The following is a 72089-nucleotide window of genomic DNA, read 5'->3' as shown; positions in this document are numbered from 1 at the left end:
AGCGTCGCAGACAGTGTCTGCGTAGCCCCCCACCTTCGCAGACGCTCTGCGCGCACCTCCCAAAAATTGTGACCACCGCAGAAGCCTCGCAGACAGCGTCGCAGACAAGAGGGCTCTGATTGGTCCACTCTACATCCGCTGTACACGCACTTCCACTTCCCTACTTTCCCGGTTTGTTTTGTTTTCACGACCGCCATTTTTAAAAACACGAGCGAAGATGGAGCAGCATGAAGAGCGGTTGATTGAGGAAGTACGTACATCTATACAACTCCAGTTCTAGTCATTATAAAAAAAAAGTTCTAGTCATTATAAGTAACCGGAGGATAAACACTCCACTAACCACACCCACCAACTACTCCTAGCAACTTCGCGCCCCCTTGCGTTGTGCCGGTGAATAACATCGCTCACGCCTATTACTCCCCGCTCAACGATAAATTACAACTGTCTGCGAAAAGCTATCTGCGAAAGCCTTGTCGCAAGAGCATGCAGAGGCCTTTAGGGGTGAGAAACAGAGAAAGGTGATCTGACTGCCCTATATGGGGGAGGGGTGTAACTTTGTAAGCTCCAGCTATGTTGGAGTAAACATGATCCAGTGTCTTATTTCCTCTTGTGTGGCAGGTAACATGTTGATGCAGTCTGGGAAGTACTGTCTTCAAGTTGGAGTGATTAAAGTCACCCACAAAAATAAAGGCAGCCTCTGGGTGCATTTCCTGCTGTTTGCTAGTGGCTGCATGCAATTCTCCCATTGCAAGCTTAGCATTAGCGTCTGGTGGTGTATATACAGCAGTAACAAAAACTGATGTGAGCTCTCTTGGGAGATAAAAAGGTTTAAATTTAACCATGAGAAACTCCACATTAGGTGAGCAGTGTCTCTCAGCAATAACAGAGTTTGTACACCAAGCTCTATTTATATAAATGCACAAACCTCCGCTTCTGGTTTTGCTGGAGCCATCTACAGTCCTATCTGCATGGAGAGTGTGGTGTCTTGCTAACTCAATAGCACTGTCTGGAATACTACTGTTTAGCCATGTCTCTGTAAAGATCATGACGTTGGAGTCCATAATCCGTTTACTGTTGGTGATGCAGAGTCGTAGTTCATCCATTTTGTTTACCAGAGACCGGACATTAGCAAGGAAAATGCTAGGTAAAGGGAGCTAATGCGGTGTTAGCCTTAGCTTAGCTCGTAGCCCCCCTCGCTTACCTCACCTTTGTTTACAGTCCTGACGCCATCTGTGAGCATGTCCGCCCGGCTGGAAGGAGTGAGCAGCATCTGGTGTTCTGGAGATCTCAGGGATGAGTTGAAGATTGACGATAAAACTGTCGGAATTTCATGATCCAATGTCCAAGAGCTCCTGTCTGCTGTAAGATGTTAAAGCAGTGCCGTACTGAATGAACAGTTCAGTAAGGAGCAGATAAAACACTGCTAATTTGCAAAATCTGGAGAGACGCTGAGCCTCGCTTTGTTCACATGCCGCCATCTTGGGGTTTAGTCCTATCAGAAGCACCGTCCTATCAGTTTTGCATCATTTGACTGAATCTGAGCAGAAAGTATATCTTGATACACTTCAGAATTCATTCTGCTACTTCTATCAGCAGTTACATCTCCAGTAAACACCAGTGACCCAGTTCCTTTGGTAGCCATACATGCCCATGTCCACCATGCTTGACAGATTATGGGTATGCTTTGGATCATGAGCCCTTCCTTTACTTCTCCAGACTCTATTTTACTCTTCTCTTCCCATCATTCTCATACAAGTTAAGCTTGGTTTTATCTGTCCAAAGAATCTTGTTCCAGAACTGGACAGGCTTTCTAGCAAAGTCTAATCTGGCCTTTCTGTTCTTGAGTGTTAGCAGTCGTTTGCATCTTGAGGTAATTTCTCTGTATTTGCATTCAAGAATGCATGTCTTGTTTGGGGCAGCATGGTGGTGTAGTGGTTAGCACTGTTGCCTCATAGCAAGAAGGTTCAGGATTCAAGCCCAGTAGCCAACAGGGGCCTTTCTGTGTGGAGTTTGCATGTTGTCTGTGTGGGTTTCCTCTGGGTGCTCCAGTTTCCCCCCGAGGTCCAAAGACATACAGGTTAGGCTGAGTGGTGGATCTGAATTGACTGTGAATGTGAGTGGTTGTTTGTCTCTATGTGTCAGCCCTGCGATAACCTGGCGACTTGTCCAGGGTGTACCCTGCCTTTCGCCCATAGTCAGCTGGGATAGGCTCCAGCTTGCCCGTGACCCTGCACAGGATAAGTGGTTACAGATAATGAATGGATAGATCTCTTGTTTGTCGACTTGATAGACCTACTGTACCCTCAAGAGTGTTCTTGGTTTGGCTAGATGTCCTGAAATGGTGTTTGTTCACCATAGAAAGAATTCTACAATCATCCACTTTAGTTGTTTTCTATGGTCTTCCAGGCCATTTGATACTGAGATTGCCTGTGCATTCCTTCTTTTGAAGAACGTTCCAGATTGTTGTTTTGGCCATTCCTGAAGTTTCTGCGATCTCTCTGATGGGTCTGTGTGTGAAAACTGCCACTGTCCGAATACTTATGGACCTGGCTGTAGCTTGACTTTGTAATCAAATTGTGAAATCATTTAGTAAAATGGCAGGAGGAGATTCGATTTACAAGTGGACTTGTATTATTAGCTTCATTTAACTTCCAAAATTCCAGTACAATTCTCCCTTGAAACTTGACCCTTTTGGAAAACAATTTTTAGAGGCATGTTTTGAACATGACATTACAGGCATTTAGCAGACACTTATCCAGCGTGATGTACAACATACCCAGAACAACCTAGGGAGCAGTCTGAGGTTAGGCACCTTGCTCAAGGGCACTTTAGCCATTCCTTCTGGTCCAGGGACTCAAACTGATGACCTTTTGGGCCCAAAGCTCCATCTCTAGCCATTAGGCCATGGCTTCTCCCATGAAAAATGGGTGGGTTCAACAAAATGGTGCCACCTATGTATGTTCAAAGTTGTTTAAGACGCTGTTTAGCACTGTCGCCTCACAGCAAGAAGGTCCTGGTTCGAGCCCCGTGGCCGGCGAGGACCGTTCTGTGTGGAGTTTGCATGTTCTCCCCATGTCCGCGTGGGTTTCCTCCGGGTGCTCCGGTTTCCCCCACAGTCCAAAGACATGCAGGTTAGGTTAACTGGTGACTCTAAATTGACTGTAGGTGTGAATGGTTGTCTGTGTCTATGTGTCAGCCCTGTGATGACCTGGCGACTTGTCCACGGTGTACCCTGCCTTTCTCCCGTAGTCAGCTGGGATAGGCTCCGGCTTGCCTGCGACCCTGTAGAAGGATAAAGCGGCTAGAGATAATGAGATGAGAACAATTTATGAATTTAGGGCCATGTGGCCCTAAATTCTCTGCCACTTTTGCCTGCTTCACCATGACCCAATTCAAGATACTATGTCATGCATCACATGGTGGGCTTTCCCCATTCACACAAGGCATTATGGGATACAAATCTGAAACATTACATTAATGACATTTAGCAGACACTCTTATCCAGAGCAACATACAATATACCCAGAGGATGTACCTGGGGGACTAGGTGACTTGCTCAAGGGCATGTTAGCCATTCTTGCTGACCCAGGGAATCAAACCAGTGACCTTCTGGTCCCAAAGCAGCTTCTCTAACCATTAGGCCATGGATTCCCCTGAAGAAAAAAGGAAACAGGAAAGAAAAAAATGGAGGACATGAGTGTGCGAATGAAATGTGGAAGAGCAACTACAGTAACGGAAAGTGAAAAGAAAAGACGCTGTATTGTGAAAGAAAGGAAACGCAGGACCAAACTTATAGATATTAAAGGAAAAAATCAACGGAGACTGTGGGATGATCAAAGGTAAACTTACGCATGCACACATGCGCTTCCTCTGTTTGCTTGACTGCATGAACTGGGTGATCTCATGCACATTATTTGCGATGGAATCCCCTCAAATTAGATATGTTCCCAGTCAAAAAAGTGCCTGATATTTTGTGAGATATTAGAGAAATAAACATAAATCGGGGTGGCACGGTGGTATAGTGGTTAGCACTGTTGCCGAAGCGCACATACTATGGCACTCATTTGCTTTACAAAATTGCGTTTTGCTTTGGTTAAATTCCATTGAGACTTCCTCTTTTTTTCGAACAAACAAATACCTGAAATATAAAATAATTGATAGCGCATATGAAAAAGGCTTTGGGCAAAATGTCTTCACTATTGGAAAAAAAGGCATTGGATGAAATGACCTGTATTCATACTCGATAGTAGTGTCTTATCTTCAGAAAAGTCCATCCATCCATTATCTGTAGCCGCTTACCTTGTTCTACAGGGCAAGCTGGAGCCTATCCCAGCTGACTCTGGGCAAGAGGCAGGGTACACCCTGGACAAGTCACCAGGTCACCGCAGGGCTGACACGTAGACAACTATTCACACTCATGGTTAATTTAGATCCACCAATTAGCCTAACCTGCATGCCTTTGGGGGAAACCGGAGCACCTGGAGGAAACCCACAGGGACAGCATGCAAACTCCACACAGAAAGGCCCTCGTAGGCCGCTGGGCTCAAACCCAGGACCTTCTTGCTGTGAGGTGACAGTGCTAACCACTACACCACCCCTTCAGAAAAGTCAGACTTTTTTAAATAATATGGGTCAAAACCACACATATCTATCTTCTCTTTGTATCGAATCTTTGCTTGACCGTTCAAATCGTGGTAATACTGAGAAAATTCAGCATCGTTTACAGACATGCTTTCAGCGGCTGTTATCCTAGTTGCTTTGTATATCCACCATCATGGCGGACGCTCATGACATAGCACATTTTGATCATGTGCTTACAAGTCATCTGTAGTCAGCTGGGATAGGCTCCAGCTTACCCGCAACCCTGCACAGGATAAGCGGTTACGGATAATGGATGGATGGATGGATGGACATACTACCTGTCATTATGACCAAGTTTCAGAGAGAACTAAATTTTATTAAATTGAAAGGCAGTCTTCCTTTAACTAGACTTGGGCTAAGGGTGATCAAGTACACACTTTGATATTTTTTAACCCCAAACCATTCTTTCTGATTCATATTTATCCCATTTTACACATTCCACTGCCACTTCCAAATAAATCTTAATTTTTGGACACTTTATTTTTTACTTAATCTTAGAATCTCCAAAAGTAATTTAACTTGGACGTCTCCACATTGCGCTTTTTGCGAAATCTTCTATTAATTTTGAAAGTGCAGCATTTCTCCCTTTATCTGAGGTACGTCTGCCATTTTGTTTGCTGCAATTCTGTCTCGTGTAGCGTGACTGAGATGTGCTAACTTTTTACTGAAATAGTTTTAATGAATTGGACTGTATTCCTGGATTCATTTTGCAGGCTGTAAACTCGATTCTCTTAAAAATGATTGCCTAGATACAAAAATTGCATCATGCTATTTAAAGAGCAATGTTAATTTTAATAGCAACGATTGTTATGTGGCTGACCAGCCAAGTTGCTTGCTGTAACAACCATAAAATGGCATGAAGGAGGGTTATATAATAGTAAATCGGGATCAAAATGGCCATCTGGTTCGTCATCATGGGCGGCGTATATAAGAGATTTCAACATGTTATTTGCTAGCATCAGCTAGCTGTTAGCTTTCCTGGAAAGGCTGGTGATTGAACTAGAAGCCCATTATACGGTGTTTCATTTTGCTTTGCTTTTCTCTCCACACTCGTGTGTATTTGTTTTTTGTGCATATGATGAAACTGTGTGTGTGTGTGAAGTTCAGAGGGTTTCCTTTTCCTTGTGTAGTTCGTTGGCGGTTGCACAGACTGCCTGATGCGTTCTGACAGCTGGCAGTGTATTGAGCTGTGTGTGTGTGTAGGTGTTGGTGAGAGAGCCAGCCCCTTGTTCTGATTGGCTGAGTGAGATTTTATAAAGAGTTGGAGCTCTTAGAGTTTCCACAGTTCCTTGTGCTGTAGTTTCGAGTCAGTATATTACTTGTATTTTTAAACCACAAAGGTTTTTGGTGGTCTTCAGTTGCGCCTTTTAGTGTTTTTTGGATAGTTTTTTTTTCTAACCCTGGAGGAACTTTTCTAACCACATAGTCTTTCATTGGATCATTTTACCTCTTTGCAAGAGTGGAGGTTGCAATCAGGTTGGTCAGGTCCTGGATATGTAGATGTGTACCTTTTCCACGCACCTCCTGCCCACCTTTCCTATATCCAAGGCTAGATCTGAGATTCAACAAAACCTAAACAGCTTTGCCCGATTGAAGCAGAACTTATTCTGTTTTTTTTTCTTTCCCTATTGTCCACCAACTCCCCAAAACCTCTAAACCTGCAGACTTCCTTGGATTCTTGAACGTTTGTCTCAGTTTCCTGTTAAATCCGTGGAATGTTGTAAAATGGTGCATGTAGTTAAGATGACGTAGCCATGCCTCGTTATGCATTTTGCTCCACAGTGCTTCCATCACTGCTCAGATTCCATGTAAATGGTCTTATGTAATAAGACTTCCACCCTTTAGTGCTGTAGGCAGTAGTTAGTTAGGTCGAGCCCAAACCAAGACCACATGGAAGTCAGAAGCATGCACCACGTGGATCTGCCTCTCTGCAGGACTCCGTGTTCAGGATCAGCTTGATTTAATCTGGTTTGACACTTTCACCAAAGGCTAGAGACGTCCGTTTTCTTAATCTAACTTGTGTAAAACATTCAGAGCCAAGATTTTAAGAGCTCAGACCTTTAGAGAGAGACTCACTGGTTGGTACAACATTGTTCTTGTTTATTTGTTCATGTTCATTATCTGACTCTTTTAAATGCACCAATTGTTTGGTGGTTGGAATCATCAAAGCTTTATGGACATCTTGTATTATTATTTTTTTGTCTGCAGGTTCTGCCCAGCTCCGTTCTCTCTGAGACCAACAGACATGATTATCAGACTGGGACGCCTGACTCCTGGATATTTCCGTCTCCTGCAGGTGTGCTTTTTGAAAATTTTGACTTCAAATTGTCATTAATATTTCCTTTCTATGGCAGTTGAATGGTTTTATTTTTATTTTTTTAAAATGACCAGTATTGAACGACTTGCAACCCGCGGGCTTCAGCGATTTGATTCTTTCAAATCGATCAAATTGTACAACGTGTTGACCGAGGAAGCCTCCTGACAAAAGGTTACATATTTCAAAGTGAACATATTAACAACACATGAGCATGTAGAATATCCCTGTATATTGTATAACTGATTTCCAATACATGCCTACGTGTGGCATTTTTGACCCAAGAATTGCTCCAAGTCTTGCATAGTGGTGGTGTTTTCGTCCTAATGGATGACGTGTTCTGTAACATGTATTGAGATTTGTGTGTGAATACATGTTTGGTTCCAGTTGGCTTGGAAATGTGAAAGGTTAATCCTACACTGGCTTACTTGCGGGTTCAGGACAATGGGGCTGGTATGTGAAACTAGGGCTGTGTTAACTTTGGAAATGCCAGCTAGAGTGCTCGAGTGCATCTGCCCTGAATAGTTTGGTATTCTCCTGGTTTGGAGTGTCCAACAGTGTGAAAACCACACAGCTTTATGTGAACCATCTTATTATTATTAGCTGACCGGCTGTAGCCGATGCACTGTTGCCATCATGCAGCGTCCATCGTCCGTCCACAATTCACAAAAATCGCTACTCCTCCCTGAGTTGTCAATGGATTTTGATTCTGATTGTTTTGTTTGGAAGATCTAATCAGTCTGCACAAAAATTACTCCCTAGTTTTGTGATTTCTCATTAACGAGTGCGATAACCTGGCGGCTTGTCCAGGGCGTACCCCGCCTTTCGCCCATAGTCAGCTGGGATAGGTTCCAGCTTGCCTGCGACCCTGTAGAATAAGATAAGTGGCTACAGATAATGGATGGATGGAGTTGCTCATTATGCCGGTTAACAAACTTTCAGGAAAATCGCTACCCCTGCCTGAGTTTTCAATGGTTTTTGATTCTGATTGTTTTGAAGATCAAATTGTTCTCATGAAGAACAACTTGGCTCATTATAAACGAGTCTGGTTTCTCATGGTACGGCCGTGTGAGCTACTGCGTCGCTGACGCTCTGATAATTTTATTTTACTCTTAAGATTTATGCTCATGTTATAGAATATCATGCTCAAATTGGCGAATGTTTTACAATGAAATTTCTTCTCCATACAGTGCAGTAGGATGTCTTGGGCAAAGAAAATTGCTGAGTTAATTATAATCGGCTTAGCAGCCTTCCTTATTTTGGTCCTGTTTTAATCTGTCTGATTTAATGTCCATGCTAAGAGTCGCATTATTACAGTCACCTTGTTGTAAAGTATTAAGTTGAGTTTTCTGCTTAATTTGATGCTATTTTATCTTTTGTGAAGTGCATTTTGAATGACACACTCTGGACCTGTGTGATTCGAAAAGGTTCAAGGAGTTATATGTTGCATATATGTATGACAAAATGCTGGATAAACAGTTTGTAGCATTTTTCTCATTTATACTAATAATGCCCTTCCATGGCAGTAGATGCTTTTTATTTCTAAAATATTTCATTGAATTACTCACCTGATTCAGTGATTTTGTATGAATAAAAAAAAAATCAAGTTGATTTTAAGTTTGAATCAATCATGGTGGCACTCAGAAATCATTTACAAGCTAATAATGGTCAGTTGTATAGTTTGTCAAGATTGTTCGGGTTTTACTGAATTGCTATAAAATGGACAATTGGAGTTGTTCCAAAGTAAGATGATTCAACTTAAATGAATGACTTGTGACTGGTGGTGTGTGTGTGTGTGTGTGGTTTTTATTAAATGTGCATAAAACCCCTTCCTGTCTTCTTCAGGGCAGTCATTATCACTATTTTAGCTCTGAAACATCTGTAAAACTGCTTTATAAAATGTTCTAAAGCCAATAATCAGGCTTGTAGTACTCGAGTCCGACTTGTGCCCTAATTTTAAGGACTCGTGACTTGACTTGGACTTGAGCACTGACGACTCGGACTCGTGCATTAACTACATTCGGACTCAAACTGGAGATGAGGACTCTGATTTTTTCTTTAATTTTTTGTAACGTGCCATAATAATTTGCCATAAGATATTTATATCTACATTAACTTGTATCCTAATTTTGTGCAAGAGAATGCACATTCACCTGTTCATACATCATGTTCAGGAACAAACTAACATTAATGGCGCTAAAATGCCTGGAGAGACGCCCCTAGGATGTCCATTTTGCTTATACAGACTTCTTGTGCAGTGGGAAAAAATGCACTGCTGTGTGTTCCATATGTAGAAGAACTATCGAGGAGACGACGGGGACGACCTCGAACTTCAATCGTCATTTGGTAAGACTCCACCCAGAGAAGGAAGTGACATGCTATGTTCATTGCTCTGTTGATAGTGGGCGGGGCTTGCTGAGCGATGAACTAGCTAGTGTTAACCCTCTCTCATGTTATTTGCCCTATTGATAGTGGGCGGGGCTTGCTGAGCGATGAACAAGCTTTTTATCTGTAGCCTGTTAACTAAAATGGGGCAGTCGAGCAGGAACGTTAGTCCAACACAGTAGCAGAGACGGTTTCACATAAAGGCAGCAACAGCCACCATCAAATGGTGCCGTTGGAGTCTTGCTCTCGGACTCAACTCGGATCAATAGTGGACTCGACTCGGACTTGAATCGAAATTTTCTTTAATGACTTGAACACTGGGGACTCAAGACTGGACTTGGACTTGAGGTTTAGTGACTTGACTACAACACTGCCAATAATTCTCAAGACTAAATGCCCTTTTTGAACTTGAACAGTGAAACCCATCGGTTCTGCTAACTCAATTCTTTCTTCACATGTGTTTTTGCAGAGGCAGGTAGCCGGTGAGGTTCAGACCCAGCCTCAGGACCGCTCCCTTAACCAGATCGCCATGATGCTGGCCATTATGGGTCTTAGCCTGTCCTACTACAGTGCCAAACAGATGACCGAGAAGGTGCGGCGTGACCCGGTGCCCTGAACACAACCATGACCTCCTGATCCATTTCAATCCTGGAGGTAGAATAGAAACTAAATCAGAGATGGAGACTTGAAGACTTTATCCAGCACTTTTTATACACTAACATTATAAGCCTGGATATTCTGAGGTCAGCCAGCATGAGATGAGATGAGTTCAGGGTTTTTATCAAGCGATGTCAACAAAAATAGTGTTCAGATGCGGCCTACGTCTTTACAGTTGCGTTGGTACATTCATCAGGGTTCCTTAGTGCCTCGAAGGCCAGAGCTTTGGTTTAGAAACTTCTCAATAATTCATATTTAAAGGGAAGGAGACAGTCACTAATGCTTTGACAGAGAATAAATGCCTTTTAAAGGGAAACCCTCTGCTTTTATGTATCAAACAGCTGTAGAAAGCAGGTTGCTTTGAACACTTGGGATATTTTTAAGGCTGCTTAAATGGACACAAAGCGCACAGGAATCCTGCAAGCTTGTACTGGAAGGGCAGTACTGAACTACACTATGAGATTAAATAAAAGGTCTGTTTTGGTTTTAAATATAGATTTATTTTGCTGTACTGTTATAAGTAGCCATGTTTGTCAAGTTTTATGAGAACGAATTAAAATGTTAACGTGCATGTGTGAGTATTTTAAAGAATCCAGTATGTGATATTGTCATGAATGTATGTTGATATTTAAAACTTGATGAAATAAAGCTGTGAGCATTTTGGACAAGTCAGTGATATACTGGCTGAAAAACGTGCAACGAATGTGAAGCGGGATGAAATATTACATTAATGGCATTTAGCGGACGCTCTTATCCAGAGCAACGTACAACATACCCAGAGCAGCCTGGGGGTTAGATGCCTTGCTCAAGGGCACTTCAGCCATTCCTGCTAATCCAGGAAATCAAACCAGTGACCTTTTGGTCTCAAAACCACTTCTCTAACCATTAGGCCATGACTTTCCTATATTGCTCAACAAAGTCAGTCTTTCCCCAGGCAGGAGCTTTACTGTATATTTACTAAGCACATGATGGGAAATTTGTGGGATATTAAGTATCCTCGGATGTTAAATTTATTATATTAAAACTGTAGATCTGTTGCTTCACTTGAAAATCCCCATATTAGCCAGTTTGAGAGGAAGTAGCTTAAAGGCTTTGTGCATAAACATTTTTTTGCTGCTGGTCAGATGCTCGTTGATAAAATTTGCACAGTTTCTGTGCTCAAATGCCAGGTGAAAGAATTCTTATTCTTATAAGATCTGGCTCAGCAAAATCATTTCCTGTATCTCCACAGAAGCATGCAATCTGCTAAACAGGAAGTGGTCATGCACGCAGATAGGAACTTCCTCCATGCGTTGGCCGAGTAATAATGTAGCACCTCAATGGTGTGCAGGAATAGTGCTAGCTTTAAGTATGTGTGGGGAAACTGTAGTCTAAGTTGATGGATTAAATTTAGGATGCTAGCACAGGCTCGATGTATTTGTGCCTTCGGTGCAAGTTCTCACCTACCTTGATTTCACACTAGAAAGTGCCGTGGTGCTGAAGGTGCTCCAGGCTGAGCTTGAGCAAGCTTTGTCTTTTGCTTATTATCGTCTAATGATATCCTACAAAGGCCAATGTTCCTGCAGGGTTTCATTCTCACCAGGCACAAGTACTAATTAACAGTTATTCCACGAAATCGAGTCGTACATGAGCTGATAGCGGCTATAAGCCATGTAGGACGAGATTGAGTGGAATAACTATTTTTATTCTATCCACATTCACTGGATTTTAAGAAACAGAGCATTTTTATTTTTTGCAAATTCGATTTAAAAAAAAAACCTTTATACGGAACGTCCGACAAAATCATTTCCACTTAGAATGTAAACAAACCAGCGAAATGACAGTAGCAATTTGTGAAAAATGCGATAATTATTGAAAAAAAAGATACGTTCTTACCATCAAATACTTTTTTGTTGCTTTTTGGGGTTTTGTTTTTGAGTATTTATTTCATCCTTGTGGCGGCACGGTGGTGTAGTGGTTAGCGCTGTCGCCTCACAGCAAGAAGGTCCTGGGTTCGAGCCCTGGGGCTGGCGAGGGCCTTTCTGTGTGGAGTTTGCATGTTCTCTCCGTGTCCGCGTGGGTTTCCTCCGGGTGCTCCGGTTTCCCCCACAGTCCAAAGACATGCAGGTTAGGTTAACTGGTGACTCTAAAATTGACTGTAGGTGTGAATGGTTGTCTATGTGTCAGCCCTGTGATGACCTGGCGACTTGTCCAGGGTGTACCCCGCCTTTTGCCCGTAGTCAGCTGGGATAGGCTCCAGCTTGCCTGCGACCCTGTAGAAGGATAAAGTGGCTAGAGATAATGAGATGAGATGAGATTTCATCCTTGTTTGGTTCAGCAACACGCTTCGCCATTTTTTTTTCTCTCTCCTCATGGTATATGCACTGATAGCCTAGTAGTAGAGTAGCCAGTCAGAATATGTGATTACTCATATCCAGTGAATGTGGATGGAATAACACCTGATATTCAATGGAAATCTACGATCAACTGACTGCACAGATAGAATTAGACGTGGTTTGTCTTGATTGTCTGGAATGAAAACCTGTAGTCACACCAAAGTTTTATGTCAAGCACTTCAATAAGAACCGTGTGGTTCCTTGTTACTTCCTGGTGTAAGCTTGGGGTTACATTTGATCAGTTCTCAGAGACGAACTTGCTGAAAAATATCTGAGCTCCTTTAGCATGAGAGAGGCACAGTTATGCGCATAAGAATCCTTGCAGATCTGTTCGCCTAAAAATATTGAAAGGAAGCAACGTTTGGTTGGAGTTAAAGTGGCATTGTGTACAAAACCGTTCAAGTCTTTTTAATTTCCGCTCGGTTTGTTACACTGGATCATGAAGATATCGTGCATGATGCTCCCTCCACACATGGGAGATGCTGCTGGGTATTTTACCCCTCCCATCCTGTGCTGATTCACTTGGGAGATGTGATGCACTCTGACAGGGCGGAACACTGTCTGGTTAAACGGGAACCTCTCCCACCAGTACGCATCACTGGGCAATTCGACCACAAAAAATTCAACCCGGGAAGGCAAGTTCAGGACATGAGAGCTGTGCTCCCATTGGCTGGTGTGATAATGTATCAGGAAGTCATAACAATTCTGAGCCATAGAGACAAAGCAAAGGGATCACGCCAGAGATACGGAAGAGATACAGACAGAAAATGGATGAAAAGGGATGTAGGCTTAATATGTGCTCAGTCGTTTATCTTCCTTGCTTCGATAACTGGAGCAGGAATGTGTCTGAAGTATCTGTTTAAAAAACTGCACTGTTTCGAGTTAAGGAATTTGCCTTCTTACAGTTTGTGTTTTTGAAGAGGATTTCCTGAAGTTTTACATTCATTTTGTAAAAGACATCACTGCGTGTCCATTTCCTCTTTATTAGCTTGTTGCTATGTTTGTGATGCCTAAATAGAGTGCAATAACAATATTAATGTACCTTGTACGTCTGTCATGTTGCTACTACAACTGTGAAATAAAATGTTAATGAATAGAGATGTGGGTTTTGTTATTTAAAAAAAAAATGCTCAGTCACAGTACATGCATGATGTGTCTGTCTTCATCTTTATGCATCAGCTTACGGTACGGTCACACAAACCTCTAACACCACAACCTACGTTACCGTCTTCACTGAACTCTAAAGTTGTTAAATTCTCACTTCTGATTGATCAAAAGTGTTCTATTTTAACAGCAAATCAAAGTTTTATATGAATGCACTCATTCAAATGTTTTTATTTCTATAGGAACCACTCATTCACGTGGACTTGTACGCCTGACACGCCAGATAATCTAAGCTAGAAAGTCTAATCATAAATAGATTAAAAATTAATTGTTATTAGCTCATCCGGTGGGCGGCACGGTGGTGTAGTGGTTAGCGCTGTCGCCTCACAGCAAGAAGGTCCGGGTTCGAGCCCCGTGGCCGGCGAGGGCCTTTCTGTGCAGAGTTTGCATGTTCTCCCCGTGTCCGCGTGGGTTTCCTCCGGGTGCTCCGGTTTCCCCCACAGTCCAAAGACATGCAGGTTAGGTTAACTGGTGACTCTAAATTGAGCGTAGGTGTGAATGTGAGTGTGAATGGTTGTCTGTGTCTATGTGTCAGCCCTGTGATGACCTGGCGACTTGTCCAGGGTGTACCCCGCCTTTCGCCCGTAGTCAGCTGGGATAGGCTCCAGCTTGCCTGCGACCCTGTAGAACAGGATAAAGCGGCTAGAGATGATGAGATGAGCTCATCCGGCCAACAGGCGATGGGTTTATGCCATCATGTGTTATCTGTTGTCCGTCTGGCATCGTCCACATTTCAGAAAAATCGTTTTCTCACTCTCAATTCTTCACTGATTTTTATTCTTTTTGGCAGGAAGGTAGGTCTGCCTGAGGTGCATGTGGCTTCTACCCAAATTTGCATAATTGCAATTAATAATGAAGATATGGACTAATTAAGCCCTAACGAGCAGTTTCTACACAAATCGCTTCTTCTCCCTCAATTCTTCAATAATTTTGATTCTTTCTGACATGAAGGTAGGGGTACCTAGGGTGCATATAACTTCCGTCCAGATTTGCTTCATTACAATTATTAATGAAGCAACATGGTGGTGTAGTGGTTAGCACTGTCGGTTCACAGCAAGAAGGTTCTGGGTTTGAGCCCAGTGGCCGGCGAGGGCCTTTCTGTGTGGAGTTTGCATGTTCTCCTCATGTCTGTGTGGGTTTCCCCCACAGTCCAAAGACATGCAGGTTAGGTTAACTGGTGACTCTAAATTGACCGTAGGTGTGAATGTGAGTGTGAATGGTTGTGTGTCTCTATGTGTTAGCCCTGCGATGACCTGGTGACTTGTCCAGGGTGTACCCCACCTCTTGCCCATAGTCAGCTGGGATAGGCTCCAACTTGCTTGCGACCGTGCAGGACAGGATAAGCGGCTACAGATAATGGATGGATGGATGGAATTATTAATGAAGTTATGGACTAATTAAGCCATAATGAGCAGTTCAACAAAAATTGATTCTTCTCAGTCAATTCCTCACTGTTTTGGATTCTTTCTGGCAAATAGGTCGGTATTCCTAGGGTGTATATAGCTTCTATATATAGCTTGTATGTAGTGTATATAGCTTGCCACATTTATTGTGCAAGGTGGCCCACTTTAAAGCGTTCCTTCTGGACTAGACGGAGCCGGAGTTAGCTACGCTGTTATTGACAGTCTTGTTTAACAATGTAAACTGTATAATCAGGGACATGGGGAAATTTACTGGAAAGACTTTATTTAACATTTATGGAAGGAGTCTTCAGGGTTAATGTTTTGTATGAATCAGAGGTAAAGTTCTGATTATCATTAACATTCTGCATTTTTCTATCGTATTCACTTCAAGAGAAACTGAGGAAATGAATGTTCCTAATGTTCCACAATATTAAAAGCCCTTTAGGCTCACGATGTCGCTAAAGTGTGCCATCTGTCCCTCTGATTTTTAGTCCATAAAATCTGCTTTTCATATACAGTATCTTCTGAAAGCTGTTTATCACTGGATCCAAAGGTTGCTAACTTCGCTCTTTTGTTTTTGACACTGGCTATGCTTTTTTGTTTGTGTTCGATAAAGTGTTGTTTTGAAGGTATTGAACTTAAAATCGAACAGCTAAAGCTATTCACTCTGTTGTTCATTGTGTGGGAAGTTGTTAATTTGGGAATGATATGCACTAGGAAGTGGTGATAGGACTTTAAACAGATTTCGTATTGTAAATGAATATTTGCACTCAGCAAATAAGACTGTGCATGTTCCCTGCTTGTCTCTTATAGTTTCAACAAATTCTCTGAGAGTGAACCTCATCACACTTCTGCCACTTTTATCCCTTAAAGCCATAGCTAGAAATGTCACTCCTCTGCCACCTCCGCCAGTCCCATATCTGTTTTCTATTGGGTCACATATTTATCCAACACTAATTAAATATTAACTAAAACTTTTTAAAAACTCAGGGGAAGCCATGGCCAAATGGTTAGAGAAACAGCTTTGGGCCCAAAAGGTTACTGGTTTGATTCCCTGAGCCAGCAGGACTGGTTCAAGTGCCCTTCAGCAAGGCATCTAACCCCCAACTGCTCTGGCAAATGTGGTGGTGGACCTTGTGTCTGATTAGCCAAAGAAAAACTGATGATGCAATTATCAGTTTGGGCAAGAACCTGGCCATAAAATAAAAGTTATTTGGTATCCAACTTCCACTGGGAAGGTAACAGATTCCTTTCCACCACCATTTTTTCCTCCTGTGGAACATTAGACCATAAGCATGAACTATTCTGTGGTGGGTTTCCTAAGAACCTCTTAACGAGAAGAGGGAGTGTTCATTGTGCTGCTCGCACTATCATTTAATGATGATCTTTGTGCTATGATGCTTTTGGGAAACTTGGCATGGATTGTTACAGACCATATCACAATGTCAGGCATGTCAGAGGGGTCATAGTGACTGGAACTGTAGCTGCCAACGGAGGTCAACTATTGACCAGCTGTCTTCAAGATCAGGACAATTGATCCTGGGTAAAGATTGGGATAATCTTTGATAGACTGGCATCCCATCCAGGGAGTACTCCTGGCTCATGCCCAGTGTTCCTAGGATAGGCTCTGGACCCTACATGATCCTGACCAGGTTAAAGCACCTACTGAAGATGAATGAAGGAAGGAAGGAAGGAAGGAAGGAAGGAAGAAGAATCTTATTTGTTCGTCATGGCTCCAAGACTTCAGCTAGCTTGCGCAGTACTTGGTCATGTTGCCATGTTCCAGAGGGGACATTTCTCTTTTCTATCACTAGCAGAGGTTGCAATGACCAGGGAGTCCTCCTCTAAGAATGGACCTTATACAAAAGCTGAGTCTGGCTTAAGGGAACTTTAATCAAAAAGGTCCAACTATTGAACAAGTCCATCCATGTTGTTCAGCTGCCTTGTCTCATCTGCTGTACTACCTCAACCTTCCATCATGACTCCCACTAAAACCACCATTTTGCAAACAAAGTAATGGAACCAGGTGTTGGGATAAGAATGAAATGAATCAAAGTAGCACCAGCTGGAACATGACTTCTGGAGAAGATTCTGACTTCTGGAGAAAACAACCAAGAGTTTCACATAGTGCTGTTTTAAGCCTGGTGAACATAAAGATCCCTCAGGTCTAGACTTAGGGAGTATGACCTAGAAATGATGGAAATATTCAGGGTTAACGCTATGGCACATTAGTATTTCGTAGAATCCAATTCCAGTATTTTGCTAGATTCATTTCTAAGCATTCTGAGTATACTCGTACTCAAAATATTAAAACTGTGAAGTCTAATCAAACTGACAAGACAGATTTTTCCTTCAATATAAAATGGTACCACATGGAACAGTAATTTAAAAAAATGTGATTTGCCAGACCTTATTATATCTATGGTTCAAAATAAGACACTGCAAAAAGAAAACCACAGCATTGCCCTATGTTTAATTTCCTGTCAATAAGTCCCTCTCATTTCCTTTTCATATGCTCAAATACTCAATAGTTGGTGCATTTTTGTCTCTGAGACTGTTTGTAACTTCAGAGAGATTGCACAAAGCCTGACAATGAAGCCCCTGTTTGTCTCAGAGCCAAGAAAGCTGGTTGTTTTCTCCTGAATTGCATTTCATAACACCCTGGAGCGCAGTATTAAGGGAGAGGTAAAAACTGGTTCTGCTCAGGTTTTCACATGTCTTCAGTTCATCTCTCAATGATTTATCAAAATTAATTATGGTCATGGTGTTTAACAACATGGATTTTAACACTTTATTACTTTCCCTTGCACTAGTCTTTTTATTGAAACTGAAGTTTCAGTTGAAAATTGATAAAACAGTACCTGTTTTTCCGCCCCAACCTGATGTGGCCTTCTGTTGTTGTAGTCCATCCACCTAAAAGTTCAACATGCTGTGTGTTCTGAGATGCTTTTCTGCTCATCATGGTTGTAACAAGTTGTTACTTGAATTACTGTAGCCTTGCTGTTAGTTCAAACCAGTCTGACCATTCTCCTGACCTCTCTCAATGCCAATATCACTGAGATCACATCCCCCTCGTTCTGATATCTGATGTGAACAATAACTGAAGTTCTTGACCTGTATCTGCATGATGTCATGTGGTGCACTGCTGCAACATGTTTGATTGGATAATATTACATCAATTTGCGGGTATAGAAGATTTTCTAAGAAAAGTGGGATTAGACACATAAGGGAATGCAATGACAATTGCAAGTCTCTTTTGGGCCAAAAGTGGCCAAGTTTTAAGTCGCCACATTTAAGTTTTTAAGGTGTCAAAAATGGACCAAAGGCACAAAGTCTTATCAAATTGGTTTTGTGATTGGATTTTGGACAGATGCGGATAATTTAATCGCTGTAGTAGCTAGATGAAGTGAATAGTGTTGGCTAGCATGGAGTCTTTCAGGATCAGGACTCCAGAGAGAGACAAATTGGACTAGAAATTAGTGAAAGATCATGGAAATAGTTAGTATGATGTCATTTGCATAAGGTTACTACTTTGATTGGTTATTTGCAATATTAATATTTTGAGTAAAGTATTCCTTGAAATGTAATACCAGGCTTTTTTTCTCAGGAAAATGAGTTTCGCAAGATCTGGTGCTGTGACCTGTTTTAAATAAGAATGTTGGGATCAGGGGCTATATACATTAAAAAAGATCCCTTACCACTAAGAATTAGATAAAGGGCATTCATCAGGAATCACTTGAAAACAAGTATGATTGTCCACTTGAACTTCACTTGTGCACCCTGAGGTGCAAGAGGCACACAATTTTCCACATACATTACAGCTATAGTCAGCAGTGGCTGGTGGAGATAGATGCCTTCTCTTGCTCCTTGCATCGTAGACGTTTCTGTTCAGGCTTGTGGCGTCTAGCTCAAAGTAGGACACACCTTCACAAACAACCTTTCACCGTCCTGGTCTATTGTGGGCAAGGTCCTCCCAATTGTCTACACTGATGTTACATGACTTTAAGGAGGTTTTAAAATGATCTTTGAAGCGTTTTCTCTGACCCCTTCGTGCCCTTCTTCCTGAGCCAAATTGACCATAGAGGACTTGCTTTGGGAGATGGGAGTCTTCCATTCTCAGGATGTGTCCCAACCATCGGTGGAAAGGGCATTCACTGGAATACCCTCATGAGACCAATGAGTATACACACTCATTGCCATCAATATATTTCAAACAACTCAACATAATTGCAATATGGGTTCCAAGTAGTAGCTATGTTAGTTGTAGGATTGGTGGTGATTTGGTCTTACATACACACCCTCAAGATTATGCCTAAGTTGGAGTAGGTTTAGGAGATTGAATGCTTTTACTTTAGGGTGGTGTAGTGGTTAGCACTGTCACCTCACAGCAAGAAGGTCCTGGGTTCAAGCCCAGCAGCCAGCAAGGGCCTTTCTGTGTGGAGTTTGCATGTTGTCTGTGTGGGCTTCCTCCAGGTGCTCCAGTTTCCCCAAAAGGCATGCAGGTTAGGCTAATTGGTGGCTCTAAATTGAGTGTGAATGGTTGTTTGTCTCTGTGTCAGCCTTGTAATAACCTGTGACTTGTCCAGGGTGTGCCCTGCCTCTTGCCCATAGTCAGCTGGGATAGGCTCCAGCTTGCCTGTGACCCTGTAGAACAGGATAAGCAGCTATGGATGGATGGATGCTTTTACTTTAATCCCCCCCCCTTCAATTTTCTCTCTAATTTAGATGTGGCCAATTTCCACCCTATCACATTACAGCAACCAACCAGGGAATGAGAAGGTCATCAAGTGCTTCCTCTGAGGCATGTAACACTAGCCAAATGCATCTTTTCGAACTGCTGCTCATGCAACGTTAGGGGTGGCATAACACACTCGGAGGAAAGTGCTATCCACCCACTTCCATATGCATGAGCTCACAGATGCCCATGATTAGCTAGAGTCTCTGTAATTGTCAGGGAAGAGACAGCACGTCTTTCCACCCCTCTGTCCCTGAGAGCACAGGCCAGTTTTTCTCTCTTGAGCTGCTGGCCACGGATGGCTGTAGCATCATCGGGATTTGAACTAATGATCTCCAGATGATTGGGCGAATGCTTTTCAGGTGTTTTTTAATGACTTTTAATCTAAAAACATTTTAACAGTCCAATAGGCCAGTTTTGGACTACTTGGTCAAGTCAAGTCAAGTTTATTTGTATAGCGCTTTTAACAATAAGCATTGTCGCAAAGCAGCTTTACAGAATTTGAACGACTTAAAACACAAGCTAATTTTATCCCTAATCTATCCCCAATAAGCCTGTGGCGACGGTGGCAAGGAAAAACTCCCTCAGATGACATGAGGAAGAAACCTCGAGAGAAACCACTCAAAAGGGAACCCATCCTCATTTGGGTAATAACAGACAACATGACTATAACATTAACAGTTTTAACATGAAGTCAGTTTCATTGATGTTATAAACTCTTCATTGATGGAAATTTGAGTGCTAACTCAATTCATGTTCATGACAACTGCAGACCTAAAGTTAGCAAGTAAACTGTAGTCCTCAGCCATAAAAGCATTACTGTAAGAGTCCAGATCATCCTCCAGGTGTGACTTTCAACTGTCCACATGGGGCCGTCCTCCACAGGAGCGATGTGATGAGACTCCAACCAGATACAGGTCATCAGGATGGATCAAGCAGGTCTGAGGAGCAGAAGAGGTCAGCATCTCGATCCCAGGACCGACATGTAACTCAGAGGGACAGATTTTGGGGGGGGGGAAGAAAACACAGGTTGTTAGGTATGCCCAATGTTACCTCAATAAGTAGGAACAGTATACGTATTGCACTGAGTACAAGCAGTACTTGGTCAGGTTTACACTTACATAGGAGTACAATCCAAGCACAGAATTAGCCAGCTGAGGATTCAGACGGTTATTCAAGGGCCCAACAGTTGCTTTCTATCAGTTGTGGAATTTGAACTATCACCTTCCAGTGACCAGCACAGAACTGGTCTTGACATAGGATCACAGGTCCTATGTCATAAATCTGCTAGTTGGGCAACATGAAACGAAATCACCTCTTCCCCTCTGTGCTCTAATGATTGATGTGTGACCACTGAATTATTTAAAACATTGCATGTAGACTAAACAGCTGCTGTGCCTTGGGTCAAAGCATATACTGGTAGTTTGGACAAAGAGCCAGTGTGTGTAAGAGCAGGGACAGATGCCAAAATTGACACCAACTTTTGAGAGTTCCACAGGATACAGGCTGAAGGATTTTCAGCTACTCACTAGGATGTCATGGGATCACTACAGGAGTTGTCAGTTCTCTTATTGATGCACATCTGTTCATAAGTAATGCTAGAGATATTGTAAGAAGTGCTTGAGAAATCCTTTTTCCATGTGCATCCTCAGCAGGATGACATAGTGGCATTATGTAATTATACCAGAGGGGAACCGTCAGGGCCTTCTAGGCCTTCAGAGAAGGTCCAAACGTGTCAGCATTGCAAAATACTATATTTCATTTCTTTCATTCTTTCATAATTTCATTATAATCATTCTCTTCTAATTTGGCCTCATTTTCTATCAAATTTGCTTCAGAAATGAAAGGGTTACTGCCCTGAAAACATTAAAATCGAGTTATCCAATGAGATTTTTTTTTGTTGTTTGTCATCTCGAGGCTGAGAAGAGTTTCAAGCTGGCTCATTCATTGGTTAGGACTTCATCGCTGGGACAGAATACCATGGCAGTGCATGTTTATGTAGGAAGTGACAGATGAATTAACCAATCAGATTTTGACTTCTAGTGGGAAGGACCAAAAATTTATCACCCTAGACCTTCTCGAAGGCCAACACGAGCTTAACCGTGAATTGGCGCCATCAGCGCAGCAGTGAAGTCACCTTCCGGCCTTTCATCAGTAATGTTAGCGAATGCTAATAAAGTGGTCAAGCCAGTGCTATCGAGAGCAAGTAGCACAGAATAACGACCGAGAAACTAAGATTTCTGTCTCCAGACTCTTCTTCCACGCCGCACACTCACTATAGTATTTTTTCACTCAGACTTAAGTATTCGTTTCCCTGTGTAATTTATTGAGTTACTTTTAAAATCAACACCGACAGCTACACACAATGGAGCGACCTGGCAGCCTGCCGCTAATCCCTTGGTAATCCTTTGCCCTGTTGCTTTTTTGGTGTGTCTGGCGAAGTTTTGGCTGAGCTCAAGTCCCAGCTTTAATAGTAACAGTTTGCCACTGAATTATACTAGGCCATGCTTGTAAAGACCTATTTACAGTTTTATCTTTCTGCTGCTTTGGAGAAATCCTGTATTCAAAGTGAGGGTTGTGTCCAAACAGCTTTGAGATGTTTTTTTTTTCCTTGATGACAGAAGCATGTGCTGTTTTCCGTGGGAAATACAGTAATGCTTCAGGTGTTATCAGATTTCTTGAAATACATGAACAGCTTCAATGCTATCCAATCTACTATTTAACTAAATCTAATAACTTTGTAATCAGATAATTTCATTTGTCTCATCTCATCTCATTATCTCTAGCCGCTTTATCCTTCTACAGGGTCGCAGGCAAGCTGGAGCCTATCCCAGCTGACTACGGGCGAAAGGCGGGATACACCCTGGACAAGTCGCCAGGTCATCACAGGGCTGACACATAGACACAGACAACCATTCACACTCACATTCACACCTACGGTCAATTTAGAGTCACCAGTTAACCTAACCTGCATGTCTTTGGACTGTGGGGGAAACCAGAGCACCCGGAGGAAACCCACGCGGACATGGGGAGAACATGCAAACTCCACACAGAAAGGCCCTCGCCGGCCCCGGGGCTCGAACCCGGACCTTCTTGCTGTGAGGCGACAGCGCTAACCACTACACCACCGTGCCGCCCGCAAATAAATGTATCCACTAAAAAGCAATCAACAAAGCTATTCAAACATATTTTATTGTCCTTCTTTGAAGAACTGTAGCAGTCCATTATATAATAGATTTATGAATTGTGCACTGGCAAGACTTTTAGCCATCTATTATAAGATCCCAGGAAGTCCTTAAACATGTACTACATTCTATATTTGACTACAAGGACACCTGTTACAGTATGTAATAATATCTTATATACAGTAAGTCTGCCACATACTGTATGCTGATATTTTATACTCTATACCGAGGACCCTGCTTTAGGATGAGACATACTGGACTAGACTGGTGAGTGTCAAGGCATGACTATGTGTATGTGGGCGTGTCTGAATGGGATGGAGTGCAGGGACACTAGATATGTGGGGAAACCTGTCTGAACCAAATGGCAAGGCTAACGTAACAAAAATACACAAGGCCTGGAGGTCAATCCCTGGAGGGCCAAACACAAGTTTTTCTTAAACCCCATGTCTGTGAAGATTCTCAATCATCCAGGTCATAGTAAACTGTGGGTGGTAGAAATGGGCAACTGGACTTGCTTGAAGAATCTTCAAGCAAGTCCAGTTGCCCATTTCTACCACCCACAGTTTAAACCCCATGGTACAAATCTAGGAACCTCCTAAAATCCTGCTGATTGAGGAAATGAATTCACTTCCTGCATAGAAAAATAAATAGTTCCAGAGTCTCATTTAAACATATCCAACTATGCTGTTTGCTAAAAATGAACGTACAATGATCTTTTCCTTCTTCACCTCCCAAACAGGATGGGTTTTTTGTCTATTGATCAATCAGATCGAGCCTCTCTGGGCTCTTCCAGGTCCTCATATCAGTTTAGTGAATTGTACACACAGATACATTTCTATCCAAAATACACAATTGGAAGAAAAACAGATCTTTTTTGTGCACTTATGCAACGTGAAAGGCAGCAGGGAAATGTGATATTTGAGTTCTTGAGTTGTAGGGAAGCTCACCTGATGCATACCACACACTGGGATTGTGACCTCCCACCCTGAGGGTCGTATATCTGTACGTCCTGCTGAGGTCAAAGGTCAGGAAATGGTGATCTAACACAAAAGGCAATAAAGGTGGAAGAAGTGTTTACAGACTTTCTTTGCTGTTTGCCGAGAAGATTCAAATACATGCCTAATGAATTTACTCTGTGAAGATGATCAGCTGGTTGAAATCTATAACTTAGATTAGATTGATAAATTGATAAACATGTTTGTGAGTTTTTAGAGTCACTATGAATCACTTAATGGATTTCTAAAAAACAAAAAAACTGTGGTCGATTACATGAGTTGAACTTCAGCTTTATTGTTGTCAGGTTGTAACTTGATCATGACCTCAGATCATGAGTATGAGGGGAAGCCATGGCCTAAAGGTTAGAGAAGCAGTTTGGGGACCAATAGGTTCGAGTTCAATTCCCTGGACCAGCAGGAATAGCTGAAGTGCCCTTGAGCAAGGCACCTAACCTCAACTGCTCTCCAGGCTGGTCTGGGTATCTTGCTTTGGATAAGAGTGTCTGTAATGTAATGAAACTGCTTCATGGTCCTTTTTTAAGTATTAACAATTAAAAAATCTGTTCAGGTTGGTGGGAATTTGTGTTGATGCATTACGGACAGTGCAAGTGAGATGTAACGATGGTCATGCAGTGAGGTCAGAAAACTTGGCTGTATTCCTTGATCTCAGAGTTTAGCATCAGGAACCCTATTCAGCATTTCGATTTATGTTTTATTTAATTGCAGTAAACAGCATTTGATTGATGTGGATTTACTGAGCAGAGATGCTATTGTTGGTCAGATGTGTTCATACCTGGCATGCATTATCTGCCAAGGCCTCCGGTGCGCTTGATGTTTGATTTCCTGCCAAGGCAAAAGAAAACATTTTGGGAAACAGGGTGTGGAAATGGTGTGTTCAGTTGCAGTGGAATTTTCTATTTGCATGAACGCACACACAGTAATGAAACATGTTGGTTGTGCATTCAGCTGTGTGAGGAATGCTTAAAGAAGCAAAGTGAAGAGAAACTATGAAGTGACCCATCTCTGGCCAACTACTAGTTAGCTTGGTGTTGGTGTTTAGCCATTAATTTCTTGATAATAACAAGTTATCGACTGTTTATTTTACCACAGCTAAGCATGTTCCATAAATCAAGTAATTTCATATCTTGTGGTTTTCAATCACACCGATCTTGCATGCTAAACTGCCAGTGTATTAAACTACTGTAGATGTGTATTTTTGTGATGAAATCTTATTAAGAAATTCAAGTTTTTGCGGTAGCTTGTTTATTATAATGCTTGCCCATGATTTAGTCTGTTTACTATAATGCTAATTCAAAGTTTATCCTGCTTGTTCTAATGCTAGTCCATGTTTTAGCCTGCTTATTGTAATGCTAGTTCATGGTTTAGTTTGTTTTCTGTAATACTACTGCATAGTTTATATAGTTTTCTGCGATGCTAGCCCATGGTTTAGCCTCTTCTCTATAATGCTAGTTTATAATTGAATTGTGTACTGTCATGCTAGTCTAGGGTGACCAGACGTCCCGGTTTTACCAGGACAGTCCCGATTTGGGGTTGTGTGTCCCGAGTCCCGACAAAAGTCTGTCGGGACACGGATATGTCCCGGTTTTCACCACTCGCGACGTTTGCGACTGAGCAGCGTGGGCAGGGGCGCCGCTAGTCCATGATTTAGCCTGTTTACTGTCAAGCTCATTCAAAGTTTAGCTTGTTTGCTCTAATGCTAGTTCATGTTTTAGCCTGTTTATTGTCATGCTAGTTCATGGTTTAATTTGTTTTCTGTAAATGCTAGTTCATATTTTATATAGTTTTCTCTCATGCTAGTTCATGGTTTAGCCTGTTTACTGTTATAATAGTTCATGATTTAGTTTGTTTATATAATACTATTTCATATTTTATACAGTTTTCTCTAATGCAAGTTCATGGTTTAGTTTGTTTTCTGTAATGCTAGTTCATATTTGGTATAGTTTTTGGTCATGCTAGTTTTCGGTCATGCTTTTATACAGTTTTCTCTAATGCTAGTTCATATTTTATACAGTTTGCAGTTATGCTAGTTAATGGTTTAGCCTGTTTACTGTAATGCTAGTTCATGACTACTATAATCCTATTCCATGGGTTAACTATTTACAGTAGTTCTAGTTTATGTTTTATGTTGTTTCTAATTCAAAAATGTTAGTCTGTATAATGCTATTTCATGGTTTAGCCTGTTTACTATAATGCTAGTCCGCTGATTAACTATTTCCTACAGTTCTCCTTCATGTGTCATCTTATTTCTAACGGTAGTATGTAGGTTAGCCTGCCTAGAACATTTCTCGGTCCTGGGTTTACTTGTTTGCTATGATTACTTGTTTCCCAGGTTATTGTAATCAGTATATTGCTCGTAATTTTGCCATTGCAATTTAAAAAAAAAATCTGAACTAAAAAGTCACATTATGTGGCATGCATACTTCCGAGGCAAGGTTACACTATGGGGCCTGCATATTTATATCCTGTATCTGTTTATAGTAGCACATTCAACGTACACCCTTTAACGTTAATGTTATAAAAGCCCATTTGTCAGAAACTTATATTGTATAAGAGATCTTTGTTGGCCAACGTAAGCCTGATTCTTTTTTTTTTTTCAGTATCATTAATTTTAACTCTGTTGAGTTGCATAACACATTCATAAAGTTCTCACATGCAAACATCTAGCTTTCAGCTTGATCCAAAACGGTCCTCTGTGGTTGGCTGTGTTGGTTTGGGTGTGATCCTTGTATTGTATAAACAGGCAGTTCAAATATAAAGACTATATTTGCTTACATGATTAAAATAAAATACAAGTCTTAAAGGAATACTGAACCGTAATTATCAGAATGAAGTTTAGATACTCTAATCACTTTTGGTTTTCTACAACTCAAATTATACAGAAACTCTTCTGTAAACATACAAATTACTTCACTACACTTGTGCGTTTTGATAATCATGTATGAAATCACATGCATAATTGGGCCTTAAACATCCATTTTGTAACTAATTAATTTAAACTACAAAGGAAAATGACATAACATTGGAAAATTAATCAATTTCTGTATAGAAGCAACATAATTATACACAGGCCTGGGTATAAATGTATACACAATTTTAAAAATATGGTTTCCTAGATATGTCCTGTTCCATTTTCTCCCAATTTGCTAGGGAATAAATGGGATCGGAGAACAAGCCAACTTCCCTTGCACGCTAACTTCCAACTAGGGAGGGTGAAGGTTAGCACATGCTTCCTTCAACACGCAAAGCCAACCACTACCTCTTTTAGAACTGCTGCTCACGCATGCAATGTCACAGGGCAGCTGAACACACTTGCACGAAAGTTCTTCCACATACATGAGCTCAAAGATGCTCATGATTGACAGGAAAGAGTGAGTAAGCCGTCCCTTCCACCCCGATAGCACGGCCAGTTTTGCTCACAGATGGCTGTGTGATCAGGATTCAAAACCTGAATATTTTTGTTGCACCACTTGGGAGCTCCAATCCCATCTTAACTTGTTCCCCACTCAAAAATGGAGATTTATAACCAAGATACTGTGAGCTTAGTATTATCAGTGTATTTATAAAGGTATATTGTTAGATAGACCCTTATAATACGACAATCACACCTAGGATACCTGAAGGGCTTTCAAAAACAAACATGACCTGCATGTCAGATAACTGACGTACATAAGTAGATTTAAAAAAAAAAAAAAAGCGTTGCCAGGCAAAACAAACCTTGCCTGGCATTACTTATTTTATACCTATATGTTGATAATGGTAATATTTCTCAATCATCAGCAGTCAGGTTATAGTCCTATGAAAATCCATGACCTTGAGTTTGACATTTGAAAGTCATTCAAGGTCAAAGGTCATGGTGCCAAATGAAAGCCCATATGGCACTTCCTATAAGTTGATAATGGTAAATATCTGTCTACCATCAACCGTTTTCAAGTTACAGCCCTCTGAAAATCCGTGACCTTGAGTTTGACCTTTCAGGGTCACTCAAGATCAAAGATCTCATCTCATTATCTCATTATCTCTAGCCGCTTTATCCTGTTCTACAGGGTCGCAGGCAAGCTGGAGCCTATCCCAGCTGACTACGGGCAAAAGGCGGGGTACACCCTGGACAAGTCGCCAGGTCATCACAGGGCTAGATCAAAGATCATGGTGCCAAATGAAAGGCCATATGGGAGTTCCTATATGCTCATAATAGTAAACATTTGTCTATCGACAACCGTTTGAGCTATAATGGAAAATATGTGGACCTTTCCAGTGACCTTGACCTTCACCTTGACCTGATTAGCCCCAAAATTTAATCAGGTAATCTACGGACCATTGCCCACCAACCCTGAAAATTTTAAGTCAATTGGTGCAACCGTCTGGACACTAGATTGCTAACAGACAGACAGACACAAACAAACAAACAAACCGCACTGATTACAATACCTGACCCTGCTTACTCCATCACCGGTGAGGTTTAAAAAAAAAACTTTCATAACAGAAAGTTGTTTTTGAAGGGTTGCGTAGAAGAAACCCAAGAGCAACACCACACTTTTGGCTTGTTTTGCACCAAGCAGTCCAGGAGTTATTATGAAGATTTATGGCATCACTTTGAGCACTATTAACCAAGGATTTATATTTCACTATGATAATGGACCCAAACGTACATACAAAGGTTGTGTTAACACTAAATCAGTGTTTGGAGTTTCAAAAGTGCCTGGTGCCATTGGAGGTGCCAGTAATCCTGATGTTAACTGTAGTGCAATAATGTTTCCAGTTTCTAACTGCATGAGCACTGAGACATGGTTTGCTTCAGTAAACCAAGCAAACCTGGAAGAACTAAATTTGGAAAATGTTTACTGGTCCAATTTTTAATTCCTCCGGGGTCAGTATGTGTGCTGAAGTTATTTTTGGAAATAATATTCCGTAATGTCATGGAACTGCCATGCAGGTATATTTAACAGTTGTTCCACGAAATTGAGTCATACATGAGCTGATAGCCGACGAGCTGATACGACTCAATTTCATGGAACAACATTTATTCTATCCACATTCACTGGATTTTGAGGAACAGAGCATTATTATTTTTTGAAAATTCGATAAATAACTTTATACAAAACGTCCGACAAAACCATTTCCGCTTAGAATGTAAACAAACCGGCGAAATGGCAGGAGCAATTTGTGAAAAATGCGATAATAATTCTTGAAAAATAAAAGATACGTTCTCATCATTAAATACTTTTATTCCATATTTTGTTGCTCTTGTTTTGTATCTTTTGGGGTTTTTGTTTTCGAGTAGAGTTTTTATTTCGTCCTCGGTTGGTTCAGCAACGCGCTCCGCCATTTTGTTTTTCTCTGCTCACGGTATATGAGCTGATATCCTAGTAGTAGAGTAGCCAATCAGAACATGCGATTGCTCATATCCAGTGAATATGGATAGAATAAAAATACATAAACAGTAATATATGACAAATAGGAATAACTCACAAATAAATACAATTTGGAATCTTTAGCTAAGCTGTTTTCCAAGGTAGCTAACGTTAGATAAGTCAGGTTTGATTTCACAGTTGCTTATGCTATATATAAACAATGTTAATATATAGAACCTGGCATGCACAGTATACCAGTATTGATTCTATCGACGTTATGGTGTTGGGATCTAACTTGCTAGAGGAACCCATTTTGAAAATTTCATCGAAACTCAAGAGCCAGACCAGAGTTTGTAAGAATCGAGTATTGCTCATTCCTCAAGAATGATCCTTAACCCTCAACCGCTCAGCTGGATTCGAATTGTGCTTATTGTAGGCAACACAAAGTACTACTGATCATAAAAACAAATGTTCAAAACCCAGTAAGAGGATATTCTGAAGAAATTATAAGAGAATATGGTGAGCATATGGTTTTGAAGCAACACATTATTAAATGGTTTCTGGATGAGTATGTACATAAAGATGTCTGTAAACATGCCAGTAGGTGGAATGGTTATGTAACTTGCCCTAAGGTGGGAATGGGTGTGTGCATGTGTGTGTATGGTGCTGGTGTCCTGTCCCGTCCATTGAGCCCAGTGACAAATTCCATATCTACCACAATCCTGACCAGGATAAAGAGTTTACTAAAGATGAACACGAGTTGTCATATCTGTTTTGTCCACCAACCTGGGCTGATGATAAATGGACTGCTGTAATAAATTGACGAACTTCCTAATATATTGCAAATGACTTTCTTTTACACTGGTCAGTGTGTACATCTGGTGTGTCTGCATGTCCTGTGTTGTAGAACTGCACCACCTCATTGATGCCAAGGCAACACGCACATACCGAAGGACACCAACACACCCACATGTTTGTACAGATGCATGTGTACATGGCCCGTGAGCTTTCTCCAGTGGGAGGGGGCTTGGAGGAAGAGGCAGAGGAACACAGAACAGGAACACCATGTTCTGCACATTCCATGTTTCTTGAATGGAGCTGGTTTCTACTGCCATCTAGAGGTGATGTCCATGCTTAGCTCGAAAAAATCCTTTGTTGCACATAACAGCATGTTACATTGTGTTTTACCCAACACTACATACAAGTACATTTTTGTTTGTTTGTTGTTTTTATGTTAAGACCAGGGGCGGCACGGTGTTGTAGTGGCTGTTGCCTCACAGCAAGAAGGTCCGGGTTCGAGCCCCATGGCCGGCGAGGGCCTTTCTGTGCGGAGTTTGCATGTTCTCCCCGTGTCCGCGTGGGTTTCCTCCGGGTGCTCCGGTTTCCCCCACAGTCCAAAGACATGCAGGTTAGGTTAACTGGTGACTCTAAATTGACCGTAGGTGTGAATGTGAGTGTGAATGGTTGTCTGTGTCTATGTGTCAGCCCTGTGATGACCTGGCGACTTGTCCAGGGTGTACCCCGCCTTTCGCCCGTAGTCAGCTGGGATAGGCTCCAGCTTTCCTGCGACCCTGTAGAACAGGATAAAGTGGCTAGAGATAATGAGATGAGATGTTAAGACCACTTCTAAGAGATTTAGAAAAAAATGCAACATGCAAGGGGGAAGCCATGGTCTAAAGGTTAGAGAAGCAGCTTTGGGACCAAAAGATTGCTAGTTTGACTCCTCGGACCAGCAGGAATGGCTGAAGTGCCTTAGAGCAAGGCACCTATTCCCCGACTACTCCTCAGGTGGCTCTGGGTATGTTGTACGTCGCTCTAAATAAGAACGTCTGCTAAATAGTGCAATAAATGAAAAAGTAGAGAAAATTTCTAAAAATAAGAAAAAGAACAGAAAAAGAAATATACACATATGGATGTGTTCATCAACAAATCAAATACCATTTGCAGGAAAATCAGAACGAATGCATGACAGAAAAAGAAATGTACATTACAACGAGTTTATCTTTTACGTGCCTGGGTTGTGTGATAAAATCATAAACTCAGTGAACGTAACATTTCTGTCTACTTCTCAGATTATTTGGGTGCCATTTGTGTCCCACTAATATGATATTTGTTTATACTGCAATATGTGTGACAATCTATAAATGTGTATTTCAGATAAATAACTTGAAACATTATTAAAAAATTGCATTTTTTCCTGTCCCAGACCACCATAACAACACTACCTCGAGATATAATCATTAAAATATTTTAAATCTTATGATGTCTGCCGGTGGCACGGTGGTGTAGTGGTTAGTGCTGTCGCCTCACAGCAAGAAGGTCCTGGGTTCGAGCCCCATGGCTGGCGAGGGCCTTTCTGTGTGGAGTTTGCATGTTCTCCCCGTGTCCGCGAGGGTTTCCTCCGGGTGCTCCGGTTTCCCCCACAGTCCAAAGACATGCAGGTTAGGTTAACTGGTGACTCTAAATTGAGCGTAGGTGTGAATGTGAGTGTGAATGGTTGTCTGTGTCTATGTGTCAGCCCTGTGATGACCTGGCGACTTGTCCAGGGTGTACCCCGCCTTTCGCCCGTAGTCAGCTGGGATAGGCTCCAGCTTGCCTGCGACCCTGTAGAAGGATAAAGCGGCTAGAGATAATGAGATGAGATGATGTCTGCCTTTATCTGTGAATCTGTTGAACATCTCAAGCCTGAAGCATCCTTTTTCACGAGCTGTCCATTGGAGATCATGAAAAAACATACCTTTTGGTTCATGCTGTTACCTGAACACATTTATTCGAGAAAGATGTCTTTCAGATTTCAGCCACGGCTAAAGGAATTTCCATCCATCCATCATCCGTAACTGCTTATCCTGTGCAGGGTCGCAGGCAAGCTGGACTATGTTCCATAAGTCCCAGCTGACTACGGGCGAGAGGCGGGGTACACCCTGGACAAGTCGCCAGGTCATCACAGGGCTGACACATAGACACAGACAACCATTCACACTCACATTCACACCTACGGTCAATTTAGAGTCACCAGTTAACCTAACCTGCATGTCTTTGGACTGTGGGGGAAACCGGAGCACCCGGAGGAAACCCACGCGGACACGGGGAGAACATGCAAACTCCGCACAGAAAGGCCCTCGCCGGCCCCGGGGCTCGAACCCGGACCTTCTTGCTGTGAGGCGACAGCGCTAACCACTACACCACCGTGCCGCCCTCGAGTAGAACTCACCATCTCCCAGTCAAGAGGCGGACACACTCACCACTAGGCCAAATCATGGTTCCATTAATTGTAATTAATTTAAATTGTAAATCATTTTGGAAATCAATTTTACCTTTTATATTTTTACTTTTTACTCTTTCATTGTAAATCTGTATCCTTTATCATGTTCTCTATTTTTGCTCTGTAAAGCACTTTGAGTTGCTTTAGTGTATAAAATGTGCAATACAAATAAAGCTGCCTTGCTTTATATGCGTAAATATTACTGTTTACGTGAAGCCGTGCATACTCCGATTGTCTAGTTGGTTTGTGTACAACACACAGAGCGGAGTGTCAACAGGGAAGAAACCGTGTGTCACAAACTGCCATAAAAAACCCAACTGAGACGCATATTCCGAATGCGCTGTATAAATATCTAAAGAATGCTCCTAAAACCCAGATAACATCAACATAATCCACGTCTTAATCAGAAAATGCTAAATTTGGAAAAAAGGCCAAATTCGGAATGTCCAAACAGAATATGCTGTTTATCAACTTCAGAATATTGTCACATTCGGAATAATAATCTCATCTCATTATTTCTAGCCGCTTTATCCTGTTCTACAGGGTCGCAGACAAGCTGGAGCCTATCCCAGCTGACTATGGGCGAAAGGCGGGGTACACCCTGGACAAGTCGCCAGGTCATCACAGGGCTGACACATAGACACAGACAACCATTCACACTCACATTCACACCTACGGTCAATTTAGAGTCACCAGTTAACCTAACCGGGCGGCACGGTGGTGTAGTGGTTAGCGCTGTCGCCTCACAACAAGAAGGTCCAGGTTCGAGCCCCGTGGCCGGCGAGGGCCTTTCTGTGCGGAGTTTGCATGTTCTCCCCGTGGGTTTCCTCCGGGTGCTCCAGTTTCCCCCACAGTCCAAAGACATGCAGGTTAGGTTAACTGGTGACTCTAAATTGACCGTGAATGTGAATGGTTGTCTGGGTCTATGTGTCAGCCCTGTGATGACCTGGCGACTTGTCCAGGGTGTACCCCGCCTTTCGCCCGTAGTCAGCTGGGATAGGCTCCAGCTTGCCTGCGACCCTCTAGAACAGGATAAAGCGGCTACAGATGATGAGATGAGATGAGTTAACCTAACCTGCATGTCTTTGGACTGTGGGGGAAACCGAAGCACCCGGAGGAAACCCACAAAGACACGGGGAGAACATGCAAACTCCGCACAGAAAGGCCCTCGCCGGCCACGGGGCTCGAACCCGGACCTTCTTGCTGTGAGGCGACAGCGCTAACCACTACACCACCATACCCCCTGCATGTAAATGTATTGAGTGATATTGATGAACAAGGGCACTTTGAAAGTAAAACCCTGTCACCCCTAATGATCAAAAACGTTCTATTGTCCTCAATGTTCTTATGCCATTAGTATGGATGCTAGTTAACCACATGTACTGTATTTGCTCATTCTATGCTAAAAAGCCAACCCTGTGACTTTCACCCCTTTAAGCGCAATATGCAGCCAGTACCAGCAAAGAAACCTTTTGAAATGCAATATAGTCTCCTGAGATTGGTTAACACACTTTTAATGGTCAATGTTGAAAATTTATTTAAAAAAAAAATCATTTCCAAGAGTTCCAAGGGCAAAATAGCAATGCAAATTTTACTCATTTGACAAATTGTTTCATGCAGCTGAGGTAAAATTCAAGCAGCTGAAGATTGAGGGATTGGTTAAGTGCCACGCATTCTGGCAGTAATGCCATTCAAATTCATCCTTACCTTCTGGTTGCTAGAAGACAATTGTAACTGCTGACTTCAAACATTAATTTGCGAGTTCCCAGTGAGCTTTTAACAGACGTTTAAAAAACATAGTTGGATTTTAGCCACAGCTTTCATGAAGTCTCTTCAGGAAAAAGAAAAGATGAGTGGTTGTGTCCAAAACTTATAATATGTACCCTAAAATAATGGACATTTAGAGGCCAGATAAGGGCACCAGAACGTTTATGGCAAAATTTTATGTCAGGCCAGAAAAGTGGTAACATTTTACCCCCACCCTGTAGGTCAACTAAGCCAGTTAGATCAGGTGGATAATGGGTGGCAGGGTGGTGTAGTGGTTAGCACTGTTGCCTCACAGCAAGAAGGTTCTGGGTTTGAGCCCAGTGGTCGATGGGGGGGCTTTCTGTGTGGGTTTCCTCGGGGTGCTCCAGTTTCCCCCACAGTTCAAAGACATGCAGTTAGGTTAACATGGAGTGGCCTTGGGCTGAAGTGCCCTTGAGCAAGGTACCCAACCCCTAACTGCTCTCTGGGTGCTGTAGTATGGCTGCCCACTGCTCTGGGTGTGTGTGCACACATGTGTTCACTGCTTCGCATGGGTTAAATTTCACTGTGCTTGAGTGTGCATGTGACAAATAAAGGCTTCTTCTAAAAAAAAAATCATTTTAATGGAGGGTGGCACGGTGGTGTAGTGGTTAGCGCTGTCGCCTCACAGCAAGAAGGTCCTGGGTTCGAGCCCCGGGGCCGGCGAGGGCCTTTCTGTGTGGAGTTTGCATGTTCTCCCCGTGTCCGCGTGGGTTTCCTCCGGGTGCTCCGGTTTCCCCCACAGTCCAAAGACATGCAGGTTAGGTTAACTGGTGACTCTAAATTGACCGTGAGTGTGAATGGTTGTCTGTGTCTATGTGTCAGCCCTGTGATGACCTGCCGACTTGTCCAGGGTGTATCCCGCCTTTCGCCTGTAGTCAGCTGGGATAGGCTCCAGCTTGCCTGCGACCCTGTAGAAGGATAAAGCAGCTAGAGATAATGAGATGAGATTTTAATGGAGAGTCTTGTTTTTAGTGCTTACCATGCTATCAGAATGATCCATTTGCCATAAAAATGAATATAATGATATACATTTTATTATATATGCATTTAAACCTGGAATATTTGGGTCATTGAAAAAAGAAAATTTGGGATTATTTAATCTGAGCTCATTTAGTTGAGGAGTTGAACCATGAAGTGCATCAAGTCTCAGTGACTGCAAGTTTCCCAGGTCTTGGGGCTGCAGAACAGGTCCAAATCTTCACCCCTCCACCCCCATGCTTGACAGATGGTATGAGGTGTTTGTGATAATATGCCATTTGGTTTTTGCCAAACATGGCACTGTGCATGACAACCAAACACCTCTACCTTGGTTCGATCAGTTCAAAGGATATTGCTCCAAAACTTTTATGCTTACTTAATGCTGCCATTTGTTTTTTGGATCGAAAGATCTTTTTCCTAGCCACCCTTCCATGAAAGCCATACTCGTTCAGTCATTTTCTGATTGTGCGGTCACGAAGATAAACATTTAACATGCTTACTGAGGCCTGTAGGTCACATGATGTAGGTCTTGGCATTTTCTTTATAATCACTGAGCAGTAAACAGACTGAATTTGCTGGGACACCCACTCCTGGGAAGGTTGGCTCACCAGCTTGAATGGAGATCTTGAAGGTTCTCCATTTGTGTACAACCTTTCTCACTATGCTCGGAGATGGCCTTATAACCCTTCCCAGATTAACGAGTAGCAGCAATTGCTTCTTTGAGCTCATGATTGACGTCCTTTCTTTTTTTGGCATGATGTAGACACACACTTGAGTGCTCCAGAACACCAAAGTGCCAAAAGTTCTGTTTTTACAGAAGTAGTCACACTTCTTGATTACTAAGTAATCTTGTGCATTTCATTAGTAACACCTGGCTGCTCATTACTCTCTTAATGATTGTGGAAGTAGGAAGGCTACACATTTTCCCCACCTGGTTTCTGAATGCCCTGTGATGACCTGGCGACTTGTCCAGGGTGTACCCCGCCTTTCGCCCGTAGTCAGCTGGGATAGGCTCCAGCTTGCCTGCGACCCTGTAGAACAGGATAAAGCGGCTAGAGATAATGAGATGAGATGAGATGAGATGGTTTCTGAATGTTGGGTCACTTTTTTTTGGGAAACCCCCCACTACATACTAAAACCTGATTTTTGTGTCACCTGAGGTTATTTGTTTGTTCGTAGAAGTTGGTGACAAGCACACAATTGTTATTTTATTGATTTTAATAAAAACATACAATTGAAGGAGGGTGTCTTTTTTTTTTTTCTTCGCCTGACTGTATATATGGCCGGGCAGAGCCACCTGGTGGTGGGACTTGAACACTTGGTATCAAGTTAAGTCAAGTTTATTTGTATAGCGCTTTTAACGATAAACATTGTCGCAAAACAGCTTTACAGAAAATTAAAGGCTTTAAACATGAACTAATTTTATCCTTAATTTATCCATATTGTATGCCAGGAAAATTTGAACTCAGATTTCCTGCTTAGCAAAGTTTTCACGTGAATCATATGTCTTTCTTTTAGTGGATTATAGGAGTGAATTTATAATAAGTATTATTCTATCTATCTACATTCACTGGATATGAGCAATTGTGCGCTCTGATTGGCTCCTCTACTACTAGGCTATCAGCTCATATACCATGAGTAGAGAAAAACAAAATGACGGCGCGTGTTACTGAACCAACCGAGGATGAAATAAAAACTCTACTTGAAAACAAAACCCCCCAAAATAAAAAAGCAACAAAATATGGAATAAAAGTATTTGATAGTAAGAATGTATCTTTTTTATTTTTCGAGAATTATTATTATAGCATTTTCCACAAATTGCGAATATCATTTCGCCGGTTTGTTTACATTCTAAGTGGAAATGATTTTGTCGGACGTTTTGTATGACGTTTTTATTTATCGAATTTGCAAAAAATAAAAATACAACTGCTCTGTTTCTCAAAGTCCAGTGAATGTGGATAGAATAAAACAGTTATTCCACTCAATCTCGTCGTACATGGCTGATAGCCGACGAGGCGCGTAACGTCAGCTCATATACGACTCGATTTCATGGAATAACTGTTAATTATTGTATGCACTCTTTTAGGAAAATAATCCGCTTTGGGATTGTAACAGTAACTTTACTTTTATGGCTACCCAATTTTATGGCTGATTTTCACATAACAACACGTCCTTAAGTGTTTTATTCCTCTCACACCTCAACAATTTTCCAAAATCCTTCAGCCAATAAATGGTCATAGGGTCATATGCTTTTTCAATGATTACTTATGTATAGCTTAGGTCACAACCGGACGTACGGTATGATTTTTTGGCTGTGCGATTTTTGGCATTTCCCAAATCGCTGCGTTTTTTTTGTTCGTGGAGAAAGACGCACGTTGGCCGTAAGTTTGTCTTGCAACCTGAAAAAAAACATAAGCGCCCGTAGAGTTTGTTTGACATGACAAAGAACCTCTGCGGCCGGTCTGCGGCCAGTCTACGGCTCGAAAATCAGCACGTCACATGCGCGCCCTCCGTGCGTTTCACGCGTGCCCTCCGTGCATTTCTTGCGTTTTTTGCACGTAGACTGGCCGTAGGAGCACGTACGGCCGGTTGTGACCGAGGCTTAATATTGAGTATGGAGATTCAAATACTTAGTCAGTGTGTCATTATTGTGGCTTACAAAACACTGTCTTTGGAGCTTTACTAGCTTTATCATTAAATTAGTAACTTTTATCATAAATTTTAATGCAGCACTGACTAACAGACTGTAAGTCATCTTAGATTGCGAGTAACTGGCACCTGCAACACTGATCATTCAGTGATATGGACAGTCATTGCACTGTTGCACACTCCCGTTATTAGGGTGAATTTCAGAGAAATTATGTCTTTGAGTAAACAAATGTGAACACTATATGACATTTTCTCACTTAACATTTTATAAATGTCTCAGAAATATGTCATTTTAGGTATATGAACGTAAATTAGGTCCACTGTAGGACAAATATTGAAATTAAAAAGAATGAGATGAAATTGAGGGTGGCACGGTGGTGTAGTGGTTAGCACTGTCGCCTCACAGCAAGATGGTCCTGGGTTCGAGTCCAGCAGCCAGCGAGGGCCTTTCTGCGTGGAGTTTGCATGCTGACCGTGTGGGTTTCCTCCTGGTGCTCTAGTTTCCCCCACAGTCCAAAGACATGCGGGTTAGGCTAACTGGTGGGTCTAAATTGACCGGAGGTGTGAATGGTTGTCTATGTGTTAGCCCTGCGATGACCTGGCGACTTGTCCAGGGTGTACCCCGCCTCTTGCCCATAGTCAGCTGGGATAGGATCTAGCTTGCCTGTGACCCTGTAGGACAGGTTAAGCGGCAACAGATGGGCTAAAATGGGCTTTTGAAAATATGCCCTTCAATTAATTCAAAGTCTAAGATTGTCACTTCTGATTGGTGGGTCTCACATGTAACAGTAATGGGGTCACGTTTCCAGAATTGAATAGGTTCTCTGAATAATGCAGCCAGCGCAGTGAAACTTAACACTCCACATCACGCACATTACTGGAGAGAGAGAGCGCGAGAGACAGACACATGACTGCACACAGGCACACAGTACATCCTTCCCAAGTTGGTAACACTTACATCTGTACCCCATGTTCACAAACCTGCGAGGTTAAAAAAAGGTGTCTTTTTGGTGGTGTTCATTACGAAATGAAACTAAATCAGCAAAACGATCATCAATAATATATGAAATAAATACTTGAATGGACCATCAGTGAGGAGCCTTGCTGTAGCAAGTTATAGTCTGTTGATGCAAACAGTACAGTACCATATTATATATATATATATATATATATATATATATATATATATATATACAGAGCCTGATCAAGAGAATAACTAGCATTGGTAAATGAAACCTTCAGAGTTCTGCATTTTTTATGAAGCCTCTTCGCATCTTCAGTGATCTTTCATTCCAGATCAGGTGGCTCCAATACAAATGACAGGAAGACGATGAGATGGGTGATATTTCACAAACATCACTGTCTAATTGGCAGCAGGTTTCGACTGACCGAGAACAGGACCTATAATCGTGACAGGAAGTGATGCCCTTAATGCAGGGTCAACGTTTAGATCAAGTTGATGTGAAACTTTTGCAATTTACCAGCATATTTACAATTAACACGGACAACTATTAGGTATCGTCACCACTTCACCCTCATTCCTCCTATCTCTACACCTCTTCATGTAATTTCATCTAACTAAAGTGCCATATATACAGTACATTTCTATTGCAGTTGTATCTCTTTGTGCAACCTCATTACAGTGCAATATATAATTAACAGTTATTCCATGAAATCGAGTCGTACCTGAGCTGATAGCCGACGAGGCACGTAGCGCCGAGTTGGCTATAAGCCATGTACGACAAGATTGAGTGGAATAGCTGTTTTATTCTATCCACATTCACTGGATTTTGAGAAACAGAGCAGATGTATTTTTATTTTTTGCAAATTCGATAAATAAAAATTTTATACAAAACGTCTGACAAAACCATTTCTGTTTAGAATGTAAAGAAACCGGCGAAATGACAGGAGCAATTTGTGAAAAATGTGATAATAATTCTTGAAAAATAAAAAAAGATACGTTCTCACCATCAAATACTTTTATTCTATATTTTGTTGTTTTTGTTGGGTTTATTTTTGTATTTTGTTTCTTCTTCCTCTTTATGGTTTTTTGGTGGTTGGCAGACCAACTTAAAGGTGCATTACTGCCACCGACTGGGCTGGAGTGTGGAACAAGAGATGGGGGGGAGGACTATATTCTTTTAGCTATTTCTCATCTCATCTCATTATCTCTAGCCGCTTTATCCTTCTACAGGGTCGCAGGCAAGCTGGAGCCTATCCCAGCTGACTACGGGCGAAAGGCAGGGTACACCCTGGACAATTCGCCAGGTCATCACAGGGCTGACACATAGACACAGACAACCATTCACACTCACATTCACACCTACGGTCAATTTAGAGTCACCAGTTAACCTAACCTGCATGTCTTTGGACTGTGGGGGAAACCGGAGCACCCGGAGGAAACCCACGCGGACACGGGGAGAACATGCAAACTCCACACAGAAAGGCCCTCGCCGGCCCCGGGGCTCGAACCCAGGACCTTCTTGCTGTGAGGCGACAGCGCTAACCACTACACCACCGTGCCGCCTTAGCTATTTCTGTTTCTTTTAAATACTTGATAATTTTTGTGGTTTTGTTTTCAAGTAGAGTTTGTATATCGTCCTCAGTTGGTTCAGCAACACGCTCCACCATTTTGTTTTTCTCCACTCATGGTATATGAGCTGATATCCTAGTAGTAGAGTCACCAATTAGAGCGTGTGATTGCTCATATCCAGTGAATGTAGATAGAATAAATATATTTATACATATTCTGTATATTGTGTATATCCTCCAGAGCACTCGATCATCACATTTTTATTTTATTTTTTATTCTATTTATTACATTCTATTTTACTCCCTTTCTTCTTTACTACCACCCCCAACTATCTTCACGACTTACGGAGCATTTCACTCTGCATGATTGTGTATGTGACAAATAAATTTGAATTTGAACACTATCGCTCTAAAATTAATATTATAGAAGTATGCCATAATTCAATTCTTAAGATGAGAGGTCTGACGAGATTAAAAAAAACAAAACACCTGTCATTGATCTCTTATTTTGTGAACAGAATTATAGGACACTCTCATTAAGAAGGATACCTGTTCAAATTACAGGTTTTGGAAGTTCAAATAACTTGTACTTACTGTCTTCTGATTAGGATAGGTGTTATCTCATGTCATCTATGTTTGGAAGAGTCTGTGATAACACTATTATTGGTGTGGAATACCAGACTAACTGATTAACTCTTTTTAGGAGCACATGAATTAAATACCATACTGAGGGTTTGTACAGGTTAGTTAAATACTAGTTATAACATGAATAAGCTTAAATGGGCGTGGTGTGATTAAATAGGAAAAGCATGACATTTGCTGCAATTTGGCCAACCAGAACTGAAGCATAACGCCATAGCTCTTTTCCTAATTAGACACATTTTCAGCACATGATACTTTTCAGAGAGGTGGCACGGTGGTGTAGTGGTTAGCGCTGTCGCCTCACAGCAAGAAGGTCCGGGTTCGAGCCCCGTGGCCGGCGAGGGCTTTTCTGTGCGGAGTTTGCGTGTTCTCCCCATGTCCGTGTGGGTTTCCTCCGGGTGCTCTGGTTTCCCCCAAAGACATGCAGGTTAGGTTAACTGGTGACTCTAAATTGACCGTAGGTGTGAATGTGAGTGTGAATGGTTGTCTGTGTCTATGTGTCAGCCCTGTGATGACCTGGTGACTTGTCCAGGGTGTACCCCGCCTTTCGCCCGTAGTCAGCTGGGATAGGTTCCAGCTTGCCTGCGACCCTGTAGAACAGGATAAAGTGGCTAGAGATGATGAGATACTTTTCAGGGAAATCAAGAATCTTTTTGGACCCCAGGTACCTCAGCTGCATTTCTAGAATTTAGACAGATCCAAAATCTTAACTCCTCAACCACAGTTCCTGAAAACCTTGTTGGTACTTTTCTGTGGATCATAAATTATGAGGGTGGAATATGTCATGGACGGTACAGTGGTGTAGTAGTTACCACTATCACGTCACAGCAAGAAGGTTCTGGGTTCGAGCCCAGCGGCTGACGAGGGCCTTTCTGTATGGAGTTTGCATGTTCTCCCCGTGTCTGTGTGGGTTTCCTCCGGGTGCTCTGGTTTCCCCCACAGTCCAAAGACATGCGGGTTAGGCTAATTGGTGGCTTTAAATTGACCGTAGGTGTGAATGTGAGTGTGAATGGTTGTTTGTTTCTATGTATCGGCCCTGTGATGATCTGGCAACTTGATCAGGGTGTCCCCCACCTCTTGCCCATAGTCAACTGGGATAGGCTCCAGCTTGCTCATGACCCTGCACAGGATAAACGGTTATGGATAATGGATGGATGGATGGATGGAATATGTCATGATGAACCTTCCTGATTGGTCAAACGCAATCTTCACAGAATAACCAGCCCTCTTTAACCACTTATGCACAGCATCACCATATTGTTGGGTTACTCTTGTTCAATTTAATCATTAAGGACTGTTTATACTTCCACTTTGTCTCTCTATTAAATGTTTTTCTGAACACAATTTGTTTTATATGATTTGTCTTACTTTGCTGTTTGCTTTATTGTCATTTTTGTTCTTGTTAATACTTTATTCCATGTAAGTCTGTCTTACAAATTGGAACCAGTTGCACAAGACAAACCTTTGCAACTCACTGACAATAAATGCTTCTTTTCTAATCACATGAAACATTTTGTTAACATGAAAGGTCAGATCCGAATCCACAAACCACTCGCTGTATGTACATATAATCTTCCTGAAAACCTAGCGAACGAGGGGTTTGAGTTGCACAATCCACATCCAGCCAACAATGGCAGCTCTTCTCTCAATAGGAGCGGTTTAAATATTCATAAGGTAACCCACACCTGTTTCCAGGTAACCGATGCTGGACTCCTGAACCGTGGCAGTGTGTATGTGAGGGAGTGATCAGTGCTGTAACTGTTTCTCTCGTTCTCTGCTTCAATCAGTAGCTGAGGCTTCTGCAAGCAAATGTGAACAAATACAAGATCATGAAGGAGCTTTGACCTGGATTTTTTCGACTCAAACCAACACCAACGCCACCTTTGTCCATCTGTAATGTTTGAAACCTTTTTGCAGATGGACCGCAGACAGCATTGAAAGCATCTAAATTGACTATAAAGACCGGAATTCTGTCAATGGTGGTTTGAGTGGACATTGGAGGGACTTCTCATTCTCAGTTTTCACTTTGCCAGGGTTTTTTTTTTTTGGACGAAGTAAGCATGAATCCACTGTGGAAAGTGTACAAGAGCAAAGTGATGAAGACCCTCAACCCTGATGGAGAAGAAGAGTCTGCTGAAGAGGTAATCTCAGAGATGACAGTTAAGACAACTCTAAATTAAACAAGATATTGATGTAAACTTTTTATATATATATTTGTAAGACGCAGTTTACGTTGCTTGACAGTAAACCAAAAGCATCAGAGTGTGGACTCGCTCTGCTAGACATCTACTCCGGGATCAGTTTGTTTCAAAGTATCTAGCTTGCTAGTTTTGTTAAGCTGTATTTCTACCTCGTGGGAAAAAAAGTAGCTCATTAGTGGAAAATCTACACTGTTTTGAAAATAGCTCAGCCACTGCGACGCTACTATAAATGTAGCTAAGCTAGTTGCATTGCTTCTCATTGGTTACTCCACCCCAACAATGCCAAATATTGTATATACACTATAAAGAACAAGACGTATTACAAAACATCGCCTGTAGATGAGGCGATCCAGCATTAATGCATCACTCTCCTGTCCAAACAGGAGCAGACAAACATTGCCTTATGCTACAGCTGTACCTCAGAGAACAGAGCTTTATTATGCACAGTCGTTCTCTTAAGCATGGTCAGATGGAGACAAATGAAGTGGAACAAGTCCTCTGGGAAGTGGATGGCAGTGAATTTACACAGAACTGGATCTCTGGATCTCTGAATCTTAATAAAGCGACAACTCCTTAATCTTCAAATCCATTAACTTATTGATACGACAGATTATAACTGAACACCAACATTACATGCTACAAAATGCTTCAGTATCCAAATCTGTCTTCATAAACCCGGTCATTACGACTTTGGAAAGAGACTGAGAGAAGGAATCTAACAGGTGGGTCAGATGGCTGCAGGTGAAATGGAGCAGACGGAGGGATGTGGCCCAGTTCTGTAAAGGCCTGCAGTAATTTGATCTTTAAAAGGAGTCCGGCTTCAGATGCCAGTTTACTGATTTAGCAGCGATGAGGCTTGACCAGGCGTTCCAACACCAGACCTCTGAACTTGACAGAGCTGACAGATATAGAGAGCACCTGACATAGTTTTCATCCTGGGTTTGAAAATAGAGTGTATTCATTAAGGCTATCAAATTCCTTATTAAGGAAATGAGACCATCATTTTATACTGCTACGATATCAAAGTAGATATTTATTAGTAGGTGTCTTTTTGAAGCAAATAAAATCAGAGGAAATATAATTTCATCCAAAATTTTAATGTTTAGGTTTGCTTATATTTAGCTCAATTTAGAAAACTGAAATAGCATGGCGGAATAAAAACGGACAATTTTACATGATTCGTTCTAGTAAAACACATTTAACAATCATTTAGGGTGATTTAAGCAGCAGCCCTGATGACTAATCCCTTTTCCTTTGTCAAACAAAAATGTGTTTCGGACTTACAGTTAGGGATCTTAAACCTAGACGGCCTTTCGATTTCATAAAATCGGTGAAATTTAGTTCCCTCTGAAATGTGGTCATTGTGATATATGTTTATTTCTGTAATATCTCACAAAATATCAGGCCGTTCTGTGGCTGGGAAGTTATTTAATTTGAGGGGATTCCTGAGCAAATAATGTGCATGAAATCGCTCGCTTCGCACAGTCGAGCAGACAGAGGAAGTCCGTGTGTGTGTGCGGGTTTCCCTTTGAGCGTGCACTGACAGTTCCATCATTCTGTCGCTAAACGAACAGCTGATCACACCAAGGTGCTCGCTGAGCGCCGATATTTATTAGTTTGGTCCTGCATTTCCTTTCCTTCATATATAACATAACGTCTTTTCTTCTCGCTTTCCGTTACTGTAGTCAGTCATGCATCACGTGGTGGGCTTTCCCCGTTAGCACAAGGCATTGTGCTAACGGGGAAAGCCCACCACGTGATGCATGACGTAGTATCTCAAATTGGGTCATGGGGAAGCAGGAAAAAATAATGGAGAATTTACGGCCATGTGGCCCTAAATTCATTAATTGTTCTTTTTTTTATTAAATTGGAAGTCTGTGATTCAAATTCAGTAGCTTTCGGTCACTAAACAAAAATAATTGAGTGTCAGGGAAAATTCTTTTAATGACCTAAACTTGAAAAATCTGAAAGGTAGTCTACCTTTAAACATGCGGATGTAATTTTTTTTTTTTACCTTTTTAATATGCATAGCACTGCAAACAGTTACAATCACTGTAATAGCATTAAAAAGGATCATTATGAGAAAATATTCTTTGCAAATACATCAGTTCTTAATAAATGTCCAGATATTATGCATTATTACTTTATCAGAGTTTTAATAGATTTCTTATTTCCTACTGAATTCTACGAGATATCACATGGTCAGTTAGTACAAAGTTGGTAGAAAAGTACTGTATATATTATACATTATTCTAGCACATTCACTAGATATGAGCAATTGTGCGCTCTGATTGGCTACTCTACTACTAGGCTATCAGCTCATATACCATGAGTAGAGAAAAACAAAATGGCGGAGTGTGTTGCTGAACCACCCAAGGATGAAATAAAATCTCTACTCGAAAACAAAACCCCAAAAAATACACACACAAAAAAAAGCAACCAAATATGGAATGAAAGTATTTGATGGTAAGAATGTATCTTTTTTATTTTTTAAGAATTATTATTATTATTATTATTATTATTATTATTATTATAGCATTTTTCACAAATTGCTCCTGTCATTTCGCCGGTTTTCTAAGCAGCAATTATTTTGTCGGACGTTTTGTATAAAGTTTTTATTTATCGAATTTGCAAAAAAATAAAAATGAAAATGCTCTGTTTCTCAAAATCCAGTGAATGTGGATAGAATAAAACAGTTATTCCACTCAATCTTGTCGTACATGGCTTATAGACGCTATCAGCTCATGTACGACTCAATTTCGTGGAATAACTATGTAGTATAGATTATTCACATAACATGATGGGCCTCTCATGAGTATCTCCCTAGATGTAGTTAGGAATAAATCCGACTATTTTTCGATAGTGTAACTGCATATTATTATTATCATTAATATTATGGATGTCTTATACACAGCCCTTTTTATGTATTTTGATGTAGACTACAGTGATCATCTCCCCCATCTATGAATCCTGCCCATTGTTTTGTCTGGTTAAGTTTCTTATTTTGTCTCTAGTTCAGTGTTTTTCAGCAGGGTGTTGTGGCACAAGATCAGATCAGTTCAGGCATACTGTGGAAAAAAAACCCTCAAAAATTCAAACTAAAAAAAAAAAAGAGTGAGATAATTTATCTAATATTACAATGAAATGAGGCGGCACGGTGGTGTAGTGGTTAGCGCTGTCGCCTCACAGCAAGAAGGTCCGGGTTCGAGCCCCGTGGCCGGCGAGGGCCTTTCTGTGCGGAGTTTGCATGTTCTCCCCATGTCCGTGTGGGTTTCCTCCGGGTGCTCCGGTTTCCCCCACAGTCCAAAGACATGCAGGTTAGGTTAACTGGTGACTCTAAATTGAGCGTAGGTGTGAATGTGAGTGTGAATGGTTGTCTGTGTCTATGTGTCAGCCCTGTGATGACCTGGCGACTTGTCCAGGGTGTACCCCGCCTTTCGCCCGTAGTCAGCTGGGATAGGCTCCGGCTTGCCTTCGACCCTGTAGAACAGGATAAAGCGGCTAGAGATAATGAGATAAGATGAGATTACAATGAAATGGGTTTAAATGATGTTGCGAAATTCTGCACACAAGTAAAGAATAAATCTCTTTGTGTGTGCTGTTATAGAAAAAGGATCAACAACAGGATGGTGTGATGTCGTCTTTCATGAAGCGGAGTTACTCTTACCATCCATCCATGACAAAAATTTGCCAACGATTACAGTTTTTAATTAATTGACCCAAGAATAACATGTCTTCCTTGAACAAAATCTGTTTATAGTTATAGTTCAGGTTGTGAAACATCCATGAAACAAGTTAGCTCCATTGTTCCGTCACCGGCCTCTCTCTTTTTCTCTCTTTTGATGTTAAAGTTGACCAATCAAATTCATAACAGGCCTACGGTTCTTTGCGTCATCATTTGGTCGGCTTTCAGATGATCACTTAACACACAGTACTGTACAAAAGTCTGAGGCACCCTAGTTTTTCCATACCAACTTTCTATTTTCGAGTCAGTACAAAAACATTTTAGAGTTCCAAACGTTCATTTTCTAGCACAAAATTAAATGTTACAGAAAAAAAGGTTTGTTAATATCCGGGCAGCATATTACACATATTAAGAGAGCACTTTTCAGATTAAAAAAAGAAAACATAATGAAGGCTACTGGGTTTTGGTGCAAAAGTGTGACCGTCAAAGTGTCCAGAAGAACTGTGGCTAGTTCTGTAAGATGCTCAGTAAAACCTACAGCTCATGTCCTTATAAAACTGCACTCATTGTACCTCAGACTACTATTTTTTTTTAAAGCAAAGGGTCGTCTCACACCAAATATTGACTTTGTTTCATTTATTAGAAAGAAAAGAAAGAAGTCAAGTCAAGTTTATTTGTATAGCACTTTTAACAATCAACATTGTCGCAAAGCAGCTTTACAGAATTTGAACGACTTAAAACATGAGCTAATTTTATCCCTAATCTATCCCCAATGAGCAAGCCTGTGGCGACGGTGGCAAGGAAAAACTCCCTCAGACGACATGAGGAAGAAACCTCGAGAGGAACCAGACTCAAAAGGGAACCCATCCTCATTTGGGCAACAACAGACAACATGACTATAACATTAACAGTCCTAACATAAAGTCAGCTTCGTTGATGCTATAAACCCCCCACCGACGGAAACCTGAGCACAAAACCGTTCGCGACAACTGCAGCCCTAAAGTCAGCAAGTCAACTGCGGTCCCCAGCCACAAAAGCGCCACTGCAAGAGTCCAGAGCGTCCTCCAGGCGCAACTCCCAACTGTCCACATGGGGCCGCCCTCCACAGGAGCGATGCGATGAGACTCCAACCAGACACAGGGCACCAGGATGGATCAGGCAGGTCCGAGGAGCAGAAGAGGTCAGCATCTCGATCCCAGGACTGACATGTAACTCAGAAGGACAGATTTGGGGGGGAGGGGAGAAGAGAGAGAGAGAGAGAGAGATTGAGGGAGAAAAAACACAGGTTGTTAGGTATGCCCAATGTCACCTGAATAAAAGAAAAGAAAGCACAACTTCATTCATCACACACTTGTGAAATTCCTCTCTGCATTTAACCCATCTGAAGCAGTGAACACACACACACACATACCCAGAGCAATGGGCAGCCATGCTAACAGCGCCTGGGGAGCAGATGGGAGTTAGGTGCCTCGCTCAAGGCCGTCCTATATTAACTTAACCGCATGTCTTTGGACTGTGGGGGAAACCGGAGCACCCGGAGGAAACCCACGCAGACACGGGGAGAACATGCAAACTCCACACAGAAAGGCCCTCGCCGGCCGCTGGGTTCAAACCCAGAACCTTCTTGCTGTGAGGCGACAGTGCTAACCACTACACCACCGTGCCACCCATCATGGCTTACTGCTTACTGTTTATAGTATTTTTTAATGTTGAAACATTTCATTTCATTATTTTTTAAGCCACTTTTGGTCTACGGTATTTCTTTACCGAAGACTTTTGCACAGAGCTGTAGCTGCTGTAACATTATTACTGCACCATGTAAATTCCAGAAGTGACAAATACCCTATCCAAATATCTGATTCACCACCTCATCTCATCTCATCTCATCTCATCTCATTATCTCTAGCCGCTTTATCCTTCTACAGGGTCGCAGGCGAGCTGGAGCCTATCCCAGCTGACTACGGGCGAAAGGCGGGGTACACCCTGGACAAGTCGCCAGGTCATCACAGGGCTGACACATAGACACAGACAACCATTCACACTCACATTCACACCTACGGTCAATTTAGAGTCACCAGTTAACCTAACCTGCATGTCTTTGGACTGTGGGGGAAACCGGAGCACCCGGAGGAAACCCACACGGACACGGGGAGAACATGCAAACTCCACACAGAAAGGCCCTCGCCGGCCACAGGGCTCGAACCCGGACCTTTTTGCTGTGAGGCGACAGCGCTAACCACTACACCACCATGCCGCCGATTCACCACCTTGTATGGATAATAGGGAAAATGGACAATGTCAGGTGTCAGACATGGCATTTTTTTAAACTTAGGAATTATTCCCATGATTTGAAAAATGATCAAATACTGAAAAATCTGAAACATTTTTGAAAACACTGCTCTTGACTGCTTTGTGTATTGCAGTATCATACAAAACCACTGGATGGAGATATTTCTGTTCTCGCCAGTCCTCGTTCTGTTAGTGTTTATTACAATTCGTTTCTTGCTCACACCCAAATCGACCAGATCCAAACCAAATAACACTTTCAGTTGATATTGGCATGAAAATGCAAATCTCCACTAAGACGGCTGGAGATGTTTTGGGGCACTTTGAGTAAAATCTAGATCAGGATAACTTCATTAGTCATGTGGAATTCACAACACTCCGGCCGAGACATAACAGGTCTGACATGAAGACAGCCTGCATTGCCAGATGTACACTTCCATCAACGAGGCATAGCAGGACGGCATGATTTTGATATTGCAATATATTACGTCACAATACCATTTTCTAAGCATATTATGGGTATCGTATGTACTTTTAGAACACAGGAACTCCTGAGAGTAGCAAATATTTTTGAACACCTATTTTGTAAATGTTATATTGAAAATGATCTTCAAATTTTTCTTTAATGTTGCTTGACTGTTGAGGATGCATCGTGATATGATAGTTTTGCTGTTAAACACAATAAACAGTAAGCAGCAATGATAAATTTCACACAACTAGCCTGCCTACTGCAAAAAAAAACCCCTTTCCAGTAATATATATGGTGTGACGAGTGGCTTAATGTTGCATTTCCATTTCAGGGCTGTAACTGGAGTTGAGTCATGTTGTAAATCTCATGTATGTTGCATTGCAATTGGCAGCGTCCTGCTGAAAACTCTCCCTCTTTCTAGATCTGCCGGTGCTCTTGTGTCTTACCTCAGCTCATTGATTTACCTTTGCATGTAGGTGTGTGTGACAGCAGATGAAATGACTCCAGTCCAGCAAGATGAAGCACCCAATGCTGTGTCTCAGCTGGCGAAAAGGGTAAGGCCACATTCACAGCTGACAAGCAATTCACTATTAAACAGATCTACAATCTGATCACAGAAGTATAAGTCTTGTGCAGTGGAAATAAATGTGCTCAGGCTAAAATGGCAAAATAGACGCACTAGTATTACAGTTTTCAGTGTATTGTGGTGCATGCTTAATGTCTCATTTTCAAAGTGAACAACAATAAATGTCATACAACACTGAGGGTTCAATTAGGAAAATTTCTAGAATGCTTTTAAAGCAGACTCGTAGCCTTAAGTAAATGTATAAATGCCGTTTTGTCTGATTCCCAACATTAAAGGGGCAGTTTGTAATTTTCAGCACCCTCTGCTGCCTATAAGGTGAATTGCAATCTTGATGAAAACATTAACTACTGAACCCTCACTCGCTTTTTGAATTACACTGACTTGTTGAATTGCTTTGTCAGGAAAAAGTCAAGAGTGGAATATCTTTGTCTAGCCTAGGGGGTGGAGCTGATTTCTGGGCCAGAAAATGCAAACAATAGCCATAAATGAAAACATGGAAGTATATAATGTAAAACATCTTTTTTTTAAAAAGATATCCTATAAGATTTATACGATGATTAAAAGTCTATTTTAGATTTATGGGTCATTCTAGAATTCGGGGTACATTTCACATCTCTGAGATAATCCTTTTGTTATTTTCCACAAAAGAAATCTTTATTGAATCAGTTTTGAACAAGAATGCAAATGATGACAAACTTTCACCAACAGCGATGCTTGATGTACATTTTAGACCCAATTTATCCATAAAACATTAACTAAATGACTCCCACCCCTCCCCCCACATTACTGGCTGTCTTTGACTCCTGATTCATCCATTCAACTCGAATAAACAGGAAGTGATTCAGTCTAACAGTCTGTTTTGGGGGGGCTTATTCTATTAACTGCTATAAAATCAATTGCGTCGAAAGTCTATTTTCTGTACTATGTGAAATTTCAGTAATAAAAAATATTTTTTTTATCTTCCCTAATGTTCTTGTCAACTCTGTTGACTCTGTTATAAAACCGTATAAAATCCACAAAGACTTTTAATAATACGCATGACACCTGCGTGGAGAGATGTCAATTCCTCTGGCAGGAAACTTCAGAAAGGCAGTGAGGTGTGTTCTGTTTCTTCTTTCATTAATTTGAACAAAAGGCTGAGGATACACCAAGAGTAGATTAATTATTCGCCAAATCTGTTCCTGTGATATCGGAGTGGATCTGTCACTCATTTAAAAAACAAAGCAAAACAAAACAAATCCATAAAATACTGTTTTTATGCATGCCACGTGGTAGCTAGTTTGAGGTTAGCGTGTGGAGTTAAGGCACAAAATGGTGGAAACGGTCAACTCTGTTATCGTCATTTCTGTCAACGGATTGCCCAGTTTGGCGATAACAGAGTTGACGATGGCTAACAGAGTCAACACTTGAAATGTACCCGCAATTATAGAATGGGCCGTATACTTATCAATATAAGCAGCCAACTAGCATTACTAAGCTACGAAGGCATAGTGTTGTGATGAACTTGTATATGTTCAATGTTTGGATGATATGAAGTAAAAGAATACACAGTAGCTACACTATAGTACACTTCACTTGTTAACTCACTATGTGTGACATCACTATGTGTTGTTTTTTTTGTCAATCTGAGTGTAATACCCCTGAATGTTTTCCCTCAGGTGCAGGGTGTGGGGACGAAGGGCTGGAAGAGTATGACTGCTCTATTTAATAAAGACGATGAGCACCAGCTCCTGGAGTCTGAGCCTGAGAGTCAGCCTGTACCGGACCAGTGAGTAACTTCCCAGTGTTCACCTCCACGATGTGCCTAGAGCCAGTTCAACATCTGGGAATGTAAAATGTAGAGTTTCATATTTCTCTCGACTCAGCGAAAGATTACATCAGATAAATGAGCAGTAGAATCACTAACCTGTGCTGAGTCGGCGATGCTGAACTGTTTTTGTTTCATCAATTATCAAAAAATGTCAAGCTTGTTATTCAAGAATTCATTATTTAAAATCAAGTCGATTTAAAATCTTCACTCTTTGGATCCAGCCATCATTCTTACTGCATTCTGCCAGAAAGAACGCCCATTTTGACTTCTTTTAGAGAAACTGTTCCCTTGAACTTAAACCTTGAACCTCTACGACTTGCAGCATACAGAGAATAGGACATGTTTCTATGATTTGACAAAACTTTGTACTTGTTCTTAAGTGATTAAATCAAAAGAGTTCTTTGTAGTGCACTTAGACTTTAAGATAAGATCAGATTTTATTCATGCTTGTGAGAAATTTCTTGCCAACAGTTGCTCTATATAGTTACGGAAATAGAAGAAAACAGAAAGTTGCTACAAACAGAAACAAATTTGGAAAGAAAATGGAGAAAAAAACAGTAAAAAAAATAGTAATAATCTCATCTCATTATCTCTAGCCGCTTTATCCTGTTCTGCAGGGTCGCAGGCAAGCTGGAGCCTATCCCAGCTGACTACGGGTGAAAGGCGGGGTACACCCTGGACAAGTCGCCAGGTCATCACAGGGCTGACACATAGACACAGACAACCATTCACACTCACATTCACACCTACGGTCAATTTAGAGTCACCAGTTAACCTAACCTGCATGTCTTTGGACTGTGGGGGAAACCGGAGCACCCGGAGGAAACCCACGCGGACACGGGGAGAACATGCAAACTCCGCACAGAAAGGCCCTCGGCGGCCACGGGGCTCGAACCCGGACCTTCTTGCTGTGAGGCGACAGCACTAACCACTACACCACCGTGCCGCCCCTAGTAATAATCTAGTAAATAAAAATAAGATAAAGTAAAATAAATAATAAAAATGAATAAAAGACTATAAAAAAAATTTAACAGTTATTCCATGAAATCGAGTCGTACCTGAGCTGATAGCCGACAAGGTGCATAGCACCGAGCTGTCTATAAACCATGTACAATGAGATTGAGTGGAATAACTGTTTTATTCTATCCACATTCACTAGATTTTCAGAAACAGAGCATTTTTATTTTTATTTTCTGCAAATTCGATAAATAAAAGCTTGATACAAAATGTCCGACAAAATCGTTTCTGCGCAGAATGTAAACAAACCGTTGAAATGACAGGAGCAATTTGTGAAAAATGCTATAATAATAATTCTTGAAAAATAAAAAAAGATACCTTCTTAAGATGGGTGGCATGGTGGTGTAGTGGTTAGTGCTGTCGCCTCACAGCAAGAAGGTCCTGGGTTCGAGCCCCGGGGCCGGCGAGGGCCTTTCTGTGCGGAGTTTGCATGTTCTCCCCGTGTCCGCGTGGGTTTCCTCCGGGTGCTCCGGTTTCCCCCACAGTCCAAAGACATGCAGGTTAGGTTAACTGGTGACTCTAAATTGACCGTAGGTGTGAATGGTTGTCTGTGTCTATGTGTCAGCCCTGTGATGACCTGGCGACTTGTCCAGAGTGTACCCCGCCTTTCGCCTGTAGTCAGCTGGGATAGGCTCCAGCTTGCCTGCGACCCTGTAGAACAGGATAAAGCGGCTAGAGATAATGAGATGAGATGAGACGTTCTTAACATCAAATAATTTCATTCCATATTGTGTTGCATCTCTTTTCAGCCCTCTAGCGGTGAAACCAGAAGAGCCGACGCGACCCAACAAACGCAACACAGGATTCTGGGATACCTTCTCCACCAAGTGGCACCAGGCAGCAGCTATGAAACATGCTGAAGCAGCGGAAGCGGCAGGTGGGAGTGGATCCGATGTAAGGAGTCAAGAGGAAGGGAATCAGGCAGGAGGAACGGAGACCACAGTGGGAGAAGATGGAGGTGGCCAGGGCAACAGCTTCTCCAGATATGCCTCTCTGGGTGGAGCCAATGATGATACACCAGCATTTAAATGGAACTTTGTGACCAGCAAGCTGGCTGAGCTGAAGAGCAAAAACGCGACCAAGAACAACTAGCCAACGGCATAAGACGACGCCAGAGACACGAAATGAAAAACAGATGGAATTTTATCTGTATCTGGATTTGTTGCTCTCTCTGAATGAACCTTAATCACAATCTCCTCTTTGGCTTCCAGGTTGACTTGATGCAGTGCTGCATGACACACACACGCTTCAGGGAATTACGCCCAACAGGCACTATTCAAGCTACAATCATAAAATTAACATGTTGTGCAATCATAAATAAATTTTCTGATGATCATTTTGCTCTGCAGTATCAGGAACATCCACATTTATTTTTTCACCATCAGCATAATCTACAGTAGTTTAGTTTTTATCCTGCTAGCATTTCTGTCGATTCTTTTCCTTCAAACCATTTTCCAGACCTGAATAACAAATCTTGAATAAGACGTCATCATGTGCTTTATACCTTTATTAGTTCATGGAATAAGTTGCTTCAGTCTCATCACTTCTGCTACGACGATGCTAATTTCTGCTAGTGCAGATATAGGATGTTTTGCATCTGCATTTTATTGTACTCAATCAGAATAATCAGAAAACGATGATCACTGAGGTTGAAATAAGCAATAGAATGGTTAGTTCGCTGTGGATGTTTTTTTTTAATATATAAACACACTTGAATTCACAGACAAAATGGCGGCATACACAGTGAACGTTAAGCCTTAGCTTTTTCTGTGAACATGTTTCTGGTTTTCAACAAAATATAGGTGATTTGTATGTGACAATACTAGGGAAAGTTGGATGAGGGAAGGAAACGTGTTGCGAAGACTCATCTGATTTTTCAGACACGTGATGCCCTAAATAGACACCTAAACGGCTTAAACTATAAATAAATAAATAAATAAATAAATAAAGATTGTTCATATTTGTTAATATAGTCCTTGTCAAATTTCACAATTTTCCATGAAAATGTCTGTTTTGGCAGATAAGCACAAAAGAACCTAAAATTATTATCAACCTGATATACAGTTAAGAGTTATTCCATGAAATCGAGTCGTACATGAGCTGATAGCCGACGAGGCGCTACGCCTCGTCGGCTATCAGCTCATGTACGACTCGATTTCATGGAATGACTGTTTTATTCTATCCACATTCACTGGATTTTCAGAAACAGAGCATTTTTATTTTTATTTTTTGCAAATTCGATAAATAAAAACTTCATACAAAACGTCCGACAAAATCATTTCCGCTTAGAATGCAAACAAACGGGCGAAATGACAGGAACAATTTGTGAAAAATGTGATGATAATAATAATTCTTGAAAAATAAAAATAGATACGTTCTTGCCACGGGCGGCATGGTGGTGTAGTGGTTAGCGCTGTCGCCTCACAGCAAGAAGGTCCTGGGTTCGAGCCCCGGGGCCGGCGAGGGCCTTTCTGTGTGGAGTTTGCATGTTCTCCCCGTGTCTGCGTGGGTTTCCTCCGGGTGCTCCGGTTTCCCCCACAGTCCAAAGACATGCAGGTTAGGTTAACTGGTGACTCTAAATTGACCGTAGGTGTGAATGTGAGTGTGAATGGTTGTCTGTGTCTATGTGTTAGCCCTGTGATGACCTGGCGACTTGTCCAGGGTGTACCCCGCCTTTCGCCCGTAGTCAGCTGGGATAGGCTCCAGCTTGCCTGCGACCCTGTAGAACAGGATAAAGCGGCTACAGATAATGAGATGAGATGTTCTTGCCACCAAATACATTCATTCCATATTTGGTTGCTTTTTTTTTTTGTATATTTTGGGGGTTTTGTTTTCGAGTACAGTTTTTATTTCGTCCTCGGTTGGTTCAGCAACACGCTCCACCATTTTGTTTTTCTCTACTCACGGTATATGAGCTGATATCCTAGTAGTAGAGTAGCCAATTAGAGTGCGCGACTGCTCAGTGAATGTGGATATAATAATAATAATAATAATAATAATAATATTTATTTACCACATCAACAAGCTAACTGCTGTGGTTTCTGAATTAGCATGCCTAGAGTAAACACGTACAAATAGTCATGTTAAAATTATGCAAAGCAAACACTGTACAAGTCAAAATACCTACTAGATGGCAAAAAAAAGTGGTAATGTAACAATATAAAAAGGAGGTTACTATTGGTAGAGCGAGCACAAAGAGTGCACTTTTGTCCAGGATGAAAATCGGATCGTGTGAGTTCTGATTGTTTTCTGCTCATCTTATTTCCTGTCTGGCGTCTCAGTTTAATATATGAAACCAGACTCAGAGTTTCTGAGTATGTGTGTGTGTGAATGTGTGTGTGTGTGAGAGAGAGAGAGAGAGAGAGAGAGATAGATGATATATGCTCACACATGGCGAATGTTCTTGTCATAATGGTGCCTGCTGTAAACTGAACGCTTTCCTGTTTATTTTCGTTGAATTAATTGTTTTCATTCTTTCACCTTCCAAAAAAATATTGCAAATAAAGACCATCTGATGAAATCCATGTTTGTTTTTAATCATTTCAGACTCATTTCACGTGTCACTGTTAAATTATAATTGCTATTTTAGCCCCAGACGAACAGATAAATCCTGACATTCACATGACGAACAACTCACAAATCATTTTAAACAAAATTACACATCTTTAACTATAAACATGAGCACTTTTTTTTTTCCCCCCATTACATTTGGATTCACTTCAGGCTGCTCTTACAGCTCGTCTGTATCCCAGTTTAAAAGCTGTATATAATATTTAAAGCTATTTATATTTAATAGTTGTATTAAAATATCAAGATGTACTAACTTAGTGTTTTTACTTAATTCAATACAAAAAAAATTACACCGTAGCAAGTAAAAATATCTTGAATATAGTCAAATTTATCAAGTATTTCCGATTATAAGATCACAATACACCAAATATACCATTACTAAACCCATGTCTAAACATTTGACAGATAAATTTCAACATTATTAAATTATTTTAAGCATTTATTATCCCGGCGGCACGGTGGTGTAGTGGTTAGCGCTGTCGCCTCACAGCAAGAAGGTCCGGGTTCGAGCCCCGTGGCCAGCGAGGGCCTTTCTGTGTGGAGTTTGCATGTTCTCCCCGTGTCCGCGTGGGTTTCCTTTGGGTGCTCCGGTTTCCCCCACAGTCCAAAGACATGCAGGTTAGGTTAACTGGTGACTCTAAATTGACCGTAGGTGTGAATGTGAGTGTGAATGGTTGTCTGTGTCTATGTGTCAGCCCTGTGATGACCTGGCGACTTGTCCAGGGTGTACCCCGCCTTTCGCCCATAGTCAGCTGGGATAGGCTCCAGCTTGCCTGCGACCCTGTAGAACAGGATAAAGCGGCTAGAGATAATGAGATGAGATGAGATTTATTATCCCGAAACGAAGCAAAATGATGTAAAAATAGAATAAGAAACTTTAAGGTTTGATAAAAACATGCTGAATGATTGAGAATTAAGAAGAAATATGAGAATATTTTTCCTATTTTCAAAATATTTTCACTTGATAAGATATTATTTGGAGTGTTATTTATTTATTTATTGGCCATGTCTAATTTTGATGTTATACTTTATTTATTTATCTCTCATATTTCAGTATTTTTTTCTTTTTTATGATTCTCTTTATTTATTTTTCCAAATTTATAATATTTCAAATTTGTATCCCACAATGCCTTGAGCGAACAGGGAAAGCTCACCACGTGATGCATGACGTAGTATCTTGTATTGCGTCACAGTGAAGCAAGAAATAATAGCAGAGAATTTAGGGCCACGTGGCCCTAAATTCATTAATTGTTCTATTAAAAAAACCTAATAAAATTGGAAGTCTGTGATTCGAATTCAGGTGCTTTCGGTCCACTAAGCAAAAATAATTGGGTGTCAGGGAAAATTCTTTTTATGACCTACACTTGAAAAATCTGAAAGGCAGTCTACCTTTAATGTTCACTTCAAACATCAGAATGGGAAAAACTGTGATCTCTAAGTGTGACTTTTGCCGCTTTTCCACTACAAACGCGGCTGAGCCGTGCCGTGCTGAGTCGGGCTGAGTCGAGCTGAGCGGGGCTGTTGGAGTTGCATTTCGACTACAACCGCGCTGAACCGTGCTGGCTGGAAGTGGGTGGACACATTGGGTGGAGTTAGCGAAAGTGGGTGGACGTCACGTGATGTCGTTAAGCAGCGCAAACAGTGACATCAGTGAGCTTTTAAGCGGTAGTCTCATGACCCGGATAGTAAACAATAAACATGGAGGACATGGAGTTGTTAGTGTTGCTGGTCTTGGTGCTGTGGCTTGTCACCACCAACACCAACAGATACTGGCAAGAGCGTATAGATGAGACGAGGCGCATAAGGCTTCAGAAATTCTCGTAATTCGTAATTCTTCTTCCGGGTTTACGGTGTTTACAGATCCCAGCGTGCTCGCGGGGCGTGTGTGGGCATGTGAGGACACTCCTCCTCACCAATCAGTGCACAGGGGAGTGTCTACTCACGCCCCCAGCCTCACTTGGCTCGCTTTGGCTCGCTTCAGCCCCACTCCAAAACGGTGCGAGTTTTAGGGGCTAAGCAGGGCTGAAGCGAGCCGAGCCGTGCTGTTTTTTGGTAGTCGAAACGCGAGCCGTGTCGGGCTGAAGTGAGCTGAAGTGAGCTGAAAAAGGGTAGTGGAAAAGGGCCATTTCTTTCACTGTGTCATGGGTGTTGGTTTGAGCCAGATGAGTATTTTTGGTTTGAGTATTTCAGAAACTGTTGATCTCCTGGGGTTTTCACACACAACAGTCTCTAGAATTTACACAGACAGAATGGTGTGAAAAACAAAAAACATTGAGTGTGTGGGTGGAAATTCTCTTATCTTGTTGATAAGAGAGGGAGGTCAGAGGAAAATGGCCAGATTGGTTTGAGCTTTATTGCAAGGAAGGATATTGTAACTCAGGGCCCGTTTACACGAGGACGCTGTCGGGTAAAAACGACTAAATATTTTATCGGAAGTGCCTTTCGTCTACACGGGGACAGTGTTTCCGAGGCTGAAAAACGGAAAAAATTGAAAACGCCTTCCAGAGTGGATAAGTTAAAAACAGCCCCCGTTGCATATCCGTCTAAACTACCCAATACGCGAAACTCTGCTCGGATCTGCTCACGTCGGGTACGCGTTTACGTCATACATATGTCATATACTGTACATGCCAGCCTGGGAAGTAAGAAAGTAATGCCACTTTTCCACTACAAACGCGGCTGAGTTGGGCTGAGCCGTGCCGTGCTGAGTTGGGCTGAGTCGAGCTGAGCGGGGCTGTTGGAGTTGCATTTCGACTACAACCGCGCTGAACCGTGCTGGCTGGAAGTGGGTGGACACATTGGGTGGAGTTAGCGAAAGTGGGTGGACGTCACGTGATGTCGTTAAGCGGCGCAAACAGTGACATCAGTGATCTTTTAAGCGGTAGTCTCACGACCCGGATAGTAAACAATAAACATGGAGTCGTTAGTGTTGCTGGTCTTGGTTCTGTGGCTTGTTGCCACCGACAACGCCAACAGATACTGGCAAGAGCGTATAGATGAGGCGAGGCGCATAAGGCTTCAGAAATTCTCGTAATTCGTAATTCTTCTTCTTCCGGGTTTGCGGTGTTTACAGATCCCAGCGTGCTCGCGGGGCGTGTGTGGGCATGTGAGGACACTCCTCCTCACCAATCAGTGCACAGGGGAGTGTCTGCTCACGCCCCCAGCCTCACTCAGCTCGGTTTGGCTCGCTTCAGCCCTACTCCAAAACCGTGCGAGTTTTGGGTGCTGAGCAGGGCTGAAGCGAGCTGAGTCGTGCTGTTCTGAGGTAGTCGAAACACGAGCCGTGTCGGGCTGAAGTGAGCTGAAGCGAGCTGAAAAAGGGTAGTGGAAAAGGGCCATAAGTAAAAAAGTAAGAGCATGTCTGATTACATCGATCCAACGGACCTTCAAGCTGCTCTGGCAGCTTTAATAAACGTCCAGGAGTCCTTCGAACATCTATACCGAATCTGCACATATACCGTTAATGAACAGAGGCGGGTATAGTATGCTCTTACTTTTTTACTTACTTTCTTACTTACCATAGCCAGAGTAGTCAAAGTTTTCGCGGCGCAGATGTGCAGATCAGACAAGACGGAAGACGTTGCACATGCGTGCAGACATAGCGGAGGTCTTTCACAGCACCACCTAGCTGCCTGGCATGCACATCCAATTGAATTCCACACATTTATGCGTCACCGTATAGATGCAGATTTCCTCCTTGAAAACAGTCGTGTAGACGCGGAAAAAAGTGAGAACGAAAACGGACTTTTGCGTTTTTGTTTCAGACCGTCCCCGTGTAAAGTGGGCCTCATAGCAACTCTTGACAACCGTGGTGAGCAGAAAAGCATCTCAGCATGCAACAGAAAGCCACACTGGGTTCCAGTCCTGCATCCAAGAACAGGAATCTTAGAATCAAGAACAAGTTCGTATTAACCCTCATCCTACCATGCTATTTTACACCTTAATCTTACCATGTGGGGTCCGTTTGGACCCCAATACTTTTCTTTAAAATTAAAGCTTATAAAGACAAAATAACCAGATAAGTTTTGTTCAGAACGTCTTGTATTAATAACAGCAATACACTAAAGGGCCCAAGGCATAAAGAACACACTTAACCTTCATCCTACCAGCCAATTTTACATACACAAACTACCAGGCGGGGTCCGTATGGACCCCAGGAGGGAATACCTTGAAATCAATGCAGTAAGAACCAATTCAATGCAGCAAACAGACATAACTATATTGAAGAACAAAATCCACTATGGCTGAATATCAATGATGTATTATAAATGCAATAACATTGCAATAATATTGCAATAACTAGCATACATGTAGCAAATTATAGCGCCACAAAAAAAAATTGGCATTATATACATGATTTTTGCAGCTCATGCAGCTGTAAAACATTCTGGATTACAACTTAGGTCTTTTCTTACAGAATTTAAAACAAAAAAGTAATTGTAAAATAATTTAGGGCTTTTGTTTTGCAGCCTGTGCTTATTGCAGCAGTGGGGTCCACACGGACCCCAAGAAGGAATGCCTTGGTAGTTTCATTATGGAACATAAAAGAAATAAAAGAAGTTAACTTTCAGTGTGGGCAGCACGGTGGTGTAGTGGTTAGCGCTGTCGCCTCACAGCAAGAAGGTCCTGGGTTCGAGCCCTGGGGCCGGCAAGGGCCTTTCTGTGCGGAGTTTGCATGTTCTCCCCGTGTCCGTGTGGGTTTCCTCCGGGTGCTCCGGTTTCCCCCACAGTCCAAAGACATGCAGGTTAGGTTAACTGGTGACTCTAAATTGACCGTAGGTGTGAATGGTTGTCTGTGTCTATGTGTCAGCCCTGTGATGACCTGGCGACTTGTCCAGGGTGTACCCCGCCTTTCGCCTGTAGTCAGCTGGGATAGGCTCCAGCTTGCCTGCGACCCTGTAGAAGGATAAAGCAGCTAGAGGAGATGAGATGAGAACTTTCAGTGTGCTATTCAATTATAAAATGAAAGACAGATAAACTTTACTCTGGGGTCCGGTTGGACCCCAGTAACAAATTAATTATACCTTCACAATGCAAAAAGCTGATCTTCCGGTGCTTTAGTGTTTTAATTAAGACATAAATTCCGACAAATTCATAAAACGGTGAGGCAGTATGTCACATATTTTTAAAATGGCAAACAAACATATAGGTGCGGGGTCCAGATGGACCCCACTTGGTAGGATGAAGGTTAAAGCAGCCAGGTATGAATGAATAGGGGTGTATAAAGTTTTGAGTGGTACTGCAGGTCAAAAACCATCAAGTGAATAAACCCTGGAATGGTTTTGACCAGGACGTCCTGCAATGTCGCATTTTTATGGTATTCCTACAGTACACTGTATCAATAGACACGGTTTCAGCCAGGGAAGTGTGTGTACGGCTGTAGGTTCATTAAACCCACAGCTGGAGCCTTGGTGTACTTGGTGTATAGAACTGTGAGGATCTGATTCAGCCCATTTATCAAACATACACCGGGGAACAAGAGAGGGAAAATGGTGTACTTGGTGTTCATGGACAGAAAGGCATGTTTAGGTGTGTGTATCAGTCTTCCTGTTGCCTTAGACATGATGTCTGAACACGTCAGTAATACAGTGTGATATGATTCGGTGTTGTGTAAAAAGCTCACAATGGTGCTGGGATTTGTTCTGATCTTTCCAGTCAGTAGCACAACTTTAATCACTGAGTCATTCTGATAATGAAGTTACACAGCACGGAATATTTAGGTCATCAGTCTCGATTCTGATTGGCCACAAAGTGGTGAGTCATTTGCTTTAACAGCAGCTCTGACAGTAGTTCCAGTTGTAATTGTTGTTTCTATGGTAACAGCTCATTCACAGGGGTTTACAGAATGGGACAGAGGAGCTACATCATCTAATAATAAACAGACCACGTTGAATAAAATGTGTTCTTATTTAACAAAGAAAAATGGGACGTTTTCTGAAAGGACGTGGTATTTCGGCGTTTACAGGAGTCTCTGGTGTCAGGGGTAAAGCTGGAGCTTGAAGCTTTTACAACATGGAAAAGGTTTCTCTGTAACGAGCTGCTATTTCATTAATGTCAAGAGAACGTGATGGAATGCTTGTTTATAGCTGATCGGTATAAAAGGAATAAAGCACTCCAGCATGTCCTGTTATTGGAATATAATAAACACTGATGGGAACGGGAATTTTTTCCTTACATAAGAACTTGCTCTTGATTCTAAGATTCCTGTTCTTGGCTGGTTGGAGTGGAAGCCAGTGTGAGATGCTTTTCTGCCCACCATGGTTGTAAAGAGTTGCTATGAGTTACGATATCCTTCCTGGCCAAAAAGCTCGAACCAATCAGAGGTGGACAGTTACGAAGTGCATTTACTTGAGTACTGTACGTAAGTACACTTTTTGAGTATCTGTACTTTACTTGAGTATTATTTTTTTTGGAAACTTATGACTTTAACTTCACTACATTTGAAAGACAAATATCGTACTTTTCACTCCATTTCTATCAAGGTCCTCGTTACTATGAAGCAGCTTTGAAAGTGGATGCTATTTTTTCTTTTCTAAAACATGATTGTTTTTTTCGCAGGTGACACTGAGACAGCCGATCAGTAATCACTAGGGTCACGTCACGCCCATAGACTGTATAAAATCAAGTTCAATGATTTCTCAGTAGTGTTATTTGAACAAGCTCAGTTGATGGCAGAATGGAAGGAGGCGGTTCTTCTGCGGAATGTACGCACCATGGCCCATGAAACCATCCATCCATTATCCGTAGCCGCTTATCCTGTCCTACAGGGTCGCAGGCAAGCTGGAGCCTATCCCAGCTGACTACAGGCAAAAGGCGAAGTACACCCTGGACAAGTCGCCAGGTCATCACAGGGCTGACACATAGACACAGACAACCATTCACACTCACATTCACACCTACGGTCAATTTAGAGTCACCAGTTAACCTAACCTGCATGTCTTTGGACTGTGGGGGAAACCGGAGCACCCGGAGGAAACCCACGCGGGGCCCATGAACCCGTGTTTCAGTTTTCTGAAAGGATTAAAGATTCATTTCATTTTAAATGTTTGCTTTGTTTGCCAAAAACAAACCACATCACAGCCTACAAAAACTCCCCATCCAACCTGCAGAAGCATATTGAGGTATATAAACGTTTTATTCAAAGAGAAAGCCTGCAATGAAGTTGTCTGTGCTTTTAGAGCTAGCGATAACGTCGCAATAGCTATGCAGTCTGGTTAGTCAAATGACTTTCTATGGATTTGCCCACCAAGTTGCCATAGCCTTGTCCACGGCTAACGTTAACACACAGCTAGTTAACTTGGACACGGCATGTAAAAATGGAGTTATGCTAACATGAATAACGTTAATTTATCTGAAGTCCTTTCGGAAATGTTTTAGCATAATCTTGCCAAATAAACAGAATGTAGAAATCTTTCTTTTCTAGTAACGTTAGCTACCCAATATGATTTTGAGTTTGAAAAGAGTTTACTAGCATGTCAGGTGGAGCTTCACTGACTAGCTAGCTTAACGTTAAACCACCATGATGGCACAGCATGCGTTCATTTTGTAAATCCAGTCAGTTGCTTCAGAGGCATTAGGTATTGTAAACACTGTGGCAATAATACAACAAAGCACTGACAGAAAATGTACTTTTAATACTTAAGTATTTTTAAAAGCAAGTAAATCAAATCAAATCAAGTTTATTTGTATAGCGCTTTTAGCAATAAACATTGTCGCAAAGCAGCTTTACAGAATTTGAACGACTTAAAACATGAGCTAATTTTGTCCCTAATCTATCCCCAATGAGCAAGCCTGTGGCGACGGTGGCAAGGAAAAACTCCCTCAGACGACATGAGGAAGAAACCTCGAGAGGAACCAGACTCAAAAGGGAACCCATCCTCATTTGGGCAACAACAGACAGCCTGACTATAATATTAACAGTTTTAACAGGTATAACCCTCAACTGTCCTCATGGGGCCGTCCTTCACAGAAGTGGTGCGATAAAACTCCGACCAGACACAGGGCACCAGGATGGATCAAGCAGGTCCGAGGGGCAGAAGAGGCCAGCATCTCAATCCCAGGATCAACATGTAACTCAGAGGGACAGATTGGGGGGGGGGGGGGGGGAAAGAAAACACGTTGTTAGGTATGCCCTAAAAATGACAAGTATTAAATCTGTGTGGTAGGCTCGCAGAGACGAGAGTCTTTACATCAGGCATAACACACAACAATGGCATGTTAATATGGTAAAAAATATATCATGACCTGCTCTGGATGGATGCTTGATTGGGTGATGGGAGCACACTCCTCAGCAATGATGAGATGCAGATGGGACCCTTAGGGCTGGCCAAGACAATTCAGTTACATTTCACCAGGTCTGGGACATGCGACAGAATGTCTGATGGCCGATTCCCTGCAGGCTACGATAGCCAGTCGAGGTCTCCACCCTCTCCACCAAAAGATTTCCTGTTGACTCCATGTAACTCAGAGGGACAGATTTGGGGTGGGGGGGAGGGAAAGAAAACACAGGTGGTTAGGTATGCCCAATGTCACCTGAATAAGTAGGAACAGTATACATATTGCACCGAGTACAAGCAGGGACTCCGGCAACTAACTATGACAGCATAACTAAAAGGAGAGAGCCAGAAGGTAACACAGGCATGAGGGAGCCCCGGGACATAAAGCAGCAGCCACTACACCGTCAACAAACTCGAGTGAGCAAGCGAAAGTACTTCACATTTACCTGCAGTTATGAGTCAACCATAATAAAAGCAAGTACTTCAGTACTTTAACTTAAGTAAAAACTTTGACTGGACAACTTTCACTTGTATCGGAGTAACATTTGCCCAGTGGGATCTGTGCTTTGACTTAAGTAATGAAGTTGGGTATTTTGTCCACCTCTGGAACCAATCTGGCCATTTTCCTCTGACCTCTCTTATCAACAAGGTGTTTGTTTCCACCCACAGAACTGTCGCTCCGTCACTCACTCCGTGTTTTTTGTTTTTCGCACCATTCTGTCTGTGTAAACTCTAGAGATGGTTGTTTGTGTGTGAAAACCCCAGGAGATCAGCAGTTTCTGAAATACTCAAACCAAAAATACTCATCTGGCTCAAACCAACACCCATGCCACAGTGAAAGTTTATTAGGTACACGCATCCATCCACCTGCTGTTTGATGCAGTTCTCTAATCAGCCGATCCCTTGACAGCAGCACAATGCATCAAATCATGCAGATACAAATTAAGAGCTTCAGTTAATGTTCACAATGTTCAAACATCAGAATGGGAAAAATTGTGATCTCAAACTAGCGTGACTTTCACTGTGGCATGGGTGTTGGTTTGAGCCAGATAAGTATTTTTGGTTTGAGTATTTCAGAAACTGCTGATCTCCTGGGGTTTTCACACACAACAGTCTCTAGAGTTTACGCAGATAGAATGGTGCGAAAAACAAAAAACATCGAGTGATTGTGGGTGGAAACAAACGCCTTGTTGATAAAAGAGGTCAGAGGGAAATGGACAGATTGGTTCGAGCTTTTTTGCCAGGAAGGATATAGTAACTCATAGCAACTCTTTACAACCGTGATGAGCAGAAAAGCATCTCAGCATGCAACAGAAATCAGAAGACCGCATTGGGTTCCAGTCCTGCAGCCAAGAACAGGAATCTTAGAACCAAGAACATAAGAGGCTGATGAATGTGTACGGTCCTATGCTGGTCTTTCATACTGAATATAATGTTTCTATAATAATAGGAAAATGTTCTTCAATGTTCTATGGTAAGGAATTTACCAGACACTACAAAATAACACCCTGATATTTTTTAAAGACATCGTTTTGTGAGCTGGACTTTTTTATGCATGGTTGTGTCTCATTTCTTGATCCTAGAATGGATTAAAAAAAAAAATCCACAATCTATTAGCTACAAGTTCCGAATATGCCAAAAGAACACTGTGGCAGCGGGGGCGTGGTCAAGCATCGGTCTGTGACAGGAGGGTGGAGCCGGGGAAGGTGAGTGGCAGATTCGCTACACCTGACGGTAATTAACCTGTGTTTTGTGTGTGTTTTCCCAGTAAACCGCTCCCTATTTTAAGAGGCTGAGAGAGAGCAGAGGGAGCGCGACCCGGGAGTGGAGGCTGAGAGTGTGTCTGTGTGCTGCGAGTTCTTTTTAAACTGAAAAGTTTATTAATAAAATAAGCTGTTACTACCTCCAAACGTTGTCCTGCCGTCCTCTGTGCTCCACCCACGCATTGTCCGCGCTACAGTGGTGCCGAAACCCGGGAAAAGGTGGAGCACCAGTGCTACAGCTCCATGGAATCCTCCCCGTTCGCGGACTTGGTCCACGCCCTCGCCACGGCTCAGCAGAGCCAGCACCAGGCACTCGTCACGCTCCGAACGGAGCAGGAGCGCCGCTTCGAAGCCCTGGTGCTGGCTCAACAGGAAGATCGAGAGGCATTCCGGCGGCTCCTCGCGTCGGCGGGGTCCACCAGCGCCCCGGCCGCGGGCCCGTCTCCCCTCACTGTGACCAAGATGGGCCCGCAGGACGACCCCGAGGCTTTCATCACCTTGTTCGAGCAGGTCGCCGAAGCCTCGGGGTGGCCGATGGAGCAGCGCGCGGCGCGCCTCCTCCCCCTCCTGACTGGAGAGGCGCAGCTGGCCGCATTACAGCTCCCCGCCGACCGCCGGCTGGCCTACGCCGACCTTCGCCGGGCCGTCCTCCAGCGCGTGGGGCGCACGCCGGAGCAGCAGCGCCAGCGCTTCCGCGCGCTGCGGATGGAGGAAGCCGGCAGCCCGTTCGCGTTTGGCCAGCAGCTCCGGGACGCCTGCTGGCGGTGGCTGAGGGCCGAAGATCGCGACGCCGAGGGAATCATCGACCAGGTGGCGCTGGAACAGTTCGTTGCCCGCTTACCAGCCGGAACCGCGGAGTGGGTCCAGTGCCACCGCCCGGCGTCGCTGGATCAGGCCGTAGGACTGGCGGAGGATCATCTGGCGGCTGTACCGGCGGCAGGACAACGGATGACATCGTCTTCTGTCTCCTCTTCTCTCTCTCTGTCTTCCCCCCCTCCTCCCGTGTCCCGTCCTCGCCCCATTCCCCCACCACGGAGGCGGGGGCCGGCCCCACCCCAGCCGGCCCGCCGCACCCGTGGTGCCCTCCCGTTTCTCCCTTCTGTGTCTGTCTCTCCCCCCCCTCAGGTGAGTGAGCCCCAGAACACAGTTGCAGAGGGGAGGCCCGGGCCGGTTTGCTGGCGCTGCGGGGAACCGGGCCACCTGCAGCAACAATGTGCAGCGATGGAGGTGGGGGCGGTGGTGCGGATCCCCGACGCGCCAGAGGCTGCCCTCGATCGGGCCGGAGCGTATCGCATACCGGTAAGTGTACAAGGGGCTACATATCAGGCGTTGGTGGATTCAGGCTGCAATCAGACCTCGATCCGCCAAAGCCTGGTGCAAGACGAGGCATTGGGGGGAGCACAAGGGGTGAAGGTGTTGTGTGTGCACGGGGATATTCACAGCTACCCGTTGGTGTCAGTCCACATATATTTTAGAGGGGAAAAATCTATAGTGAAGGCGGCGGTTAATCCTCGCCTTACCCACTCTTTGATCTTGGGGACCGATTGGCCGGGATTTCGGGGTTTAATGGCACGCCTAGTAAAGAGTGGGTCCTGCCGGTTGACGGGGGAGGGTCCCGGTGTCGCTTTGGCTGGAGCGGCGGTTGCAGAGCCGTCTACGTCACCTCCGCGACAGGGGGAGGAGCCGCCGGCCCCTCCTCTTTCTATTGGGGAATCCCTCGTGGATTTCCCACTGGAACAATCGCGAGACGAGACTCTGCGACACGCGTTTGACCAAGTGAGAGTAATCGATGGTCAAACGCTCCAGCCGAACGCCACCCCGTCCTTCCCCTATTTTTCCATTTTGAAGGATAGATTATATCGAGTGACGCAGGACACTCAGACGAAAGAGCGAGTCACCCAGTTATTAATTCCAAAGAGCCGCCGGGAATTGGTATTCCAGGCGGCCCACTTTAATCCCATGGCTGGACACCTCGGGCAGGATAAGACACTCGCCCGGATAATGGCCCGATTCTATTGGCCGGGGATTCGCGGCGACGTCCGTAAGTGGTGTACGGCGTGCCGCGAATGCCAGTTAGTAAATCCAGCGGCCATTCCAAAAGCGCCCTTGCGCCCCCTACCATTAATCGAGACCCCGTTCGAAAGAATTGGGATGGATCTCGTTGGGCCATTAGATCGGTCAACACGAGGGTACCGCTTTATATTAGTCCTGGTGGACTATGCAACGCGATACCCGGAAGCGGTGCCTCTTCGCAATATCTCAGCACGCAGTATTGCAGAGGCCCTCTTCCACGTCATCTCCCGGGTTGGAATCCCGAAAGAGATTCTGACTGACCAAGGCACCTCGTTTATGTCACGAACACTGAGCGAACTGTATGGGCTACTAGGTATTAAGCCGATCCGCACCAGCGTTTATCACCCACAGACGGACGGTTTAGTTGAACGGTTCAATCGCACCCTCAAGAATATTATTAAAAAATTCGTAAGTGAGGACGCACGTAACTGGGATAAGTGGCTCGAACCCTTGTTGTTTGCAGTGCGAGAGGTCCCCCAAGCCTCCACGGGGTTTTCCCCGTTTGAATTATTATACGGGCGTAAGCCGCGCGGCATCTTAGATGTACTGCGGGAAAATTGGGAGGAGGGACCTTCACAGAGCAAAAACGAAATTCAGTACGTTATGGATCTGCGCGCAAAACTCCACACGCTCACCCACCTAACTCAGGAGAATTTGCGGCAGGCCCAGGAACGGCAAGTCCGCCTGTACAACAAGGGCACGCGCCTTAGAGAGTTCACTCCGGGAGAGAAGGTACTCGTCCTGTTGCCCACGTCGAGCTCCAAATTAATCGCCAAGTGGCAAGGACCCTTTGAGGTCACACGGCGAGTCGGGGACGTCGACTACGAGGTTAGGCGAACGGACAGGGAGGGGGCGCTACAGATCTACCACCTCAATCTGCTGAAACTCTGGAATGAGGAGGTCCCCGTGGCGTTGGTGTCGGTAGTTCCGGAGAAGGCGGAGCTGGGGCCGGAGGTCCCCAAAGGGTCATTGGCATCACGTACCTCTCCGGTCCCCTGTGGAGACCACCTCTCCCCGACCCAACTCGCGGAGGTCGCCCAGTTGCAGGCCGAGTTTTCGGATGTGTTCTCGCCCCTACCCGGTCGCACGAACCTCATAGAACACCACATAGAGACGCCCCCGGGGGTGGTAGTGCGTAGCCGCCCTTATAGACTACCCGAACACAAAAAAAAGGTGGTTCGGGAAGAACTTCAGGCCATGCTCGAAATGGGCATCGTCGAGGAGTCCCACAGTGACTGGAGCAGCCCAGTGGTCTTGGTTCCCAAGGCCGACGGGTCGGTCCGGTTCTGTGTGGACTATAGAAAAGTCAACGCGGTGTCTAAATTCGACGCATACCCAATGCCTCGTATTGATGAGCTGCTCGATCGACTAGGCACGGCTCGCTTTTACTCGACACTGGATTTGACGAAGGGATATTGGCAGATCCCCTTGACTCCATTATCCCGAGAGAAAACGGCCTTTTCCACACCGTTCGGCTTACACCAGTTCGTCACACTTCCGTTTGGGCTGTTTGGGGCGCCCGCTACGTTTCAGCGGCTGATGGACCGGGTCCTCCGGCCGCACGCCACCTATGCGGCCGCGTACCTAGACGACATCATCATTTATAGCAATGACTGGCAGCGGCACCTGCAACACCTGAGGGCCGTCCTTAGGTCGCTGAGGCGGGCGGGACTCACTGCCAACCCGAAGAAGTGTGCGATTGGGCGGGTGGAAGTACGGTATCTGGGCTTCCACTTGGGCAACGGGCAGGTGCGTCCCCAAATTAATAAGACTGCAGCGATTGCGGCCTGCCCGAGGCCCAAGACCAAAAAGGGGGTGAGACAGTTCCTGGGGCTGGCTGGCTACTATCGTAGGTTTATACCTAATTATTCGGACGTCACCAGCCCGCTGACTGACCTCACTAAAAAGGGGGCACCAGATCCGGTCCAGTGGACGGAGCAGTGCCAGCGGGCTTTCTCTGAGGTAAAGGCTGCACTGTGTGGGGGGCCACTCTTACACTCCCCTGACTTCTCTCTCCCTTTTTTGTTGCAGACGGATGCGTCGGACAGAGGGCTGGGGGCCGTTTTGTCCCAGCAGGTGGAGGGGGAGGACCGCCCAGTCCTATACATCAGCCGCAAGCTGTCAGTGCGTGAGGGGCGCTACAGCACCATTGAGAAGGAGTGCCTGGCGATCAAGTGGGCGGTCCTCGCCCTCCGTTACTACCTGCTGGGGCGCTCTTTCACCCTCTGTTCGGACCACGCGCCCCTCCAGTGGCTCCACCGCATGAAGGATGCCAACGCGCGGATCACCCGTTGGTATCTGGCACTCCAACCCTTCAACTTCAAGGTGGTCCACAGGCCGGGGGCGCAGATGGTCGTGGCGGACTTCCTCTCCCGTCAAGGGGGGGGGGAGTCGGCTGCGGGCCGGACGGGCGCCCGGCCTGAGTCGGGCGGTGGGGGTATGTGGCAGCGGGGGCGTGGTCAAGCATCGGTCTGTGACAGGAGGGTGGAGCCGGGGAAGGTGAGTGGCAGATTCGCTACACCTGACGGTAATTAACCTGTGTTTTGTGTGTGTTTTCCCAGTAAACCGCTCCCTATTTTAAGAGGCTGAGAGAGAGCAGAGGGAGCGCGACCCGGGAGTGGAGGCTGAGAGTGTGTCTGTGTGCTGCGAGTTCTTTTTAAACTGAAAAGTTTATTAATAAAATAAGCTGTTACTACCTCCAAACGTTGTCCTGCCGTCCTCTGTGCTCCACCCACGCATTGTCCGCGCTACAAACACTTTCTTTTTTTAAAAGAATGTAATATAGTACAGAATTATATCTAGTTTATGGAAGCTATTTTAATTTGATTAGAAATGTTGCTTATCCTATGAAATGGTGAGCAAGACTCCACGAATTGAACTCAAGATGCATGTCTTGTGGAAATTACACCATGTTCTGTCCACGAACAACACGTCTATCCATCCGTCTCCCTTTTTGTTCTTGTGCGATCATATTTCATCCCTCTCTTGTTCTTTGCTCTGGTGTGTTTATGTCTTGTCTGTTCTGTCACTCTGTCTCGCTCTATAAAGAAATCACCCACCACACCGCTTCACATTTACCTGCAGTTATGAGTCAACCATAATAAAAACAAAGTGAGCCTTGGTTATAGACACACACACACACACAGACGTGCCCCACAGCACCTGTGTGTGACAGACCGGTGTCTGAGGAGGGCTTCTGAGTCATCCATGAGAGCAGCAGGTCCATCTGGAGCAAAGCTGTGGGACTGCACACACACACACACACACACACACACACAC

The 72089-nt window shown here is 43.1% G+C and overlaps 1 protein-coding gene and 1 long non-coding RNA gene across 2 annotated transcripts; both read left to right on the top strand.

Annotated features, from left to right (window-relative positions):
- The first annotated feature begins 5939 nt into the window (after positions 1-5939).
- Positions 5940-13464, top strand: LOC132867422 (uncharacterized). The gene is made up of 3 exons (XR_009650734.1): positions 5940-6719; positions 6850-6937; positions 9810-13464. It is a non-coding gene; the product is annotated as an uncharacterized LOC132867422 (long non-coding RNA).
- Positions 13465-43133: 29669 nt separating this feature from the next.
- Positions 43134-54478, top strand: LOC132867978 (uncharacterized protein C1orf232). The gene is made up of 4 exons (XM_060900950.1): positions 43134-43215; positions 50192-50269; positions 51960-52069; positions 53878-54478. The coding sequence occupies exons 1-4, from the start codon at positions 43135-43137 to the stop codon at positions 54218-54220; spliced, it is 612 nt and encodes a 203-aa protein (XP_060756933.1). The 5' UTR covers position 43134; the 3' UTR covers positions 54221-54478.
- The last annotated feature ends 17611 nt before the right edge of the window (positions 54479-72089 follow it).

This window comes from Neoarius graeffei, chromosome 19 (genome assembly GCF_027579695.1).
Source record: "Neoarius graeffei isolate fNeoGra1 chromosome 19, fNeoGra1.pri, whole genome shotgun sequence".
In the NCBI taxonomy this organism is placed as follows: domain Eukaryota; kingdom Metazoa; phylum Chordata; class Actinopteri; order Siluriformes; family Ariidae; genus Neoarius; species Neoarius graeffei.
This window is presented reverse-complemented; position numbering and strand designations above follow the sequence as displayed.

Bases quoted from the DNA above. Each gene is read 5' to 3' on its own strand.
- LOC132867978 (XM_060900950.1), top strand. From the start codon at position 43,135: ATGAATCCACTGTGGAAAGTGTACAAGAGCAAAGTGATGAAGACCCTC. The intron at 50,270-51,959 runs GTAAGGCCACAT...GTTTTCCCTCAG, and splicing joins TGTCTCAGCTGGCGAAAAGG to GTGCAGGGTGTGGGGACGAA. The intron at 52,070-53,877 runs GTGAGTAACTTC...ATCTCTTTTCAG, and splicing joins AGTCAGCCTGTACCGGACCA to CCCTCTAGCGGTGAAACCAG.